Genomic DNA, 70,779 nt, shown 5'->3' on the forward strand with positions numbered 1-70,779 from the left:
GACAAAGAGAGGGGTTAATGTGACAATAACAACCCTGCTGTAATGCAATTTGAAGCATTGCAAACGTTATTGGCACTGTAGTCAATAACAACTGATATTCTGTAACCAAGTAGAGGCCCTGACCTGAATTTATGGATTCGATGTCCTTCTTGTCCCCCACGCCCACCTTGCTACAGTACATGTAGTACTACTGACTAGGACTGCTTCCTCATTTTATAAAGGCAAATTGTAATCCAATTAAAAATGTGCCTTGAGGCTACAGGTATGTGCTAAAGTAAGGGCATTTGTCTCCAACACTCATCCTCTTCATCCATACCTTCAAATACCTTAGTTGCCCTCCATTTCATACCTGATTTCCATCCAATATCTTTAATAACAACCCCAAAGCTGCTGTTTATCTTTCTGTTTGTATTTTTCTCCCAAAGCCACAGAGTGAGGAAGCAGCAGCAGCAGCAACACCGCTGGCCTGGGTAAAACAGACAGGCATTGTGCAGAAGGCAGACCGATGTTTCCTAAGGTTTTTCTGCAGTGGTGCGCAGCCCTGTCAAGTTGTGCCGCTAAAATAGGTAAAGGGTTGCACAGTTCCACCACGTCTGTCCGCTTCGACAACAAGCTGTTTACGCTGTCACGCTACGGCACTTTAGCCAACCCATTGCGCTATCTATCATGGCACTGAGCTATGCCATTGAGCTATGACAAAGTTAGCTGTTAGCTGTCCCACTGTGCTTATGACAATGAGCTGTGCTATGAAGCCATTGCACAGGCCTGTGTCACAGTGGAGTGATGTTGAGCTATTCAGTGGCTACACAGCAGCTCCACTGCAACACAGCATTGTGATGCTATGCCACTGCCACACTGTGTTGCAGCTGTACCCTTGTCAAAGGCATCTCTGTCTCTCGCTCTCTGCTTCTGCAGAGCACATGGCCACTCCTTGTGATTCTCTCATCCCATCTGCAGCTCTGCTCTCACGTCTGTCTACCACAGCACACACGCATACACATACACACACACTGTTTCACTGCTACGCAGACACATGCTCAACATACATTCATGTGGTCAGCTCAGCTAAAGCTATTCTACTCACACACCCAAAATATGCTCAGGCACATACAGTGCCTTCAGAAAGTATTCACACCCCTTGACTTTTTCCACATTTTGTTGTGTTACAGCCTGAATTTAAGATTGATTAAATTGAGCTTTTTTTGTCACTGGCCTACACACAATACCCCATAATGTCAAAGTGGAATTATGTTTTTTGAAATTAGTACAAATTAATAAAAAATGAAAAGCTGAAAAGTATTGAGTCAATAAGTATTCAACCCCTTCAGGAGTAAAACAAATCTTAACAAGTCACATAAGTTGCATGGACTCACTCTGTGTGCAATAATAGTGTTTAACATGATTTTTGAATGACTAGCTCATCTCTGTACCCCACACATACAATTGTCTATAAGGCCCCTCAGTCGAGCAATGAATTTCAAACACAGATTCAGCCACAAAGACCAGGGAGATTTTCCAATGCCTCGCAAAGAAGGGCACCTATTGGTAGATGGGAAGAAAAAAAAAGCAGACATTGAATATCCCTTTGAGCATTGTGAAGTTATTCATTACACTTTGGATGGTGTATCAATACACCCAGTCACTAAGATACAGGCGTCCTTCCTAACTTAGTTGCTGGAGAGTAAGGAAACCGTTCAGGGATTTCACCATGAGGCCAATGGTGACTTTAAAACAGTAATGGAGTTTAATGGCTGTGATAGGAGAAAACTGAGGATGGAGCAACAACATTGTAGTTACTCCACAATACTAACCTAAATGGCTTAGTTAAAAGAAGGAAGCCTGTACAGAATACAAATATTCCAAAATATGCGTCCTGTTTACAATAAGGCACTAAAGTAATACTGCAAAAAATGTGGCAAAGCAATTCACTTTTTGTCCTGAATACAAAGTGTTACGTTTGGGGCAAATCCAGTACAACACATTTACTGAGTACCACCATCAATATTTCCAAGCATAGTGGTTGCTGCATCATGTTATGGGTATGATTGTAATCATTTAAGGATAAAAAAGAAACGGAGTGGAGCTAAGCACAGGCAAAATCCTAGAGGAAAACCTGGTTCAGTCTGCTTTCCACCAGACACTGGGAGATGAATTCACCTTTCAGCAGGACAATAACCTAAAACACAAGGCCAAATCTACACTGGAGTTCCTTACCAAGAACACAGTGAATGTTCCTGAGTGACCGAGTTACAGTTTTGACTTAAATCTACTTGAAAATCTATGGCAAAACTTGAAAATGGCTGTCTAGCAATGATCAACAACCAACTTGACAGAGCTTGAAGAATTTTGAAAAGAATAATGGGTAAATGTTTCATAATTCAGGTGTGGAAAGCTCTTAGAGACTTACCCAGAAAGACACAGCTGTAATTGCTGCCAAAGGTGCTTCTACAAAGTATTGATTTAGGGGTGTGAATACTTATGTAAATGAGATATTTCTGTATTTCATTTTCAATAAATTTGCCAAAATGTCTAAAAACATGTTTTCCCATTGTCATTATGGGGTATTGTGTGTAGATGGGTGAGAGAAAAATAGATGTAATACATTTTGAATTCAGGCTGTAACACTTCAAAATGTGGAATAAGTCAAGGGGTATGAATACATCCATACCCATGCACATACTGTACAGTCGTGGTCAAAAGTTTTGAGAATGACACAAATATTAATTTTCACAAAGTCTGCTGCCTCAGTTTTGATGATGGCGATTTGCACATACTCCAGAATGTTATGAAGAGTGATCCGATGAATTGCAATTAATTGCAAAGTCCCTCTTTGCCATGAAAATGAACTTAATACCCAAAAAAACATTTCCACTGCATTTCAGCCCTGCCACAAAAGGACGAGCTGACATCATGTCAGTGATTTTCTCATTAACACAGGTGAGAGTGTTGACGCGGACAAGGCTGGAGATCACTCTGTCATGCTGATTGAGTTAGAATAACAGACTGGAAGCTTTAAAAGGAGGGTGGTGCTTGAAATCATTGTTCTTCCTCTGTTAACCATGGTTACCTGCAAGGAAAGACGTGCCGTCATCATTGCTTTGCACAAAAAGGGCTTCACAGGCAAGGATATTGCTGCTAGGAAGATTGCACCTAAATCAACCGTTTATCGGATCATCAAGAACTTCAAGGAGGGAGGTTAAATTGTTGAGAAGAAGGCTTCAGGCGCCCAAGAAAGTCCAGCAAGCGCCAGGACCGTCTCCTAAAGTTGATTCAGCTGCGGGATCGGGGCACCACCAGTGCAGAGCTTGCTCAGGAATGGCAGCAGGCAGGTGTGAGTGCATCTGCACGCACAGTGAGGCAAAGACTTTTGGAGGATGACCTGGTGTGTCAAGAAGGGCAGCGAGGAAGCCACTTCTCTCCAGGAAAAACATCAGGGACTGACTGATATTCTGCAAAAGGTACAGGGATTGGACTGCTGAGGACTGGAGTAAAGTCATTTTCTCTGATGAATCCCCTTTCCGATTTTTTGGGGCATCCGGAAAAAAGCTTGTCCGGAGAAGACAAGGTGAGCGCTACCATCAGTCCTGTGTCATGCCAACAGTAAAGCATCCTGAGACCATTCATGTGTGGGGTTGCTTCTCAGCCAAGGGAGTGGGCTCACTCACAATTTTGCCTAAGAACACAGCCATGAATAAAGAAGGGTACCAACACATCCTCCAAGAGCAACTTCTCCCAACCATCCAAGAACAGTTTGGTGATGACCAATGCCTTTTCCAGCATGATGGAGCACCTTGGCATAAGGCAAAAGTGATAACTAAGTGGCTCGGGGAACAAAACATCGACATTTTGGGTCCATGGCCAGGAAACTCCCCAGACCTTAATCCCATTGAGAACTTGTGGTCAATCCTCAAGAGGCGGATGGACAAACAAAAACCCACAAATTCGGACAAACTCCAAGCATTGATTATGCAAGAATGGGCCGCCATCAGTCAGGATGTGACCCAGAAGTTAATTGGCAGCATGCCAGGGCAGATTGCAGAGGTCTTGAAAAAGAAGGGTCAACACTGCAAATATTGACTCTTTGCATAAACTTAATGTAATTGTCAATAAAAGCTTGTAATTATACTTCAGTATACCATAGTAACATCTGACAAAAATATCAAAAAACACTGAAGCAGCAAACTTTGTGAAGACCAATACTTGTGTCATTCTCAAAACTTTTGACCACGACTGTACACACCTACTGTACACGTATGCAAACACTCATACACACTTCCACACCAATTACATGAATACCGATTATACACTAACACAGTCACTCCCTTACAACCAATAGCACACTCATTCTCGCACACATCAATACACACAGTATACTCCAACACATTCCTTCTTATACATCTCCACACATGATTTCTGGCTTCTTGTTCTGCCCTAACTATAGTCAGTCAGGACAAAGAGCCATTCTCGGTGAGACATTTCTGAGAGGCTCTGTTAGACCCTGTCACCCTCAGGAAGGAGAAGCATGGATCTCCCTCTGGGGATGGATCACTCTCTCTGTCTATCCCTCCCCCCCTCTCTCTATCTTGTTCTCTCTTTCTCTATCCCTTATGCTTCCTCTCTCTCTACCCCCCCCACCATGCCAGGCTTTCGGCCCAAGTGCTTAGAATTTTACACACCATGTGTTTCCACTGTACATCTGAAAATCTGTGGCTCAACAACGTGCTGGTGTCTAGAGACTGACAAGTGTTGGATGAGAGGTGTTGCAGCCAGAGAGCTGTGTGTGGGATGGAGGTGTTTTGAAGATTCTCTGGTGGTTTGTGTTTTACCAAACATACAAGATAAAACCAGCATCTTTCATGTCGATACATTATGTTTCTTAAATTGTGTCTTTTAGAAGTGGTGGGGGTCTTGGTGGGTGTACCATGTGGATATGATCTGAGGGAGCACAGCAGTCATGTGTGACGAGTATTATCCACGTTGTGCTTACGTGGAGGATCTCTAATCAAATGCAGGTCTGGAGCAACAAAGTGCTTCCCTTCTGAGTTAACACATTATCCACAGCTGCAGTAAGGGAAGGAGAGGAGGAGGAGAGAGCCAGAGGGAGAGAATACTGTGACTGTGAGTATCCTGGGATTTTGTTCAGTTATGATTATATTGATTTGAAAGGTGCGTTAGGTGTCATTTGAAAGGTGTGTTAGTCTAATTTAATTGCAAAACTCTTTCCAGCTATCTTAAGTGTTTGTTTGGCTTTATAATAGCAGTGATGTTTGTACACAAAATGTGTGTAGCACAGTGGTCTCTGAGGGGTTCCCGATGCCATTGACAAGCTAGTCACCAAGGGACCCTCCGAAAGAGGGGCGAGAGGAGCATAGCCAGATAGAGGATGAGAGGGAGAGGAGAGCAAGGAACAAGTGTTCTATTCAAACTGCGCCCTTTGCGTGAACTCTCATGTTTCTCCCTTCACTCAGTGAGTGCTGCTCTGTCCACAGCATCTTCTCTTTTTCCTTCCTGACAAGGGACTCTCACACTAAAGACAACTACAACCCCCATGTTCACTCCCTTTTTCTCTCACCACAGACAAGGTGTGCCGATACCATGGCTACGGACGCCAGAGAAACTCATTTAGAGGTAACCGTATCCGAAAGCCCAGGTAAATAGGAAAACAAGAGTGATTTTAGACACAGCCTTAAAGAGACAGGACTTAGACTAGAATGAATTATAACATCAGGAGGATACAATGAGGCCTTTGTTGGCTTATATTTAGAGCTCTCTTTAAGTGTCTCTTTAAGAAATGCATGGTGTTGTGATGGGTAGTACAGTAACTGATATCAAAAGCTTACATAGACCTATCTTAGATGTGTGTGATGTGCTAAGGCCTCTGCGTGACCCTGTGTGTTTTCTGCACTATGCTCCTGCTTGAAGAGCTGCTCTTTTATCCCCTATTGATATTTACTTTCTTATGGTGAACTGATACATTCTGAATTGATTGAATTGACAGGACAAAAACGAAAGGGAAGAAAACAACATGAATCAGGACAGCGAGCAGTAAATGGCAGTAGATTATTGAATATACAAGCTACAGTAAATCATTAAAATGGATCAATAGAATAGTTTTAGTTGACTATGGCCCAGGCCTTGGTAAATCAATACACGGCCCACATCTCTCCACTTTATGCTTGGGCTTGAAGCATTTCCTTTCTCCATTCACAAACAGTCTAATGAAATGTTGCGCTGTAGTTCAAAATGTAGGTCTGCGTTGGGAGTAGAATATTAGTAGTAATAGCTTTACTATGTACAAGATGTTTTATGCGGACCATTCATAGACTGGAGTCGGCTAGCTAGAGTAGACGTGTGGAGTGCTGCTGAGTGTTCTACTCTGCAGAAAACGTGTCCTTTACAGTTTCACTCATGAGTATGTGAGCACGCCAGAGGCAGTGAGTGCAGTATGGGCCGGCTAGCGAAACAGAGCAGAAGCAATGCAGGACAGGGCCTGATGCTGGGAGAGCAGAGCAGACCATGCTGTTGGGAAATAGGATATCAGTGCCACAGTACAATAACACTCAGCACTTCACAGAGGGAGTGAGAAACAGTCTGACAGTCAGAGATAAATAGGCTGGAGCAGCTCATCCGTTTACTCAATAACACACGCTGAAACACAGTGGCTGAGCCCAGTAGTCTCTCAGGGTTGGCTCAGTCAGCAGTCTGGTTCAACAGACTGGCACACTGTTGACATCCTGTTGGTAAACGGTTGGTGCACTGTTCTGTTAAGGCCTTTGTTTCTCTAAATTGCACCATTGTTAATAAATGATTAGGTACCACTAATTATGTTATTGAATTATATCACCGATGTGGTGGATTGGATATGAGGACAGATTATGATTTGTCTGAGGTCTATGTAAAGGTGGACATTTGATAAGATTTACATGGTCAGGAGTTAAGAGTCGACATACAGTATAGTATTTGAATCACTAAGGATAGATGGATGCTGATGCTTTTAACACAGCACAGTACTCAAAAACACACAGCCGCCAGGGATGACAATTGGGAGTTTATTGTATCATTTCCCACAATGACCCTGTGCAGCAACACACGCAGAGTGAAATCCCACACTGGTTGCTACTTATAGCCCTGAAAGGGATACTTTTGTCTTCACAGTGGTGTAGAGTAGCCTGGTAACCCTAAACCGAATTCTAACCCTAACACTAATTCTAACCTTAACCCTAAACCCCCTAGACATAGCATTTCATCTTGTGGGGGCTAACAAAATGTCCCTAGTATGTCAAATTTGTGTTTGTTTACTATTCTAGTGTAGTTAAACACACACACATACATGCACACTGACATAGATACACACATACATACACACTGACATAGATACACACATAGCTGCTCGTACAGACACATGGCTGCTCATGAAGACCTAAGGGTCGAACCATTGTAACAATTGTCTCACCTGGGAGCATGAACAGCAGTGTGCAGCGTTGTCCTTGTTATTTTTCATGAATTCACCCATAACTCCAGCACCTGCAAAAAAAGTACTTGGATGAGCGTATGTTCTTTAGCTTTTGCTCATGCAGACAAACATAGGAACATATGCACTAATCCAGGAAAACACACCCCCTAACCACCCCTGATGTGGGAATGTTTATATTATATGGCTTGAAGTTTATATCTGACTGGTAAGGAAAGCTAACAAGGCAACAAAGATTGGAATCAAAGGTCCTCCTCTTATCTTCAGTTCAACGCTGTGGCATGAAAACTGCTCTGTTGTCATGACTCAATCATGACCAACTGAAATCATGCCCTATCAGTGTGAGCCAGTGGAGGGGTATGCATCGTCTGTGGTTGTGCAGTAGGTAGGTACACTATGATTTATGTTTTTGACAAAAGTAATTTACTGAATTAATATTTCAAGCCTGGATATCGGTCTATAATTCACATGGCCAATACCAACAAAATTATATTTTGCTCTTGTAATGTAATCATTATGTTGTTATGGTAGCAATAAGCAACCGCCTTGTAGATAAATGAGCAACAAGCTTCCTAATCCATGAGACTTTCTTGTCCATAAGTGCATTATGAGGTTAGGACTCAGGGTGTGAATCTCTAATGAATTTATAGAGAGAAGAAATTAGATGGACACTGTGATGTGTCCTTGTACACACTGCCATTAACATTTCCAGAGATGAGCTTCTGCACTCAGGGGACCGCATTTTATACTCTGATAAACAGGAAATTCTCTTGAGCATGGCTGTCGATATAGTGTCCTGTCTTCGCTGTAGTAGAGCTTCATCACTCAATATTATAGCAGGGGATTCTGTAGATATCATATTGTTTTGTTTTGTTGTGGCCTAGCTGGTCTGGTGTGCTAGCATTCTACCACTTGGCAGATCTAAAATGCTCTGTGGACATGCTGAGCACTAATGTTCACATTAGGAGCTCCCTACACTTTAATAATGGTCCATTTCCACTGAGGGTTTACCCTAGTGTTTTACCAAAAAGCCTCACACTTTTGTGTTTCCACCTCCACGGCCCAGCTCCTGGGACAGGGACGGCTTGTTCAATAGGGCGATATGGGCGACGCACTGCCAAACGGGAAAAGGAAGGGATTTTTTTTCTAATCAATTATATCACGGCAACAGCAGTTATCAGTGTTCACGTCTGATCTGCCAGCCACTAAATGTCAAATCAGGCTAAAGTCGTGCTTCAAATGGCCCCGCCCGTTTTTTGGGCGATTTCAGTCAGGTTGAAAATCGCCCAGAAGTCTCTCATAGCCTGTCATGTAAAATCTATTTTTTTCACATTTCAAAGCTTTCAATACATTCTCTATGGGTGTCTGTGGGCTTGCACTTACGCGCTTTCGTCATACGTGACGTAACGTTGAACGTAACTAAGACAATGGCGGCTAGCAGCGTCTCTGTTGCGACCTGCAGTGTGGCGTTATTTTATGTTTTTAATTTGTAGACTTAGTTTACAAACATTCTGCAAACATTCTGCTTTGGACTGATCTTCGGTTTTGGACTGATCTTGTTGATCGTGTACATACCCGCTACGAACGGACTAAATAATGAAAACGCTGCTGGCAGCGGAATCCCAATACAGCTGGGAGACTTGGCTGGATGACAGAGTCCCGGACAGAGAGGTGGAGCCGGCCGGCTTCACCCTGGTCAGAGCGGACCGCGATCCTGGTAAGAGAGCGACTCTGTACCCCGACATTGAACTGCTTTCTGTGTCATTGAACCTTACTATTGTTGATAAAACAAGTTTACTGGAGAACGGAGACCAAGTAGAGACTTTTGGACAAGGTGGATAATTGTATAATATAAGGCAGTTTATTCAGAGGTAAAGATATCTGGAATCGCGTGCACGGACCCGTTCGTCAAACTCGTAGGGAGTTTATCAGAAGAGCCCCTAAACATTGTGTGCTGACATTTTATACAATAAAATGAAGTAGGTTGAATCTAGTAGTTCTGATCTTCTGATTGGTCCTGATGAGTTGGGCGAGGTCACCTCCAGGCTAGTGTCACTGTTGCATTGGCTCTGAGTCGGGTTCTCTGTCTTCAGATGTTCAGCCTAAGAGAAGAGGATTTGTGTGTGTGTGTGTGTGTTTGTTATCAGTGTGTGTGTGTGTGTGTGTGTGTGTGTGTTTGTTATCAGTGATGATGTGTGTGTGTGTGTGTGTGTGTTTATCAGTGATGATGTGTGTGTGTGTGTGTGTGTGTGTGTGTGTGTGTGGGTGTGTGTGTGTGTGTCCTCAGGGCAAGAACTCGTGAGTTGGAAGAACTGAGAGACCTATGGCGTGGGTGTTATCCTTAGCCACCTGCTGACAAGGCTGACAAGATAGGACTCTTGTTCATTGTATTGAATACAAAGGCCCAACACAAAATGGGTCATGCACAAGATTTTAGTCAGACCAAGCTATAACATTATATATTTACTACGACAGTACATTCAACCAAAAGCTAATATAACAAAGGCATCAGAGATTATTTATAATCTGTCACAGAAACTGGAATCCATCTCCCCAGATCAGTCAATAAATGCTTCTGGTATTGACTTATATGCTGCCCCTGTCTTCATGTTGTTGCTGGACATATCTTTTTTAAAATGTGTGTAGGTCACCTAAATCATCAGAAAAATTGCCCCTCCTGAGAATTTTTTCAGGAGCCGCCACTGTCCTGGGACTCACTGGGCCATGGCCTAAGTGGACCTGCACTAACTTGGCTTAATGGATCATCAAATAATTGGCATATACATTACTCTTACAGAATTTCCACGTGGGAGAGGATATTGGACATTTTATCAAAGCCTATTGTATGATAACTTGTTTTCAACTAGGACAGAATAATTTATAACTGACCTTTTCCGACATAACATAGGTATAGCAGGTCCCATTATTGTATGGGACACTTTTAAATGTGCCTTTAAAGGCCATGCAATTCAACACTCATCTTTAAAACAAAAGCAATTTAGGTCAAAAGAGTTCATATTAACAAAGTAAAAAGAAGGACTAACAGTACAGATACAGTACCTTGCAAAAGTATTCATCCCCTTTGGCGTTTTTCCTATTTTGTTGCATTACAACCTGTAATTTAAATGGATTTTTATTTGGATTTCATGTAATGGACATACACAAAATAGTCCAAATTGGTGAAGTCAAATTAAAAAAAATAACTTGTTTCAAGAAATTCTACAAAATAAATAACGGAAAAGTGGTGCGTGCATATGTATTCACCCCCTTTGCTATGAAGCCCCTAAATAAGATCTGGTGCAACCAATTACCTTCAGAAGTCACATAATTAGTTAAATAAAGTCCACCTGTGTGCAAACTAAGTGCCACATGATCTCAGTATATATACACCTGTTCTGAAAGGCCCCAGAGTCTGCAACACCACTAAGCAAGGGGCACCACCAAGCAAGCGGCACCATGAAGACCAAGGAGCTCTCCAAACAGGTCAGGGACAACGTTGTGGAGAAGTACAGATCAGGGTTGGGTTATAAAACGAAACTTTGAACATCCCACGGAGCACCATTAAATCCATTATTAAAAATGTTAAAGAATATGGCACCACAACAAACCTGCCAAGAGAGGGCCGCCCACCAAAACTCATGGACCAGGCAAGGAGAGCATTAATCAGAGAGGCAACAAAGAGACCAGATAACCCTGAAGGAGCTGCAAAGCTCCATAGCAGAGATTGGAGTATCTGTCCATAGGACCACTTTAAGCCGTACACTCCACAGAGCTGGGCTTTACGGAAGAGTGGCCAGAAAAAAGCCATTGCTTAAAGAAAAAAATAAGCAAACACGTTTGGTGTTCGCCAAAGGCATATGGGAGACTCCTCAAACATATGGAAGAAGGTACTCTGGTCAGATGAGACTAAAATTGAGCTTTTTGGCCATCGAGGAAAACGCCATGTCTGGCGCAAACTCAACACCTCTCATCACCCTGAGACCACCATCCCCACAGTGAAGCATGGTGGTGGCACCATCATGCTGTGGGGATGTTTTTCATCGGCAGGGACTGGGAAACTGGTCAGAATTGAAGGAATGATGGATGGTGCTAAATACAGGGAAATTCTTGAGGGAAACCTGTTTCAGTCTTCCAGAGATTTGAGACTGGGACGGAGGTTCACCTTCCAGCAGGACAGTGACCCTAAGCATACTGCTAAAGCAACACTCGAGTGGTTTAAGGGGAAACATTTAAATGTCTTGGAATGGCCTAGTCAAAGACCAGACCTCAATCCAATTGAGAATCTGTAGTATTACTTAAAGATTGCTGTACACCAGCGGAACCTATCCAACTTGAAGGAGCTGGAGCAGTTTTGCCTTGAAGAATGGGCAACAATCCCAGTGGCTAGATGTGCCAAGCTTATAGAGATATACCCCAAGAGACTTGCAGCTGTAATTGCTGCAAAAGGTGGCTCTACAAAGTATTGACTTTGGGGGGGTGAATAGTTATGCACGCTTAAGTTCTGTTTTTTTTGTCTTATTTCTTGTTTGTTTCACAAGAAAAAATATTTTGCATCTTCAAAGTGGTAGGCATGTTGTGTAAATCAAATTATACAAACCCCCATAAAATCAATTTTAATTCCAGGTTGTAAGGCAACAAAATAGGAAAAATGCCAAGGGGGGTGAATACTTTCGCAAGCCACTGTAGATAGCAATAAAAACTGTACCATAGAGGCACAGAATAAGTTGTAGGAAAAACAAAAAGAAATGGAGGGACTTATTCAAGAAAGGTTGAGTGTAATATATTATAAAAAATAAAGCGAACTGGATGGAATACGGTAAAAAATGCACCAATTTTTTTTTAAAATCTTCAACATAGAAATGCTACCAAAAATAATTTACTGAAACTTGTTACAAATTACGGAGTCACCCATGATTCACCAAACAATATTTTGAAAGAGGAAGCAAAGTACTTTAAGCATATGTTTTCGTTTCAGTCTCCTCCATGTTCACTAACCGAAGTTAATTGTATGGATTTTTTTTATATTAATAATGTAAAATTAACAGCTGTACAGAAAGACCCATGTGAAGGCCAAACTACAGAGGAGGAACTTATTGATGCAATTAAAGCCTTTAAGTCTGGGTAAACTCCAGGGCTAGATGGCATGCCAGTTGAGGTATACCAAACCTTTTTTGATGTATTCAGAGGACCGTTATTAGCATGTTTTAACCATTCTTATAAAAATTGTAGATTATCAGATACTCAACAAGAAGGTCTGATTTCATTACTACTGAAACAGGACCCAAGTGGTAAATATAAAGATCCAGTCCATTAAAAAAATTTGAGGCCCCTTTACACTTAAGTGTTGTGATGCAAAAATTCGGACAAATTCCATAGCGCATAGAATTAAAAAAGTATTGTCGGATATTATTCATCCTAATCAGACATATTTTTTTACATGGACAATACATTGGAGATAATATAAGACAAGTACTGGAAACAATAGAACACTATGAAAAATCTGGGAAACTAGGCTTGGTATTCTTAGCTGACTTTGAGAAGGCTTTTGATCAAGTACGACTGGAATTTATATATAAATGCCTGGAATACAGTGCATTCGGAAAGTATTCAGATCCCTTCACTTTTTCCACATTTTGATACGTTACAACCATATTCTACAATTTATTAAATAGTTTTTTCCCCTCATCAATCTACACACAATACCCCATAATGACAAAGCAAAAACAGGTTATTAGAAATGTTTGCAAATTTATATGAAACAAAACAACTGAAATATCACATTTATGATATTATGTATGATGCTACAAGCTTGGCACACCTGTATTTCGGGAGTTTCTCCCATTCTTCTCTGCAGATCCTCTCTGTCAGGTTGGATGGGGAGCGTCGCTGCACAGCTATTTTCAGGTCTCTCCAGAGATGTTCGATCGGGTTCAAGTCCGGGCTCTGGCTGGGCCACTCAAGGACATTCAGAGACTTGTCCCAAAGCCACTCCTGCGTTGTCTTGGCTGTGTGCTTAGGGTCGTTGTCCTGTTGGAAGGTGAACCTTTGCCCCAGTCTGAGGTCCTGAGTGCTCTGGAGCAGGTTTTCATCAAGGATCTCTCTGTACTCTGCTCCGTTCATCTTTCCCTCGATCCTGACTAGTCTCCCAGGCCCTGCCGCTGAAAAACATCCCCACAGCATGATACTGCCACCACCATACTTCACCGTAGGGATGGTATTGGCCAGGTAATGAGCGGTGCCTGGTTTCCTCCAGACGTGACGCTTGGCATTCAGGCCAAAGAGTTCAATCTTGGTTTCATCAGACCAGAGAATCTTGTTTCTCATGGTCTGAGTGTCCTTTAGCTGCCTAATTGGGCAAACTCCAAGCGGGCTGTCATGTGCCTTTTACTGAGGAGTGGCTTCCGTCTGGCCACTCTACCATAAAGGCCTGATTGGTGGAGTGCTGCAGAGATGGTTGTCTTTCTGGAAGGTTCTCCCATCTCCACAGAGGATCTCTAGAGCTCTGTCACCATCGGGTTCTTGGTCACCTCCCTGACCAAGGCCCTTCTCCCCCGATTGCTCAGTTTGACTGGGCGGTCAGCTCTAGGAAGAGTCTTGGTAGTTCCAAACTTCTTCCATTTAAGAATAATGGAGGCCACTGTGTTCTTGGGGATCTTCAATGCTGCAGAAATTTTTTGGTACCTTTCCCCAGATCTGTGCCTCGACACAATCCTGTCTCGGACCTCTACGGACAATTCCTTTGACCTCATGGCTTGATTTCTTCTCTGATATGCACTGTCAACTGTGGGACCTTATATAGACAGGTGTGTACCTTTCCACATCATGTCCAATCAATTGAATTTACCACAGGTGGACTCCAATCAAGTTGTAGAAACAGCTCAAGGATAATCAATGGAAACAGGATGCACCTGAGATCAATTGCAAAGGGTCTGGATACTTAGTGGGGGGAAAAAGTATTTAGTCAGCCACCAATTGTGCAAGTTCTCCCACTTAAAAAGATGAGAGAGGCCTGTAATTTTCATCATAGGTACACGTCAACTATGACAGACAAATTGAGGAAAAAAAATCCAGAAAATCACATTGTATGATTTTTAATGAATTTATTTGCAAATTATGGTGGAAAATAAGTATTTGGTCACCTACAAACAAGCAAGATTTCTGGCTCTCAAAGACCTGTAACTTCTTCTTTAAGAGGCTCCTCTGTCCTCCACTTGTTACCTGTATTAATGGCACCTGTTTGAACTTATCAATATAAAAGACACCTGTCCACAACCTCAAACAGTCACACTCCAAACTCCACTATGGCCAAGACCAAAGAGCTGTCAAAGGACACCAGAAACAAAATTGCAGACCTGCACCAGGCTGGGAAGACTGAATCTGCAATAGGTAAGCAGCTTGGTTTGAAGAAATCAACTGTGGGAGCAATTATTAGGAAATGGAAGACATACAAGACCACTGATAATCTCCCTCGATCTGGGGCTCCACGCAAGATCTCACCACGTGGGGTCAAAATGATCACAAGAACGGTGAGCAAAAATCCCAGAACCACACGGGGGGACCTAGTGAATGACCTGCAGAGAGCTGGGACCAAAGTAACAAAGCCTACCATCAGTAACACACTACGCCGCCAGGGACTCAAATCCTGCAGTGCCAGACGTGTCCCCCTGCTTAAGCCAGTACATGTCCAGGCCCGTCTGAAGTTTGCTAGAGTGCATTTGGATGATCCAGAAGAGGATTGGGAGAATGTGATATGGTCAGATGAAACCAAAATATAACTTTTTGGTAAAAACTCAACTCGTCGTGTTTGGAGGACAAAGAATGCTGAGTTGAATCCAAAGAACACCATACCTACTGTGAAGCATGGGGGTGGAAACATCATGCTTTGGGGCTGTTTTTCTGCAAAGGGACCAGGACGACTGATCCGTGTAAAGGAAAGAATGAATGGGGCCATGTATCGTGAGATTTTGAGTGAAAACCTCCTTCCATCAGCAAGGGCATTGAAGATGAAACGTGGCTGGGTCTTTCAGCATGACAATGATCCCAAACAAACCACCCGGGCAACGAAGGAGTGGCTTCGTAAGAAGCATTTCAAGGTCCTGGAGTGGCCTAGCCAGTCTCCAGATCTCAACCCCATAGAAAATCTTTGGAGGAAGTTGAAAGTCTGTGTTGCCCAGCGACAGCCCCAAAACATCACTGCTCTAGAGGAGATCTGCATGGAGGAATGGGCCAAAATACCAGCAACAGTGTGTGAAAACCTTGTGAAGACTTACAGAAAACGTTTGACCTGTGTCATTGCCAACAAAGGGTATATAACAAAGTATTGAGAAACTTTTGTTATTGACCAAATACTTATTTTCCACCATAATTTGCAAATAAATTCATAAAAAATCCTACAATGTGATTTTCTGGATATTTTTTCTCATTTTGTCTGTCATAGTTGACGTGTACCTATGATGAAAATTACAGGCCTCTCTCATCTTTTTAAGTGGGAGAACTTGCACAATTGGTGGCTGACTAAATACTTTTTTCCCCCACTGTATATACACTACCGTTCAAAAGTTTGGGGTCACTTAGAAATGTCCTTGTTTTCCATGAAAACATACATGAAATGAGTTTGAATAGGAAATATAGCAAAATGCATAGGAAATGTAGTCATTGACAAGGTTAGAAATAATGATTTTTAATATAAATAATAATTGTGTCCTTCAAACTTTGCTTTTGTCAAAGAATCCTCCGCAGCAATTACAGCCTTGCAGACCTTCGGCATTCTAGTTGTCCATTTGTTGAGGTAATCTGAAGAGATTTCACCCCATGCTTCCTGAAGTACCTCCCACAAGTTGGATTGGCTTGATGGGCACTTCTTACATACCATACGGTCAAGCTGCTCCCACAACAGCTCAATAGGGTTGAGATCCGGTGACTGTGCTGGCCACTCCATTATAGACAGAATACCAGCTGACTTCTTCTTCCCTAAATAGTTATTGCATAGTTTGGAGCTGTGCTTTGGGTCATTGTCCGGTTGTAGGAGGAAATTGGCTCCAATCAAACGCTGTCCACAGGGTATGGCATGGCGTTGCAAAATGGAGTGATAGCCTTCCTTCTTCAAGATCCCTTCTCCCTGTACAAATCTCCCACTTTACCATCACCAAAGCACCCCCAGACCATCACATTGCCTCCACCATGCTTGACAGATGGCATCAAGCACTCCTCCAGCATCTTTTCATTTGGTCTGCGTCTCACAAATGTTCTTCTTTGTGATCCGAATACACAGGACTGATGGTTGCTGATAATGGGCCTCTGTACGCCTATGTAGATATTCCATTAGAAATCAGCCGTTTCCAGCTACAATAGCCATTTACAATGTTAACAATGTCTACACTGTATTTCTGATCAATTTGATGTTATTTTAATGGACAAAAAAAATGTTTTTCTTTCGAAAACAAGGACATTTCTAAGTGACCCCAAATGTTTGAACGGTAGTGTACATACATACATACATACATACAAAGAAACAGACCGTATTATGTATTTTCATGTCAACTAATCTATGCCTTAAGCTGATTGGAGAATCATTTTTTGTTAGATATAAGAAGAATAAATCATTTTTTTGTTGCACCATATCCCTGGATCTCATTGAATGTTTTTGCCGTTTGGCTTTTGGAAACTTCGAATGTGGACTGTATGCATCTGAAACAACCCCACTTCAGGCTTGGGTAGTGACTATGTTCAATTGGTAAGGAAGTCACTACGCAGAGGTTGTTGATTCTGCTCTTCACAAGTCCTCACTGTCAGCCCTAGCTATGTAAACACAATTTCCCTAGTATAACATAAGGGTGTATACACACTAGTGTAATACTGATGTTCCTGTGTGACTCAGTTGGTAGAGCACGGTGCAAAACACCATCTGACAAGGACAGGACAAGTAGGCAGCCATGATGAGCAGAGCATCACCGCCATTATTTCTGCATTTGTAGTAAACTGCTGGTTATGCGATTTTATAAACTGGGTGGTTCGAGCCCTGAATGCTGATTGGCTGAAAGCTGTGGTATATCAGACCATATATCACGGGTATGACAAAACATTTATTTTTACTCTTGTAATTACATTGGTAACCAGTATATAATAGCAATAAGGCACCTCTGGGGTTTGTGGTATATGGCCAATATACCACAGCTAATGACTGTATCTAGGCACTCTGCGTTGCGTCATGCATAAGAACAGCCCTTAGCCGTGGTATATTGGCCATATCAAATCAAATGTTATTTGCCACATGTGCCGAATATAACAGGTGTAGACATTACCGTGAAATGCTTACTTACAGCCCTTAACCAACAATGCATTAATTTTTTTATAAAAAAAGTCAAATAAGACAACAACAACAAAAAAGTGTTGAGAAAAAAAGAGCAGAAGTAAAATAAAATAATAGTAGGGAGGCTATATACGGGGGGGGGGGGGGGGTACCGGTGCAGAGTCAATGTGCGGGGGCACCGGCTAGTTGAGGTAGTTGAGGTAATATGTACATGTGGGTAGAGTTAAAGTGACTATGCATAAATAATTAACAGAGTAGCAGCAGCATAAAAAGATGGGGTGGGGGGGCAGTGCAAGTAGTCCGGGTAGCCATGATTAGCTGTTCAGGAGTCTTATGGCTTGGGGGTAGAAGCTGTTGAGAAGCCTTTTGGACCTAGACTTGGTGCTCCGGTACCGCTTGCCGTGCGGTAGCACAGAGAACAGTCTATGACTAGGATGGCTGGAGTCTTTGACACCGCCTGGTATAGAGGTCCTGGATGGCAGGAAGCTTGGCCCCAGTGATGTACTGGGCCGTACGCACTACCCTCTGTAGTGCCTTGCGGTCGGAGGCCGAGCAGTTGCCATACCAGGCGGTGATGCAACCAGTCAGGATGCTCTCGATGGTGCAGCTGTAGAACCTTTTGAGGATCTGAGGACCCATGCCAAATCTTTTCAGTCTCCTGAAGGGGAATAGGCTTTGTCGTGCCCTCTTCACGACTGTCTTGGTGTGTTTGGAGCATGATAAGGACACCAAGGAACTTGAAGCTCTCAACCTGTTCCACTACAGCCCCATCGATGAGAATGGGGGCGTGCTCAGTCCTCTTTTTTTTGCTGTAGTCCACAATCATCTCCTTTGTCTTTGTCACGTTGAGGGAGAGGTTGTTATCCTGGGTCACACGGCCAGGTCTCTGACCTACTCCCTATAGGCTGTCTCATCGTTGTCGGTGATCAGGCCTACCACTGTTGTGTCGTCGGCAAACTTAATGATGGTGTTGGAGTCGTGCCTGGCCATGCAGTCATGGGTGAACAGGGAGTACAGGAGGGGACTGAGCACGCACCCCTGAGGGGCCCCTGTGTTGAGGATCAGCGTGGCAGATGTGTTGTTACCTACCCTTACCACCTGGGGGCGGCCCGTCAGGAAGTCCAGGATCCAGTTGCAGAGGGAGGTGTTTAGTCCCAGGATCCTTAGCTTAGTGATGAGCTTTGAGGGCACTATGGTGTTGAACGCTGAGCTGTAGTCAATGAATAGCATTCTCACGTAGGTGTTCCTCTTGTCCAGGTGGGAAAGGGCAGTGTGGAGTGCAATAGAGATTGCATCATCTGTGGATATATTGGGGCGGTATGCAAATTGGAGTGGGTCTAGGGTTTATGGGATAATGGTGTTGATGTGAGCCATGACCAGCCTTTCAAAGCACTTCATGGCTACAGATATCAGTGCTACGGGTCGGTAGTCATTTAGGCAGGTTATCTTAGTGTCCTTGGGCACGGGGACTATGGTGGTCTGCTTGAAACATGTTGGTATTACAGACTCAGTCAGGGACATGTTGAAAATGTCAGTGAAGACACTTGCCAGTTGGTCAGCACATGCTCGGAGTACACGTCCTGGTAATCCGTCTGGCCCTGCGGCATTGTGAATGTTGACCTGCTTAAAAGTCTTACTCACATCGGCTACGGAGAGCGTGATCACATAGTCATCCGGAACAGCTGGTGCTCTCATGCATGCTTCAGTGTTGCTTGCCTCGAAGCGAGCATAGAAGTGGTTTAGCTCGTCTGGTAGGCTTGTGTCACTGGGCAGCTCGCGGCTGTGCTTCCCTTTGTAGTCTGTAATAGTTTTCAAGCCCTGCCACATCCGATATACCATACCCCCTCTGGCCTTATTGCTTAAATATACTGTAGGTGGGATTTTTTATTTCTTCTTGGGGCAAGGTTGATTTGGACTGAGTCATTGTTGTGGTGAACGTTCTATTTCTTACAGTCCAGCTGTTTGAGGGAAGTTGGTATAATAACTCTCCTTGGGATGATTTATGAATCAATTGGGTACACGTCACGATAGAGGAGTATTTATGTGCAAACTCCAATGATAAGTCAAAACCACCTGGAACCTCAAAAGTCCACAGCACACCTTCCTGTGTCGATAACATGAACAGTATTATAGTATTTTGAACTGTCGTCTGTCACGAGACTATGAACTTTCTAAAGTCGCTTTGTAAAGGAGTGTCTGTTTAACTGTCCATAGAACAAGAATAAGTTGAGGCTGGATAGTAAACAATGCAGAAAAAAGCCTTTGTGCAACCAAACTTCCAGAAGGAATCAATGTACCCTCATGCAGTGGCAAAATTCAAAACCCTTTATTGTTTATGGCTTATGCATAGCAAGAATAAAAAAACGCACTGTCGCGTTGAGGCTCCATGATCAAAGAGCAACTCATGGATGAACTATAACCAAAGTGCTCCTCTCCTGTGTCTCTACATTATCCAAAGAGTGTATGTTTATTCAAGTGAAACGAATGTTGTGATATTATATGTAGACCTATGGATTACATATGTTTGGATATGAGAAGGACAGACTCAGTCAGTCAGAGGGAGTGATTTACTGAGTGACTCCCAAAAGTCCAGTCAGGACAGAATGATTCAGCCTGTTATATGATCAGAATGTTGGTTCTCGACCATGTCCTTCTGAGTAGTCCCACTACTAGGCTTTTACATAGGAGTTCACATAAACTTACTGTTAATGAAGGTAAGTATTATCAACTGAGCCAAGGTTTTCTCTTCACCTCATCTCCTGTGGAGTTCTTTTGTATCCATTCACACACCTTGTGTAAATTACACACATTCACACACACTCCGGCCCACTCATTTAGATGCAATCAAACATATCCATGGGTGTGATATAAAGAGAGATAAGCTTATAGTGTGTGGCTAGTGGCTTTGGTTATAATTTCTCTTTCCGCCTGCAGATAGGCGAGGGCAGGGCAAATTCCAGCCATTCCGACGCCTGTTTGGGAAGAGGAAGAAGAGGGAGGCAGCGGAGAGGGGCTTTGATGCAGTAGAGCTGAAGGCTAGCTTCTCCACAGGGGAAGTGTGCAACGGAGTAGTCTCAGATGATGAGGAGACCAATCAACATCTGAGGTAAACAGGACATTTATGCATTGTGTTTGATACTGAGAAATCAAGGTTGCATTTATACACTGCTCATAATCAAAGTTGCATTTATACACTGCTCATAATGTTGTCATAAGGAGTTGAGTTGTACCTCCATTGCAGTTTTACCCCTATTGCTTGTACAGGCCTCAACCTCAAAATGAAACAAACTCTGAACACAGGTCTTATCAATAATTTAGTCTGCATGGCCTTGAGCACATTATGTCTTTAATCCCTTTCAGTAAGACACACTTACCCAGACCACAGAGAAAGTCTATGATACTATTCCCACTAAGACCCAACGTGTATCCCACATATACAGTGCCTTCAGAAAGTATTTACACCCCTTGGCTTTTTCCACATTTTGTTGTGTTACAGCTTGAATGTAACATTTATTACATTGAGATTTTGGGTCACTGGCCTACACACAATACCCCATCATGTCAAAGTGGAATTATGTTTTCAGAGATATGTACAAATTAATTCAAAAAGAAAAACTGAAATGTCTTGAGTCGATAAGTATTCAACCCCTTTGTTATGGCAAGCCTAAATAAGTTCAGGAGTAAATATCTGCTACAAGTCACATAATAGGTTGCATGGACTCACTCTGTTTTTTGAATGACTACCTCATCTCTGTACCCCACACATACAATTATATGTAAGATTCCTCAGTCAAGCAGTGAATTTCAAACACAGATTCAACCACAAAGACCAGGGAGGGTTTCCAATGCCTCGCAAAGAAGGGCACCTATCGGTAGATGGGTGATAAAAATAAAAAAAGCAGACATTGAATATCCCTTTGAGCATGGTGAAGTTATTAATTACACTTTGGAAGGTGTATCAATACACACAGTCACTACAATGATACAGGCGTCCTTCCTAACTCAGTTGCCGGAGATTAAGGAAACCGGGTTTAATGGCTGTGATAGGAGAAAACTGAGGATGGCTCAACAACATTAACATTACTCCACAATACTAACCTAAATGACAGCGTGAAAAGAAGGAAGCCTATACAGTATAAAAATATTCCTAAACATGCATCCTGTGATTCCTGTTTGTAAAGCTGCAAGAAATGTGGCAAAGAAACTTTATGTCCTGAATACAAAGCATTATGTTTAAGGAAAATCCAACACAACATATCACTGAGTACCACTCTTCATATTTTCCAGCATGGTGGTGGCTGCATCATGTTATGGGTACAGTGCCTTGCAAAAGTATTCATCCCCCTTGGTGTTTTTCCTATTTTGTTGCATTACAACCTGTAATTTAAATGGATTTTTATTTGGATTTCATGTAATGGACATAAACAAAATAGTTCAAATTGCTGAAGTGAAATGAAAAATATAACTTGTTTCAAAAAATTCAAAATAAATTAATAACAGAAAAGTGGTGCGTGCATACAGTGGGGAAAAAAAGTATTTAGTCAGCCACCAATTGTGCAAGTTCTCCCACTTAAAAAGATGAGAGAGGCCTGTAATTTTCATCATAGGTACACGTCAACTATGACAGACAAAATGAGATTTTTTTTTCTCCAGAAAATCACATTGTAGGATTTTTTATGAATTTATTTGCAAATTATGGTGGAAAATAAGTATTTGGTCACCTACAAACAAGCAAGATTTCTGGCTCTCACAGACCTGTAACTTCTTCTTTAAGAGGCTCATCTGTCCTCCACTCGTTACCTGTATTAATGGCACCTGTTTTAACTTGTTATCAGTATAAAAGACACCTGTCCACAACCTCAAACAGTCACACTCCAAACTCCACTATGGCCAAGACCAAAGAGCTGTCAAAGGACACCAGAAACAAAATTGTAGACCTGCACCAGGCTGGGAAGACTGAATCTGCAATAGGTAAGCAGCTTGGTTTGAAGAAATCAACTGTGGGAGCAATTATTAGGAAATGGAAGACATACAAGACCACTGATAATCTCCCTCGATCTGGGGCTACACGCAAGATCTCACCCCGTGGGGTCAAAATGATCACAAGAACGGTGAGCAAAAATCCCAGAACCACACGGGGGGACCTAGTGAATGACCTGCAGAGAGCTGGGACCAAAGTAACAAAGCCTACCATCAGTAACACACTACGCCGCCAGGGACTCAAATCCTGCAGTGCCAGACGTGTCCCCCTGCTTAAGCCAGTACATGTCCAGGCCCGTCTGAAGTTTGCTAGAGTGCATTTGGATGATCCAGAAGAGGAATGGGAGAATGTCATATGGTCAGATGAAACCAAAATATAACTTTTTGGTAAAAACTCAACTCGTCGTGTTTGGAGGACAAAGAATGCTGAGTTGCATCCAATGAACACCATACCTACTGTGAAGCATGGGGGTGGAAACATCATGCTTTGGGGCTGTTTTTCTGCGAAGGGACCAGGACGACTGATCCGTGTAAAGGAAAGAATGAATGGGGCCATGTATTGTGAGATTTTGAGTGAAAACCTCCTTCCATCAGCAAGGGCATTGAAGATGAAACGTGGCTGGGTCTTTCAGCATGACAATGATCCCAAACACACCGCCCGGGCAACGAAGGAGTGGCTTCGTAAGAAGCATTTCAAGATCCTGGAGTGGCCTAGGCAGTCTCCAGATCTCAACCCCATAGAAAATCTTTGGAGGGAGTTGAAAGTCCGTTGCCCAGCGACAGCCCCAAAACATCACTGCTCTAGAGGAGATCTGCATGGAGGAATGGGCCAAAATACCAGCAGAAAACGTTACAGAAAACGTTTGACCTGTGTCATTGCCAACAAAGGGTATATAACAAAGTATTGAGAAACTTTTGTTATTGACCAAATATTTATTTTCCACCATAATTTGCAAATAAATTCATAAAAAATCCTACAATGTGATTTTCTGGATTTTTTTTTCTCATTTTGTCTGTCATAGTTGACGTGTACCTATGATGAAAATTACAGGCCTCTCTCATCTTTTTAAGTGGGAGAACATGCACAATTGGTGGCTGACTAAATACTTTTCCCCCCCACTTTATGTATTCACCCCCTTTGCTATGAAGCCCATAAATAAGATTTGGTGCAACCAATTACCTGCAGAAGTCACATAATTAGTTAAATAAAGTCCACCTGTGTGCAATCTAAGTGTCACATGATCTCAGTATATATACACCTGTTCTGAAAGGCCACAGAGTCTGCAACACCACTAAGCAAGGGGCACCACCAAGCAAGCGGCACCATGAAGACCAAGGAGCTCTCCAAACAGGTCAGGGACAAAGTTGTGGTGAAGTACAGATCAGGGTTGGGTTATAAAAAAATATCCAAAACTTTGAACATCCCACGGAGCACCATTTAAATCCATTATTAAAAAATTTAAAGAATATGGCACCACAACAAACCTGCCAAGAGAGGGCCGCCCACCAAAACTCACGGACCAGGCAAGGAGGGCATTAATCAGAGAGGCAACATGAGACCAAAGATAACCCTGAAGGAGCTGCAAAGCTCCACAGCGGAGATTGGAGTATCTGTCCATAGGACCACTTTTAGCCGTACACTCCACAGAGCTGGGCTTTACGGAAGAGTGGCCAGAAAAAAGCCATTGCTTAAAGAAAGAAATAAGCAAACACATTTGGTGTTCGCCAAAAGGCATGTGGGAGACTGCCCAAACATTTGGAAGAAGGTACTCTGGTCAGATGAGACTAAAATTTAGCTTTTTGGCCATCAAGGAAAACGCTATGTCTGGCGCAAACTCAACACCTCTCAACAGACACTGGGAGAAAAATTCACCTTTCAGCAGGACAATAACCTGAAACACAAGGTAAAATATACACTGGAGTTGCTTACTAAGATGACATTGAATGTTCCTGACTGAATGGCCTAGTTACAGTTTTCACTTAAATCAGCTTGAAAATATATGGCACGACTTGAAAATGGCTGTTTAGCAAAGATCAACAACTAACTCGACAGAGCTTGAAGAATTTTTAAAATAATAATGTGCAAATATTGTACAATCCAGGTGTGCAAAGCTCTTAGAGACTTACCCAGAAAGACTCATCTGTAATCGCTAATTTCTGAAAATATGTTTTACAATTGTCATTATGGGGTATTGTGTGTAGAATTTTGAATTCAGTCTGTAACACAACAAAATGTGGAATAGATCAAGGGGTATGTATACTTTCTGAAGGCACTGTATTACCATGTGGCTTCTCGATTGGCACGCAATGGGTCTGGTTATCTATTTTCAAGTCAGCGGAGTCGACTAAATCTCACGGTCTGGTGAGAAAGGGGTGTGGTTCAGTTGAAATGTGGTCTATAAACTGCTTGACTGACCTTTAGCTTTTAATTTATGAAGTTTACAGTGTGTGAGGGATACTACACCCTGTCAGAAATGAATGACTGACTGTAATAACATGCTATAACTGTAGCGTCCATTTTGTCTTTGCAGAGAGCTGAACCCCATTGGGTCCCGAGCCCTCTCCCACGACAGTGTGTTTATCCCAGAGGAAGCAGTACAGGAGCCCAGCCCAGAACATACCATGTCCCAGGAAAACGTCTCCGATAAAGTCAGGAATCTGCAGGTGGGACTTAAACACACACATGCACGCACACACACACACACACACACACACACACACACACACACACATAGTCAGATGTATGTTCACAGTCAGATGTATGTCAACCATTGCCCCAGATAAAAATCAATTACACTCTAACAGACACTTTAGCGTTACTGCTCTCGTCAATGTCTAACACCAAACCCAAAATGTGTGTGTACGTGTTGAATGAGCAGAGGCAGATAGCACAGAATATCAAGTTTGGCCAGAGGCCCCCCTCTCTGAGGAAGAGTGAGGGAGACGAGGGCAGCTCAGATGAAGAGGAGGTACCCAGGAGCCCCCTGAAGGTCTTAGCCCAGGTGGAGGCTGAGCCAGTGGACACAGAGCCAAAGGTAATGGCAGGATTATTAATGGCAGACTGGGCACTATTGTTATACATACTAATTGCATACTCTTTGGTTCACTGTTAGCTTATAATTCTACAGTAGTAACCCAAAGAATTAGTGTTGGAAATATAGGAAGAGATTGACAATGTATTGTTTCCATGACAACCAGGGGGCCAGCCAGAGCCAAGGGCCCAGCCAGAGCCAAGGAGCTCCCCAGGCCGGGACTCCCAGTACTCCAGTGAAATCTCCTAGGTCCAAACGAGTTCTTCCAGCCACCGGCACCATCGAGTCCATCGACCTGGACGGAGTCCCACAGTCTGTCCCTAGACTGGACAACACCGCTGCCAAGCATAAGCTGTCTGTCAAACCCAAAAACCAGAGGATCTCCCGCAAGCACCGCCGATTCACACAGGTGAGAGGGGGTCAAGTTCCTTACAGTTGGTGGTCTTTCTTTGGTATGAATGTGCATGCATAGAACTGTCATATAGATGGAATAGAGTGAGATGGCGCTCAACAATAGAAATCAAAATACATACTTTTTCCAGGATTTGCAAGAGGTGGATATCCCTGGCATACTGCAGGAGGAGACAGACGCAGCCGACGTCCAATACAGGACCGCTGAGGAAGAGACACCCCCAGAGAAAACCAAGAAGCAGAAACTGCAGGAGGACGAGAGACAGGAGTCCAGGAGGAATAGAGAGCTGGCAGAACAAAGGCACAGAGAGGAAGAAGAGGATAGGAAGAAGAAAGCAGAGGAGTGGAGGATGCGTGAGTTAGAAGAGGAGAGATGTCGCCAACAAGAGGAGGAACTTATACGTAAAGATGAGGAGGAAAGGAGGCAGAGAGAGGAGATGGAGAGGAGGATGAAAGAAGAAGAGGAAAGGAGGATTAGGGAGGAGGAGGAAACTAGGCAGAGAGAGCTGGAGGAGATGAGAATTAGAGAGGAAGAAGAGAGGATGCAGAGAGAAGAAGAGAGAAGGATGAGGGAGGAATTGGAGCTTATGCAGCAAGAGGAGGAGGAGAGGACACTGGAGGAAGAGAAAAGGAAGAAAGAGGAAGAGGAAAGAAGGACGAAAGAGGAAGAGGAGAGGAAGCAGCGCGAACTGGAGGCAGAGTGTCTCCGTGTAGAGGAGGAAAAGAGACTGAAAGAGGCAGAAGAAGAGGAGGAAAGGAAGAAAAAGCAGGTGGAAGAAAAAAGAAAACTGCTTGCAGAGGAGGAGGAGGAGAAAAGACTGTGTGCAGAAGTGGCTGCGAGCAGCTCTGACCCTGAGAGGAAGAGGAGGGCGGAGGAGGTGCGCTGGAGAGAGATGGAGGAGAGACAGAGGCCGTTCACCTTCAAAGTGTCCTCTGGGGAGAAGCAGATCCTGTTCCAGAAGGTCAATCTGACGCCTGTTACGCCGGCCTCCAGCCAGCAGAGAGGCACTGTGGCTGAACACAGAGAGGGAGCCAAGGCCTCGTCCCCTGGAGGAGCTGACTCCCCCACCCTCCCGTCCTCTCAGTATGTCCCCCACACAGCCATCCTGGTGACGGGTGCCCAGCTCTGTGGGACTGCTGTCAACCTGGACCATATCAAAGAAACCGCTTGTAAGTCTCTCCTGGGTCTGGCTGATGAAAAGAAAGCTGCCATGGGCACCCCACCATCAACCAAGAGCAAGACATCACCAGACCGCAAGTCTGGGAAAACCAAATCCCTCAGCGAGTCCACAGACCAGTCCAGTGCAGCCGTCCTTGCAGAGTGGGCCAGTATCCGCTCCAAGATATTCAAGGGGGCGGAGGAGGGGAAGTATGAGGAATACCCACACCCCCAGAGCCAGAGCCGACCCAGCAGTGAGGACCAGAGTCCGTTCCCCCATAGCAACCTCAGGAAGACCATGTCCGCCAGCGCCAAGTTCTCCATCACCCCGGCCAGGAAGAAGTTTGCCGACTCCAACAGGAACTCTGAGGTGTTGAGTCCGGAAGAGAAGGAAGGAGGAAGGCCAGCGTTTGCTCTCTCCGACACCTTCTTCAGCACCTCTGTTCCCCCTGCAGCTTCACCGGCCCCAGGCAGCAAGGCCCAGAGCCGGGGCGGTAAGACTGTCCGGATTGCAGACGGAACAGGGGAGTGCATGTTTGCCAAAGACCTCCCATCTTTCATAGTCCCCAGCTCTTCCCAGGGCTCCCCCAGACCCGAGGGCTCTGAGACAGATTCTGGGAGCCTGGGAGGAGAATCAGAGGACTTTGATGGCCGGGAGGAGGGGGAGGAGAAGGGCCAGCCATCTCCGTTTGGGATCAAGCTGAGGAGGACCAACTACTCCCTCCGCTTCCACAGTGATCAGTCGACAGACAAGAGGAAGAAGAGGTACAGTGCCGGCGACAGCTTCGACGGGGTCCCCTCACCTCTGACCCCCATTGACCCTGACTCTGACGCCTCAGTGTTCTCTAATAGGTCCAGCCCTGCGTCTCCACTCAGAGAGAGCATTACTGGGGTCAAGCCTGGACATGTGATTGTATCTCTTCCAGAGCCACGGGCCAAAGCAGGCAAGTCTCCCACCCCTTCCATGCACAGCGAGGGGGAGAAGCTGCTGTCCAAACCCTCACTCTACCAGAGACCCAGCACATCCCCTAAACCTGCAACCCCTCCCCCCTCTCCGCTCCCCAAAGTGGGCAGAGGGAGTCCCAGTGACGTAGTGGTCCAGAGGAGCTGGGTGGGGGCTGATTCAGTTGGCCATGAGGAGCGAGGTGAGAGGAGGAGGGAGGAGACATCAGCTGTGGCCCAGCTCCACAGGAACGGCCAGGGACAGAGCCAGGGCCAGGGGGAGGAGGAGCCCAAGGAGAAGAGGTCCTTCTTCCCCTCCATCAGTATCCCCTGGAGGGAGAAGGCTGACAGGAAGACGGAGCTCATCAGGAGAGGTCAGTGTCACCTTGGGACACGCCTGTGCTGCTAGTGCATCAATCTCCGAGACAGAGATTTGATGGATAGATTTTTTTAAGCGAGTAGGAATGTCACTCCTGCATTTTAATTACTTGAGTGATTTTGTGTGTATGTCCCAGTATATGATAGTTATCTCGCCCCTTACAGAGGGGAAGCCATCACTACAGAGCAGGCACTCGTTGGACAGTGCGCGCGTCCAGGACAAGGAGTTGGGTCCTCTGTGGATCACGCTGGCGTTGCAGAAACAGAAAGGCTTCAGGGAGCAGCAGCAGAGCCGAGACCAACGCCGCAGCCACAGAGAGGCCAAACTGCCTGACAAACAAGCCAAGGACAAAGACAGCGTATGTTACTGCACTTTAACATACATTAATGCCATTACCTTACATACATAGACACACATATGCTTATGTAGGGAAAGACATGCATGTTCTCACTAGCCACCTGTACTCAGAACAGTAGGCGAGCACAGCTGAAAGGTAACTGTGTTTCATAGGGTGTGTTGCTTAGTCCTATGGAGGGTAAGGGGAGTGGAAACACCAGCCCTCCCAAACCACAAACACCGGAGGAGGCCAAGAGACCAGACACCCTCCTGGGCCGCTTAGAGCGCCGGGACCTCCTGAAGAAAGCCAACACCCTGCCCAGCTCTGTCACAGGTAAGAGCTTGCATATTCACAACTGTTTGACATCACACTTTCCCAAGATCAGATCAAACAGTTAGGATATCTCACATATGAAACATGATTCTATTACATCTGGATCATCATAATCAAACCAATCTGTTTTATAAATTGCATGGATTACTACACTTTTATGGTGTCCTCAGCGTGCATTATAAATCCCTTTCTCTCTGGGTCTTGTGTTCCAGTTGAGATTGCAGACTCCACTCCATCACCCCCTGCAGTGAAGGAGTTGACCAAGCGCTTCCTGTCCAATGACTCTCCCCAGGTGTCCACTGAGCCGGCCTGGCTGGCTCTGGCCAAGCGCAAGGCTAAAGCCTGGAGTGACTGCCCTCAGATCATCAAATAACCTCCTCTCTAACCTCTACACTGCATCAGTACTGTACACACACACTGCCCATGAACTATGACCCCTGTCCCAAACCAACCCCTGACCTCTCTGCTCTGCACCTGATCTGTCCCTGCATTCTAACCTCAGCCCCCAGACCAAGTCATTCTCCTCCCATGCCACAATAACCATGCACTTGTATGATTGTCAAAAGTGTTTCACATTCATAATATAAATATAATCACACATTTACAAACATGAACACTCAGTTCAAGCATGCACTTATACGAACACATGAACACAAACTCAATTTTTTTTCAAGATTACCTGGCTGTATACTATCAACTATATAATATCTTCCAACAAGTCAAAAGATCCTACAGCAGCCAATCATGGCCATTGCAATTGCCAATCCCAACCCTTCCTTCCCTTCAGTAGCCAATCAAAGCACCACAGCTGTAAATAGATCATGCACTAAACATAATACAAGATAAAAATGCTATGTAGTGGAAAGCTGAGTCCCACAGGTCTGAAAAATGATATAGATTCTTCATTCAAGGGTACTTTGGGAAGAGTGTTTTAAGGGCTACCAGTAGCCAATAACCCAACATGACAGATGATCAAAAATATTTCATTATCTCGTGGGGGTTATTTCAAGCACTGGTTTTAACAATGTTGGAACAATATATTTGTCATCTCTGAGCCTTGTCTGCGATGTACAGAAGAAGCTTCTTTTTTACTTGTATTCAAAAGCAGTAGTGTATAACTATTCTCACTGTGTCCGTGATGACTGTGACAGCTGTCAAAGATGCTATATTGTAAAAAATACATTGCCATGACAAAGTTGTTTGAATCTCACCGCAGTTTGTAAAATAACACTAGATCTGTCATAATCAAATGTCGACTGCACTGAAACACATCATTAAAGACCAGTGTCAGGCGGTTGTGAATTGCACAGTATTCTTACCACTCTAATTGTGTCCTGTATTTTGCTTTGCTATGGAAAGAGAAACTACCTGCTGTAACATACATTCTCCCTTGTGCTCGAGTCACCACTAATGTGATGATCTATAATAAGGCCTTTACATTCTCCTCCAGCATTTGGAAAGTCACATTCTGTGAATCCCATCTTGGGATAAGCTAAAGCTATATCACATCCTCTTCATTTTCCTCAATGTCATGTGAACCAACCAGCCTTGCTCTGAGAACATCTGCTGGGCTGTCTGTTGATGACGGACATCCTATGGATATTTCTCCCATCACTACCTTGCTCTCTACTCAATGTAAAGAGCTGTATGTATGTTGTTCGAGGCGGTTTTACCAGGACGTTGGTCAAAAAGAGGCCCCTAAGGCTCAGTCACTTTGGCATTTTTGTTTAACTTTGGTTGTGTGCAATAGTGTAGTGTACACAGTGTTGTATGTAACAAAATTGTTTGGTAATAATTGCACTTTTTTGTCCCACTTAAAGGGTATTCATGAGAACATCTTAAAGAGACGCAAATGTTATGAATTAAATACTGTCTGAACTCAAAGCCTTGAGTCATATTCCTCCTTCAAATGAGTGTCAACACTTACACACATGTTTCCCATGTTATTCTTTAATATTATAAGACTGTACAAAAACACGATATCATATCTCATCTCAGGAATCTATTTCAGCTCCCCTGTCAGCGCCACACAATACACAAAGTCATTGCGACATCCCACCACCACGGAGCGCTCCCACACCACAGGAGAGGAGAACAGCTCCCCAAGCAGAGAGAGAGAGGCTTTCAGGGTCCCATCCTCTCCGTCCAGAACGCACAGGGTCCCGTCTGTGGAGGCCAGGACCACCAGTGTACCCTCCATACCCCAGGCTAACACCTCAAACACACAGGGGCTGGAGTACACCCTGCTGGGGGTCTGATAGCGCCACACCAATGAGCCGTCAGTACAGTTCAGACAGTACACACACCCGTCATGTGACCCACACACAACCCTCTGCTTGTCTGGTGTGATGCAGGGGGATGAGAAGACCGGTCCATCGGTCACATACTGCCAGAGCTGCAGAAAGCACACAGTATTAACACAGATGAAACACTTTAGTGAGAAATATTATCAATGGTTACTTGGTGAAGATGATAAAGAGAAGGCTAAACTGACATTATCTTAGTGCCAGTTCTTCCTCTCACCATTTCCCCTGTGTGGCTGAAGCAGCAGATGTTTCCATCCACAGAGCCGATGATGATGTGACCTGAGGAGCAGTTTGGGGAGGAGAAAAATGGAGTCTTCCTGGAATATGTCCACAGGACAGTACCAGTGTCCTAACAGAAGAACATTGAGTCAGTCGGTTGTCCTCACTCAAACAGTGCTAGTGCTTCTGAGCCATGTCAGTTAACAAGTGCATGTATTACTACTAAGTGTGATTTGTGCAGGCAAGGAGGCATGGACACTCACAGGATTGAGACAGAGGAGGTGTCCTCCGAGGGTGGCCACATACAGCTGCCTGAGAGAGGGGTGGAGACAGGGTGAGGAGAACACCGCCCCACACCCACAGTGATGCTTCCACACACACTGCTGAACCTAGAATACACACAAAAACACATAATTATACAGTATTGAGCATGTGATGCAAGATTTACACTAGAAAGAAAGGTATGCACATACACAGACACACACCTGTGGGTCAAGGGCATAGATGTGGCCATCATGCGACCCCACCATCACTAGGCCTGTGAGGGGGTCCACAGTAGGACAGCTCTTCACTATGTCTCCTGTCTCAAACACCCACTGCGTCTCCCCAGACTCCACACACAGGAAATACACACCACCATCATAGCACCCTGAGAATAAACACACAACATAGACCCTCAAAATACACTGTAGAATAGACTAAACAATTTAACATAACCAAAAAACGGATACTTTATGTGGATACTGACCAACCACGACGAGTCTTCCACATCGGGACACAGCAGAGGAGGACTCGATCCTGTCCCCCAAGACCCTCTCCCACAGCAGCCCCCCGGTGGTCAGGTCCAGGGCCTGCATCCTGTGGGAGTGGGAGCCAATGAACACTGTGGCCCTGGGGCCTCCTGAGGCCCCGTCCGCTCCTCTCTGGACCAGCAGGACTGGAGAGGCGTCTACACACCTCCCTGTGTCTGACTCCCAGCTCACCCTCAGCCCCAGACCTGGGGGAGGGGTAACACTGCTAGCACTGGGCTCATTGGTTTCCACTGCCTTGGAATGGTTGTGTTCTGTCCTCTTATTGGATCCAAATGTCTGGGAGTGGTTGGATTCTGTACTCTCATTGGCTCCTTTTTCCTGTGTATTTCTTGGTCTTTTGATTGGTCCCTCTGAGTCTGAGTGGGAGTTTTCATTGGTCCTCAAAGAGTCTGGCTGACCCATCTCTACAACCTCCCCTGCTCTCCTTAACACTGTACATCTTACAGCCTTCCTCATAGAAGAAACTACAACTCCCAGAGGCCATTCTGCAGTTGTTGTAGAGTAGGGGTCTGTATGCTGTCTCTTGGGCTGTGCTGAGGAGAGAGGGTCTGCTGGGCGTTTCATGGCCACAGGATGGGATGTCCAGCTGTGCTCAGATGGGAGAGTCAGTGTTGCTGTGGCAACATGGCACAGTACTTGTGAGAAGGATCCGTCCAGGATAACCTCCAGAAGCCCTGATGAGGTCACTTCTACGGCGGTGGTGATGTCATCACAGAGACGCAGGGCCTGCAGGGAATCGCCTCCACTAAACAGGAAGTTGGAGTCCTCCTGGATGGCTTCATCCTCCGTCAGACCTAAAGTCTCCTGACATACACAAATATACATGTACAAATATGTAAACTCGATGTAAAAGGGATACTGACTTGTATGTGACAATAATAAAACAATATAATGGCTTGTCTGTACCCTCCACAGAGACTGGAGTGTCTCTCTCAGTGTCTCCATGTCCCCCAGTGCACTATGGGACTCTGAACCTGCTCTCTGTCTCTGGTAGATCTTCATAAGTTCACCCATAGACACTTTCCCTGAAGAAACAACGTTTAATTTACACCAGACTCCAGATACTGCCATGGTCAAAAATGAACGGTAAATCCTGATAGAAAATGTTTAGAATGCAGCATTTACAGTAGAGTCTAGCGATGTTCAGCTACAGAGGACAGTGTCACTCACCATGTGAGGATAGTGGTAGGGCCGGGACCAGGACTAGTGTGTCTGGAACACTGTGACTGGGTAGGAGCTGAGACAACCTGTGTAGGATGGCCTTCTGTAGGCTTCTAGTTGAGGGTGCAGTCTCTTCACGATGCTCTACCTGGTGCTCTACGGGGGAGGGGGTATGGGTTGCATTTTGTTCTCCAGACGTAGAGCAGACTACGACAAAGGCCACCAGCCGAGACCCCTCATACAGACCCACAGCACAGGCCTCCACCTGGGGTAGACTCATTACAACCTGAAGGGGGATATGGAGGACTGAAAGATCAATTAATGGAAGTGGGGATACCACAGGAAAATTGGTGATATGAGCTTGACATGACATGCTGTCTGAAATGGTACTGACTTGCTGTAAGGTGTCCAGATGCAGCCGCTGTCCATGGCGTTTGACCAGTCGGTCCCGCCTCCCGAGGTAGTAAAGATGTGTGTCTCTAATCTGCACCCAGTCTCCTGTAGACCGCATTGTACCAGGAGCAACAGTCACCTCATCGTCTAGAAGGCACACCCTGTCCATCCCACCTATAAACACCTGTCCTTCCCCCTGAGTGATGACGCAGCCATCCTCATCTCTTAGCTCCACGGTGGTCTCCATCAGAGGAGGACCCAGCGGCAAAGAGGATTCAGTCCTGTGAGATATACATACCGGTAAACAATATCAGAGTAAAATCAATTATATGTCCAGTGTGCAGAGATAAAAGGTTCATAAATTGAGGTGCTGGTTTAGGCAGCAGTTGGATGCCATACTCAGGGTTTTAGGGTTCAGCGGTCACTCACACATCAGTAGACTGCAGGAGGCTCTCTGGTAAGTGGTAGCAGCAGGCCCAGCAGGATACCTCAGTGATGCCATAGATGTTGTAGATGTGAGTGCAGTTTCCCTGCTGCCTCCAGCTACGGAGCAGGGCTAGGGAGGGACAGGCTTCACCCCCTAGGGCTAACACACGCAGAGAAGAGCCAGCAGAGAGGACTTCTTCCTGTAGGACACGCCTGCCAAAACGCCCAAGCAGAGTGGGAGTCACCTGAGGGAGACACAAAATCAGCACATGCAACAACAGCAACAAAAGGCTTGATAAGTTACTCTCATCCCACTGTCATATTTACCTGTAAGACGGTCGTCTTGTGTTTCTTAAACAGCACATGAGCCAGTCTGTTGGGCATTCTCTTAATCACAGTGGGGACGATGAGGAGACGTGCCCCTGATGACAACGCCAAAAATATCTCCACCACTGAAGGGTCAAAAGTCAGGGGAGAGGCCAGGAACACCACATCATCTGGTGTCATCTGAAACAGAGATCTGAAGAGATAAAGACAGAATGCTGTTTAACAAACAACATTAAATTACATTCTTGACTTTCAATATAACCAGTGATATGGACATTGCGATACAAGAATACATGCATGACACCAATGCAACCAAAGGGACATACCGGAGGTGCAGTATATTGGGCACTATACACTTGTGTGGTACCCTCACAGTCTTGGGAAGCCCTGTTGTTCCAGATGTGTGTAATATATACGCCAGTGCCCCCTGGCCGGCACTCTCTGGCACTGCAGCAGGAGTAAAAATATCAGCATTCGGCTCCTCTTTGGGGGCTGCAGTTGGTCTATGCTGTACTAGTACGAGGGTTAGGTTGTGAGCAGACCACACTGCACACACCTCTATAGACATGAGGTTGGAAAATGCCATCTGGAATTGCTAGGGAAAGAGAGAGAAAGATAGAGTAAAATAGCCAGAAGGTGAAACCTAATTAGTACTAATTATTAAGTAATCATAATTTTAAGCCACAGTTATAATATAATATAATATGCCATTTAGCAGACGCTTTTATCCAAAGCGACTTACAGTCATGTGTGCATACAATTTTACGTATGGGTGGTCCCGGGGATCGAACCCACTACCCTGGCGTTACAAGCGCCATGCTCTACCAATTGAGCTACAGAGGATCATAATTATAATATAAACCACTCTCATAATATAAACCACTCTCATAATGTTCCGTGAAGTCCACTCTTTTACCTGCAACAGGTCACTCTGTAGAACACAGTACCTCAGCCCACACCGCTTCATGACACGGGCAGACAAGAGTGCTGGGGCGTCTGGGTCCAGTGGTACATATGCAGCAGGTAACTGGAGGATGCTGACAGACAGAGGATCACCTTGAGAGCTGTGTTTACAGTAGTCCAAGCCTAGAATTTACAGCAGACTTGGGTAATACTAATCTATGGTATGCAACAGCTGATCAAATGGATGGACCCCCAGTTGAGAGTCATTAGTTATCTGCACCCCATTAAAAGAGATGGGGCTAATTTGGTCTAATTGGATGGTGCTGTTCCAGATCATCTATTGTATAAACAGACAATTGCTCTCTGAATACTGAGTGAATATCCCAAATAAGATAGCTTTGATTTCTAATAATAAACTTACCCCAGAATCCACACTGGAAGATTGACATCTGGCTGACAATATAATGCAATTGCGCTTGTATTTTGCACACACTGTATCTGTAGAATAAGTGTTAATTCCTTTCCAAGAGCAACAAGTTCGTTGTAATAAAGCAACACAGGACCTCCTTCTGTTATCCCCCTGTCAAATGTGACAGCTATTTTGCCACTATGCAAAGAGGCGGCTGCGAGCACCATGTCTTGTAGCGTTTTCGTTGCCATCTCACGGGGAACACGGAAAATGTAAAATATTCACTATCAAATTCATATTACATAGATACTTTAAAGAAGTACTGATTTTGTTGCTGACTGGTAGATGTTTTGTCGCATGAAGATGACATACCAGCATGTAGGAAAAAAAATGCGTCTCATAGCGAATTATCCAATCATATTTCATTATTTTGTCGCGCTCGTGACAAGATGGAGTACAGCTACCGGAAGTGACTTTTTGTAGCAGGTTAGGAGAGCAATTTAGCTAACTCTAAAACCTAAACATTTTCCTAACATTAACCTGTCTCCTAACCTGCTGTGTAAATTATTGTAACGTGCTACGAAAACGCTACTTTCGGTCGTAGCTGTACTCAGGTCAGAACCCTTGACCCGGAGAGAAGCAAACACATGAGGGGAATAAAAAGGCTTTCATTTTAGTGTTTTAATTGATAAAGACTTTTGTCTGACAACATGGACGACTTCGTCAAAAATAAGCTTCAGAGCAATGCCAAGATTTACACTGATAATCTGGAGCGAATCGTTCAGAAGGTAGGTGGAAAATGGACTGGTAGCTAGCTAACGTTAGCTAGTTTAGCTAACGTTGGCTAGCTTGCTAACGTTAGTTGGCTAACTTGCAACTCTGCCGTGACGGTAACTAGAAACTTGCTAACTTTGTAGACAGTATTCTTCTGACGATTTTGTAAGATAATCAATGTTAGCAAAGACACCCTCTTTGGTGTTAGCCAACGAGCTAGTAGTAGCAGCACAGAGCAGAGGCGCAGTTTTCAAACCGTATTTAGCGACTCTCTTTGGTAGTAGCTAGTCTTTCTCACCAACGTTCCCCTTGTGGCCACGGGACGAAATGCACCAACAATGCACACACCTCCTCAATGTCACTCAGTACTACTTTTTTATTTATTTAATTTTTTTATTTAACCAGGTAAACCAGTTTTTTCTGCGACCTGGCCAAGATAAAGCAAAGCAGTGCGATAAAAACAACAACACAGAGTTACATATGGGGTAAAACAAAACAAAGTCAAAAATACAACAGAAATAAATATATATACAGTGTGTGCAAATGTAGAAAGTTATGGAGGTAAGGCAATAAATAGGCTATAGTGCAAAATAATTACAATTAGTATTAACACTGGAATGATAGATGTGCAAGAGATGAACTAGGCATGTACCAGAGATTAAACATCCGAATGTGCCTGTATTTACTCTTTCTTACTCAACAGTATTCAAAGCTGCATGACGATGGGACTGAGGTGAATCTGGAGGACATAACACCCAAAGGTAAACAAAAGTCTATTTATGGTTGCACTGTGGACCTTCACACGCATGATCTGCTTTTCAGTGCTTGAAGAATAATTGTTTAGTCTTGTCAACAACAAGTAGCCAGTTTTATGTTTATGGGTAAACCTTCAGGACTCAAAAGAATTGGCTCCATGTCCTGATGTTTCTTGTTTTTTCATGTATCCTGTCATTGGATGGAGAAGAGGTGAGCCGATGCATGTTCAAGTCAGAGTTGGAGCTGTCAAAACTGAGATTGTCAAAGGTTTGTATGTTATCTGTAGCTAATTATTTTAGACCCACTTTGTACATTTTCTGTTTGTTGACTTTTTACATTTTTCGGAGGAATCTCTTATTTTTCTCGATTACACTCGCACCTCTTAATCCACCTTCTCTTTAGAGTGATGCTGGCCTGGAAGAGCTGTCACTAGGAGGTAGGGAACTACAACACATTGTTTCTCTGTAAGATGTGCACTTGCACTTAATTGTTAAATTGATCTAAATGTATATTGTTATATATTTTGTTATTTCAGATATTTCAGAAATACACAGGCCACATGACACCACTAGAGACTTCAAGGTAAATTACTTTTACTTAATCTAATTGGAGTTCTCCCAATCTACTGAGTAATGACATACACATGAAGACAACTGAATGTGGGCAGAACAGATCTGTCTGTTTGGAGACTAGAGTCCAACCAGATGTTAACGGTCCACATTACTATAGCATCAAATCAGTCTGTTGGTTGCGGACCGTTTAGCAGATGTTATAGCGGGTGCCACAAAATGCTTATGTTACTAGCTCCTAACAATGCAGTAAAATGTCAACAAGTAAGCAAATAATCAATACATCAAAAATCTTGAAACGTCAGAATGAATCCAATTAACCCAAATAGCACTATAACAGTAATCCAGATATGTCAAGAATCCAGTATATAAATACATATGTGGTGTGTATAAGAAGTGTAACTAAAATGCAATGTTATAGTAGTAGAAATAATAGAATGAGCTATGTCGAGAATAGTACACTGCTCAAAAAAATTAAGGGAACACTAAAATAACACATCCTAGATCTGAATGAATGAAATAATCTTATTAAATACTTTTTTCTTTACATAGTTGAATGTGCTGACAACAAAATCACACAAATTATCAATGGAAATCAAATGTATCAACCCATGGAGGTCTGGATTTGGAGTCACCCTCAAAATTAAAGTGGAAAACCACACTACAGGCTGATCCAACTTTGATGTAATGTCCTTAAAACAAGTCAGAATGAGGCTCAGTAGTGTGTGTGGCCTCCACGTGCCTGTATGACCTCCCTACAACGCCTGGGCATGCTCCTGATGAGGTGGCGGATGGTCTCCTGAGGGATCTCCTCCCAGACCTGGACTAAAGCATCCGCCAACTCCTGGACAGTCTGTGGTGCAACGTGGCATTGGTGGATGGAGCGAGACATGATGTCCCAGATGTGCTCAATTGGATTCAGGTCTGGGGAACGGGCGGGCCAGTCCATAGCATCAATGCCTTCCTCTTGCAGGAACTGCTGACACACTCCAGCCACATGAGGTCTAGCATTGTCTTGCATTAGGAGGAACCCAGGGCCAACCGCACCAGCATATGGTCTCACAAGGGGTCTGAGGATCTCATCTCGGTACCTAATGGCAGTCAGGCTACCTCTGGCGAGCACATGGAGGGCTGTGCGGCCCCCCCAAAGAAATGCCATCCCACACCATGACTGACCCACCGCCAAACCGGTCATGCTGGAGGATGTTGCAGGCAGCAGAACGTTCTCCACGGCGTCTCCAGACTCTGTCACGTGCTCAGTGTGAACCTGCTTTCATCTGTGAAGAGCACAGGGCGCCAGTGGCGAATTTGCCAATCTTGGTGTTCTCTGGCAAATGCCAAACGTCCTGCACGGTGTTGGGCTGTAAGCACAACCCCCACCTGTGGACGTCGGGCCCTCATACCACCCTCATGGAGTCTGTTTCTGACCGTTTGAGCAGACACATGCACATTTGTGGCCTGCTGGAGTTCATTTTGCAGGGCTCTGGCAGTGCTCCTCCTGCTCCTCCTTGCACAAAGGCGGAGGTAGCAGTCCTGCTGCTGGGTTGTTGCCCTCCTACGGCCTCCTCCACGTCTCCTGATGTACTGGCCTGTCTCCTGGTAGCGCCTCCATGCTCTGGACACTACGCTGACAGACACCGCAAACCTTCTTGCCACAGCTCGCATTGATGTGCCATCCTGGATGAGCTGCACTACCTGAGCCACTTGTGTGGGTTGTAGACTCCGTCTCATGCTACCACTAGAGTGAAAGCACCGCCAGCATTCAAAAGTGACCAAAACATCAGCCAGGAAGCATAGGAACTGAGAAGTGGTCTGTGGTCACCACCTGCAAAACCAGTCCTTTATTGGGTGTGTCTTGCTAATTGCCTATAATTTCCACCTGTTGTCTATTCCATTTGCACAACAGCATGTGAAATGTATTGTAAATCAGTGTTGCTTCCTAAGTGGACAGTTTGATTTCACAGAAGTGTGATTGACTTGGAGTTACATTGTGTTGTTTAAATGTTCCCTTTATTTTTTTGAGCAGTGTATTTAAATACACAGTACAAAACCCCATGGCAAAAAAAATAATCTTACTGTACTTCTCATGTTTTTCAACAGATGGACATCTCATACCACCAGGATGATGCCAACAATGATTGTGTAGATGAGGGTGCTGTAGATGCGAGTGCTGTCACTGTCCCCAGTAATGATTCTGTTATGCAGCAGGCTGCAGAGAACAGCCACTGTAAGTTAATTATTTCGACATAAACCCTAGTGACTTATGAATGTATACTATATTGAGCATTTTAACATGAAATACAACTGCAGCACTATTTTTCATTATCATTTAGACATTTCTGATGAATAAATTTGATTTATATTGCCTCCATCAGGGGTGGATAATTCAAAGCTGAATGGGACTAGAAGTAGCCTGTGGGGGGCGCCAGAGGAGCAGGATGAGGAGCTGGAGCGCTCTCTGAGCAGTCAACGTAGCACTCTACAGGAGCTGTATCCCAGCATGCTCAGTCAGATAGGAGAGGCCTGGCGGCGCCAGCATATGTCCGACGCGGCTGTAGGGGTGCTGAGGAGGTACCACAGACTCAGGTGGTCGTCTAACAGAAACCTCAATAACCGCACCTTCAACAGCACCCTGAGACCAGCTCACAGAAAGACTGCCCTCAACAATGGCCAATCCATACTCCAAACTTCTCAGAACACCTCTACGAATGTGAGTAACCCCAAGAGTCCAAAGTTTAACCTCAAAAGGACAACCAGCACCCATCCTCCTCCACAGACCAAGGTCAACCTCCAGGAGTGGCCAGCAGAGAGCCAGTCACCGAGTAAGGGGACAGATTCAGGGGACAGACAACCATCCCGCCCTTTTCTACTGATGGACTTCTCCTCTTGTCCTTCCTCTGCAGGCTCCAGTCCTGCCTCCTCCCCTGTCTCTGCTCCCTCCTCCGCTCCCTCCTCTTCAGTCTCCTCCCCTCCCTCCTCTGCAGTCTCCTCCGCTCCCTCCTCTGCAGCCTCCTCCCTACAGGAGAGCCCTGAGCCAAATGAGGCCCCCCTAAACCAAACCTTCACAGTGTCCATGTCCTCTTCCCCACCCACCAGGGTTAGGTATACTACCCTTGTCTTCAGTCCTGCCAGATCTGAAGGCCCCTCCACAGCAGGAGGGTTGAGCAGCCCACCTCTGAGGTGTGCCCGCCCCACAGTCCCCAGTCAGAGGTTTTTCACAGCAGTACGCCCTGTGGTCAGTATGGACATGTCTTCAGACACAGAGAGGTCAGTCTACTGCTCCTCAGCAGCACAGAGTCCCTACAGAGACAGACTGATGAGCTGGGAAGGCCAGCATGCATCTCCTAACGCCCACCATAGAAGCCTCAAGTCAGGCGTTGCTGGATATCATCAGAGAAACAAGGTGATGGTGGAACCCAGATCTTCCCCTACATTTTTACCCTCCTCTTTTCAGAGGCCTCTGATGTCACCCAGGAAGCTCCACCACCTGGACGCCTGTAGTCCCTCCCAGCTGAAACTCCACTCATCTCGATCCCCCCATCAGGAGTCTACCACTGGGGCAGGTCGGCCAAAGCTCCAGCGACACTATTCCCTGGATTCATTCTCCCCATCCATCAGTCTCTTAAGGAACTCCACTAAGCAGATCGATAAGGACTTCCAGAAGCTCTACCACAAGCTTGTCTGTCAGGGCAAATCCGTCCCCTCCTGTCGCATGTGTGAGAGGAGAGCAGAGACCACCAGAGGCCCCTCCTCCTCTGCTCTGGCTGCCCTGGCCCTGTCTCCTCACCACTCTGTCATGAGGAAGCGTCGCAGGGAGCTGGTCCAGGAACAGTCCCCAGAGTCCAAACGCTTCAGAGACAACTCCTGCGTGTACTCACCAGGATCCCTTCGCCAGAGGATAGAAATGATCAGGCGCCAAAATCGCTCAGACAGCAATTTGTCCTCCATCCAGAGGGACATCTCCTGTGACTCCCACACCTGGAGCCCACTCAAGGCCAGCCTGTCTCAGACCCACCACAGCCCCCATCACCAACACCACTCATCTGACGCAGCAGTCAAAAAAGCTGCAGGATCCTGGTCCGGCCTGCATGTTGATCAGCCCTCTCCTGCTTGTGTAAGGGTCTTCCACAGAAACAATGTACATACAGGACAACAAAAACACTTTTAGAACACTGCAGTATTTTGTTTCCTTGTATTTTGTAACATTGCGGTCCTGTCTCCTGTCTAGAGAGGGAAATACAACCGATTTGTTGGGATTCATCAAGGTTTGTTTCTGCTTTGTTTCTCAGGGAAAATTAAATTGTCTGAACTTTGACCACTTAGCAGTGAATTTGTATTTAGTTCTGATGAGACTATTTCTCCCGTCAGGAAAGTCACCTGTCAAGGCAGAGTGCCAATGTGGTTGTTCGCCAAGGTAACCATGACCTTATCCAGTCTGTTCTGCATTGTTGTTGAAATCTTTCATAGAAGATGCATTTTGTTTTTCTCATGTTAACCAGCCTCCCTTCTTTCCCCAGTTTCTCAAGGAGACGGCTTCTGTATAAATGATGTCAACCCACAGAAAGGCTGTTCTGTCCTGCTCCTCTACCTTCTGTCCTGCTCCTCTACCTGTGGTTCATATGCCTGAATGTTGAAAAAAATCTGTTGCTGTTTTATATCTCTGCTTTTAAACAGTTCTGATGTTCCAATTACTAATTACATTTACGTCATTTAGCAGACGCTCTTATCCAGAGCGACTTACAGGAGCAATTAGGGTTAAGTGCCTTGCTCAAGGGCACATCGACAGATTTTTCACCTAGTTGGCTCGGGGATTAGAACCAGCGACCTTTCGGTTACTGGCACAACGCTCTTAACCACTAAGCTACCTGCCGCCCCACTAACTAACTCATGTTACAATGTTCCCACAAGGTCTTTTTTAAAATATTGGGTGAATTTCATATATATACATACTTTTTTTTGTGCCCCCTTGGGATAATAGCTGTTTTTGAATGGATGAATGCATAATATACATACTGAATGACTTAATTGTAATAAAATACATTGTTTCAAAACCTTTTGGCTGTACGTGTTTATTTTATCACTTAATTGCTTTCATTTTCTTACATATTTATGGAATGTTTATCACAGTAGGGAAAATCTTATGATCAACAGAAAATAAATGTTCTGGGAAAGGAACAATCTGATCACTATTCGTCCTGTAAAGTACATAGTCTAAATAAGAGCGACCAAAAGGATTCAACTACTTTAAACATAGCATTTACGGAAAATACAAATGCATACCTATTTAAAAGGTTTTCGGCTATTTGAATTGAAGGCAAGTTGTTTCCACTTCACGTCTTGTGCGTCTTACAGCTGATAAGGCAACTTGTAACTTCTCTCCCAATGAGATAAAGGGCTTGGAACACAGCTGCTTTCACCTCACAAAATGTTGGTTTTCAGTAACAATAGAATGTAACCTTATGTGGAAAGAAAAGGCTGGGTTCAAATGTAATACATTGACATGCATAAGGTTATTGTGTTGCCAGAGTGGCAGCATTAATGCCCCCAAATGATTAAGTACAATAAACAGTAGTAGTGTGATCAAGAGAAAGGTTTGGTTGTGGTCATCTATGGCACTGCTGTAGCACAGCCAGCTTCAATTGTTTCTGATGACCTGTAGGGAAGGGTCAGGTAGTGGTGAGGTTGCGGTCACCACTCCAGTTCCACAGGGTATTTGCCTGTGAGGCAGGCGGTGCAGTGGCCCACTCTCCTGCTGGCATTGGTGTTGATCCTCTCATCCTTCTCCTGGAGGGAGGGGATTCCCCCCTGCACCGCTGACAACAGGCCCTCAACCGACAGATACCTCACACTGGTTGCACCTACAGAACACATTTTACAGTATGGACCACCACACACATCAACAGAAATCAAATTGATGTTAGCCAACCATGTCTCTAAGTCACAGTTCAAAATGTGCATCTAGAGGACACTACCCTCAAAAACAAAAAACATGACCTTTGTAGCCTTCTAACAATAAGCGTTCCAAATCTCACCAATGTAGCCAGCAATGTCCTCAAACTCTGGCCTGTTAGCGATGAGCTCCTCTTTTGTGGGGATATTGATGCCCATGTAGCATGGGAACCTGATGGGTGGCGAGGCAACACGGATGTGGACCTATAGGAGGGAGGTCAGCAACCAAAATGAGTGGTCATTACAGACAACGCAAGACCAGACTTAGTATAGTAATCAACCATTATAAAGAGGCAAGAGCGATTACCTGCAGTATAATTGATATAAAGAGGACTGATAATGATCAACTCTGGGCCACTCACCTCTGTGGCTCCTGCTTCCTTTAAGAGCTTTATTATGGGGGAGATGGTGTTGCCCCTGACGATGGAGTCATCAACAAGCACCACTCGCTTGCCTGTAAAGTTGTCTGTCAGTGCCCCAAATTTCTTGGCCACCCCCAACTGCCTGAGGCGTGTGTTTGGTTGAATAAACGTTCTCCCAACATATCGATTCTTACACAGAACCTCCACGTACGGCAGTCCCGACTGCAGAGACGGAACAGAAGAGAACAGACTGAAGCCCAAGAGGAGCACATGCCCAGCATAAAATAATATGAAAGAATAGTCTAGACATGCAACTTATCAAACGTCATATAGGCGACAACATTAGAAATCCTCATGGAAAACACTGACAGAAGAAGTAGAAGACCTGATCAGTGTGTTTTACCATGCTGCCTCACCTGTTGTGCATATCCCAGTGCAGCCGGTGTAGCAGACTCGGGCACAGTGCTGACCACGTCTGCCTCTGTAGGGGCCTCAATGGCCAGCTGGCGTCCACAGCGCTGCCTCACTGTGTACACCATCTGACCTGCAACACCAGGAGGAAACACTGAAGAAACTATAGCTGCTCTGGCATCAGGTCAAAAGCAAGTAATGTGCCGTAATCTCCCAGCCAAACTTTTCACTACTCGAACCGATTTAGTACTACTTAGTTTTAGTGTTATTAGCTAGGACAACTTCTAAATATGCCTACCTTCAAATATGGAGTCTGGTCTGGCAAAGTAAACATATTCAAAGATGCAGAATGCAGGGAGGTCTCCCTCAGGGCGAGGGACGATGCTTAGGGACTTCACACCGTGTTTGGAGATCTGGACTATCTCTCCAGGCATCACCTCTCTGTAGTACCTGAGGACCAGACCGAGCAGAAAGAGGCTTGTGAGCCACAGAACCACACATTGCCATGGCAATAAGAGAATGTTAACCGTGGTGATGAGAGAGCTCACTTGGCACCGATGGACTGGAAGCTGCAGGACTCTGATGACACCACCCAGCCCTCTGTATCTCTCTCGCCAGCACCTGACAGAGGACAGAATATGGCCTGTCAATCATCCATCCTCTTCCACCTCTTTCTACAGTTCTGGTCAATATATTGGCAGTGGCACCTTTTCACGATTCACTATTTCTTCTAAAATAAGTAGAAATTTAAAAAATAGTGTTCACACGTGTATTTGTTTGATTTACTACTGCACAGGACCAAGACAATAAAAAATATATACTGAAATAGAGATTTTTCACTTCAAAGTCAAAATGGCCTGGGCTGAATTATTCAAAATTCTAATTAATTTGGTTGGAGACAAGTGATTCTCATTTATGTGTAATTTATCTTACCTGTGGTAAGTTGCAGGTGCAAACAGGGTAAAAATAGCTATTCAACCAGTTTTGAAAAGAGAAAACATAACACTCTGCTCCATTGCAAAGTGCAAGGGTGACAATATATTTGATTATAGATTAGTAACTCTGCTCATAGATTAGTTCATCGAAATACACAAGTCAAAGATACAAAAATACCATGCAGTGCTAAGGAAGGCCCAAAAACACCTGTAGTGTGGAGTTTCGAAATGGGGACGAGGCGCCCAATGCTGAGGGGTCTGTTTCCATACGGGTCACGGATAGCATAGATCACATCTGTGTACATCACCAGCAGTGAGTAGGATGTCGGGGTCTCATGCATCAGGTTCTTTATCCTGCAATGGCGAGAAAAAACAATCAATCAAGATGATGAAGAGCGTTACAGGGGGTAAAAGGAGATGGGGTATTATTGGAATAGAAGGTCATAGAACTGACCTGGCCACCCAGTCAGGGGTATCCAGCTCCTCCATGGGTGGAGTCAGAGCCAGCAGCTGGGTGATGATCTCACTGTCTGAGCTGGTGGACAGGCCCACGCCGTGACGCATCACCTGCCATACACATAACACACAGACAGTAATATACGCTTATACAAAAACACACAGTAATCACACACACACAGTCAGTGGATATGACAGCATGGCCCACCTTCTTACGCAGTGCGGATGCATTGACCAGCTCCCCGTTGTGTGCCACAGCGATCTTGCCGTGCAGTGTGTCCACCACAAAGGGCTGGCAGTTCTGGAGCTCAGAGATGCCCGTGGTGGAGTAGCGCGTGTGCCCAATGCCCAGGTTACCGTAGCGCAGCTTCAGAAGGTTCTCAGGAGGGAAGGCATTGTTCACTAACCCCATTCCCTGAGAAGGGAAGAGACGTAGCTAATCATAACACTAACATATAGCCAGACAGGGAACATCTAGGGCACACACACACACTGAACTTTGCACTCCTAAAATCCTGTGCATTCAGAAGAAAAGTAATGTAGCCAAACTGTGATTAGTAAAGCTTTAAGTGATGATATCACATGCCTGTTTTTATGCTACAAGTGTCTTATTTCTATACAGTGTGTTCTCTCCTTGTACTTCTGAGATTTTAGTTAACTAATAGGACTTAAACTCCCACAGATTGAATGGTTTTAACAAGGTGTTTTGTTGTTTGTGTGTTTTTTTTCTGGGGGGGGGGGGGGGGGGGGGGGGGGGGGAATAGCATTGTCCATAGTTTGAAGCCACTGACGGGATGTTGGTGTAAATCAGAGGACAAGTTGAGTATCTTCATAATCTGGAATGAGTAGGATTGTAGACGTTTCTCTTTCATGTTTCCATACTGAATGGTTCTGTAAATCACACATTTGTACCTTGAGGGTGTTGTACGTTGGTGGGTTGACTCCATTGCTTGTGACGATTCCAGCACTTTCCTGACCCCTAAGTAAACAAAAACAAATACAAACAGATTGCTTGAATTAAAGTTTTAGTGACAACACTTGCAACAATGACACAGAGGTCCTTTAAGCTCTTGCAGGCAAACCTACTTGACGCAACATGTTTGATGCCAGCATTTCTGCATGCATAATGCCTTGGGGCAGACTAAACCGTTTTGGTAAAAGAGAAGTGTTGTAGACCAGAGAAAAAAAATGGGGGTTGTGTGCATCTGCAGTGGAGTTGCCTTATATGGAGTGGCCTTGCGCTGCAGCCGATTTGCCAAGCTGCTTCTCGGATTACAGTCCGTCCCTCCCCCACATCACAAAGCTTAAGCCAGTAGTGAGGCTGCATGGGCGTTCCTCTCAGGCTTAAACGCCTGGTTGCCTAGGGAACCGGGCAGCAGAGGAAGGGGGGCTGGGAGAGAAAGAAGCGTTTCCAGGTCAGCTCAAACATGGAGAGAGGAGCAGGGAGACAAAGAGGAGGTGAAGAGGAGACGGTAGAGGTGGAGGAGACAGGAGCAGCAGGGCAGTGGGGGGAAGCGGAGGTGCTGGCTCTTCTGTCAGTGTGGGGGGAGCTGGGAGCAGCTCAGCATTCAGGCGTGAGCAGCAGAGACGCATTTGAATGCATCTCAGAGCAGCTGAGAGGGCTCAGCGTGCTGCGGGACTGGAGGGAGTGTCAGGCCCAGTGCAGGAGGCTGGGACTGCAAGCCAGGAAGGCTGAATCGCCAGGCACATTCACCAACTACAACCAGGGGGCAGCAGCCATGATGGACACCCAAATGACCCCAAGTGACTTGGAGGAAGAGGATTTGACCAGTGAGAAAGAGGCCCACTCTTCCTTAGTCACAATGCAGGAAGGTAATTTTGGAGTTAGAGGAACAGTGTGATAATGGGAGAGAAATATACTAGTGCTTACAAAATATTTGTATATGGAAACTTTGAAACAATTACAGTAAATAGCAATTGGAGAAGTTTATAGGAAGGAATGAAATAAAGCTATCTGCGACATCCCAACACACTAACTGTGAGTGAAGGATTGTTAAGATAACGACTGATTACGTCAGAAAAACAGTGGACCTTCATAGACTAGGCCTAATAAATGTATCACATCTAAAGTTGTTTAGTATATGCAGCAGTAGGCTAAATAGCATAGTCTTTAAATGATCCCTCATTTAAATAAGAAGCCTCAGAGACTACTTTGTGACGAAGATGTTGACTCAGACATAACTGGAGTCACATACCAGTAGCCAAGAAAAAGGATGACCCTGAACCTAAATAAACCTTAGTATCTGTAACTGACAATATCAAAAATGTATCCCTTGATTCACATTACTTAAAAAATGTACGTGTTTTTGTGTTCGTTTAGGAGGCCCGTGTCAGATTCTTCATGGGGCTCTCCCCTATGCACAATGCATGGGCCCTGAGGGGGGCCGCCACTGGACAGATGAGGAGGTGCGGGCTCTGCTGTGCGTCTGGTCTGACCGCCATGTCCGGCAGCGTCTGAAAGGGACACTACGCAACAAGGCCATCTTCCAGGAGATGGCCCGCCGCATGCAAAGAGGTTTCGGAGTGGTGCGCAACTGGAAACAATGCCGCACAAAATACAAGAACCTCAAGTATGAGTACAAGATGGCCAAGAGCGCCCAGGCCGCTGCAGGCAGCAGTGGCAGTGGCCCAGGAAGGTACATGAAGTTCTTCGACGAGATGGAGGCCATATTGCTGGACAGTGGATTTGATGGTAAGGATGGGCACCAGGATATGCAGAGGAGAGGACCTGAAGTTGACCAGGGAGCTGGGAGGCTGGAAACTCTGGGAGGCCAGACACAGTCTAGAGCACCTAAAGGAGACCTGGTCATTGAGATTGATGGTGAGGTTTTAATTAATGATGAGATACTGGAGGAATACATTGCCTAGTCTTAGTTCTACTTTTTACAGTTCTAGAACAATGTCTCTTTCAGATGACAATAGTGACGATTACGAGCTGGACACAGACCAAAATCAAAGGGAATCAGGTATGCGTAATCAAATAACCTACAATAGAAATGCCTTCTGAAATGTCATAGCTATGCCCATTACCCACTCCACTCACTATTCTGTCTCCCACCCTACTAGAAGCCCATATATCACCACTGGACCAGTCTAGCTCTGAGCAGTTCCATGTGGTAACGGTGTCTGATACAGGACGGAACTGGAGTGACCAGGAGGTGCGTGCACTGATCCAGGTGTGGTCTGAAGAGGGCGTGTGCAGGCAGCTGCAGAGCTCCACCAGGAAGAGGGACATATTTGTGCAGATCTCCTGCCGGCTACTGCAGCAGGGGGTGGAGCGCGACTGGAAGCAGTGTCACACCAAATACAAGAATCTCAAGTACCTGTACCGCTCCCTGCAGAGGGGCAGGGCTGACGGCACGGACCCACGCCACCTTATGAGGTTCTATGATGAGGTGGATGCCATTTTGACCAGGTCAGATAGTGGACCTGCCATGGGATATGAGGAACAAGCAGAGGCTGGCGCCATTTTGGCTGGGGCGGCCATGATGGGGAATGATGATGGCAAAGATGCCATTTTCATGATGTCAGATAGAGCAACTGCAAGAATGGGACATGAAGAGAGGACTCATCCAGTTAACTCTTACACAGCTCAAAGCTATGAGGTTATCCCCAGGAATGAGGACAAACGAACATACACAGGTAATAAAGTGACTCAGATAGCCATTGTAGATAAACCTAAGGTCACTCAAAATCATTTAGTGGTGACCCTATAAAAGATAGCAAACACCTGACTCAAGCCATTACATCTTCAGATATATCCCACATCTCTATTTCGTTGACAATAATAAGCTAATTTCTCAGATTCAAAATGAACCCCCCATCAGCCCCAAAGCTGGTAGTTGGAGACAGTAGAACCTGGTGGAGGAAAAGCGGTTCTGATATTGTGCATTAACAGTGATTTGTCATATGCCTATTGGTTCCTTACAGGCAATGCTGAGATGGATAAAAAAGAGGACCTGACAGCAAAAAGAGAGCTGAAGAGGAAAGCTTTGGATCAAGGTTTAAATTGTACCTCCTCCCTTAACAATTATGTTTCTCACATCACGAGAATGTCCTATCTAATTTTAAAATCCACACGTGACCAAAGGCTCAGTAACAGACTAACGATGGACGGTGTGACTGAGTGAGTCAGTCCAGTGAATTGCCAATGAGTCTCCTAATCAAATCATGAGAGAGTGGGTTGGTAAGGAGTAAGCAAACTGCTGAGAAAAGGCAAAAACATTGGCCTTTACAAAACTGCAATTTGGATTCTGTGTATTCATGTGTTCAAAAAGTAGAATAGTGTTTTCAGTAAGATAAAGATTACAATCTGTCGTCAATCTAAATAGATCACATTATTTTGTAGACATTTTGAAATATTCTCTCAGAGCACATCAGCACAATCAATTTGAGAGGACCAAGGTCAAGAATCTGTGGCAGATTCCTCTTTTGTACATCATGGCAGCATTCACACAGGCAGCTCAATTCAGATTTTTCCCCCCACTAAATTCGTCTTTTGACCAATCACATCTGATCTTTTCACATCAGATATTTTTCAGATCCAATAATTTGTGGGAAAAATATCAGAATTGGGCTGCCTGTGTGAACGCAGCCCATGTGTCACAGACTTCTACACTCAGTAAAAAGCGTGTAAAGGCATTTAACCCCTCAACTCCTGAGTGGCGCAGTGGTCTAAGGCACTGCATCGCAGTGCTAACTGTGCCACTAGAGATCCTGGTTCGAATCCAGGCTCTGTCGCAGCCGGCCGCGACCGGGAGACTCATGGGCGGCATCGTCCAGGGTAGGGGAGGGAATGGCCGGCATGGACTGTAGCTCAGTTGATAGAGCATGGCGTTTGCAACGCCAGGGTTGTGGGTTTGATTCCCACGGGGGGCCAGTATAAAAAAAAATATATGTATTCACTAACTGTAAATCACTCTGGATAAGAGCGTCTGCTAAATGACTAAAATGTAACTCAATCTCTGATGTATTGACCCATTGTTGTTGTTTTCTTTAGATACCCGTAGACCTGTGAAAAGACATGATACTGGGGGCAGCTGTGCTGAGAGTATTGATTTACAGTACAAAGAGGAGGAGGATCAATACATTCCTATTATAGAGATCAACTCAGTCTGCTCCATGGCAGCCTCTGACTCAATCCGAGAAAAACAGGTAGGCCTAATCACGTCCAAATGTGAAAAATTGTTTTGGCGTCATTGTAACCAGTTGACTGTTGTATACAATAGGAGTCTGAAAGTTGTGGCACACAATGCCTTTACTAAAGATATTGAGTTGAGTCTCCATTGGAGAAATGTATCAGAGCTAGTCTGGAATCCAAGGACGAGATGTCCATACTTTCACCGTAAACAAAGTAACACTTCAATGTACAATATAGCAAGCCGTGATCATGGAACGTTTGACGTCACACCATGTGTTGTTTTGAGAAATTGACCACTCCCTACCATGCATTTTCTCAGTGAAAGTTGCACCATAGGGTTGAGTGTTTGATAAAACAGTGTATAATCAATTATGGGAAAGATAGTCGGAATATGTGATTAGCGGATGGCTATGTAAACGTGCTAGCTACAAAACATCAACTCACCTGTGCTGTAGCGCTATAAGTCCCAAAGTTAACACTTGGGCAACTTCTAGTTGTGTTGGCCATTCTCCTGCTGCAACACAGCCAAACACTCCGCACTCTTCTCCGATGCCAGATTCTTCGAACTCGCTCATACTTCAGTTCCCTGAGCGTCTCGAGTTTGTGTACTTCACACTCGCAGCACGCACTTCCACGCTTAAACACTGGCCACGTGTTGACAATAGAGCTAGCGGGAGAGTGTGCTTCCTCTTGCTAGTTAGCGTCTACACAGACGGGCTCAACCTAGTACAGGGCTACAAAAAAATAGGGATGCTTGCTTTGAATTGACTCGCTAAAATGTACTTCGAGTTGACAGCCCCCGGACAAGACGGAATCCTCTGTGGCAAATTGCGAAAGTACTAGGCCTACAATTTACAAATGCAAAAAAATATCGATTTTATGGCTGACTGATAATGTCAGCTAGTCCAAGATATGCAATCATTCGCCATGTTTTTGTGTCATAAAGGTGCATTGAGATTTATTTGAAAGTATTCAAGAGATACTACGTTTTTTTTTTAAGACACGACTTTTCTGACAAATAAGCCCTTGTCTCGCTGATATATGTAGTGATGAGTAGCAGAACGTTTATTCCCCCACCCCCACGTGGTGAGGCTTTCATTACTCTGATCTGGTCTAAAATAGACTAACTCCGCCCAACCGGGGAACCAGGCCATGCAAAACGAACTCTCTCAGTGCACAGTCCTCTTTCTGTACTGACTTTTCTACGGGTTGCAGGTGAAGTTGCGAAAATTCTAAATACGATATTTTGGGTGTTGATTTAATCTATTTTTGCTTGCTTTATTTTTCAGGGTTGCAAATTATCTTCCAACATGGCGTCTCCATCAGGTATGTTTTCCACTAAAGTAGAACTTGTAGGCCTATTACTTTTTTTGTTCAGTTACAAAACGGCGCATCAAGTAATTTGAAGTCAGATGGATAGTTGAAGTGACGATGCAATCGGATTTCTACTGTAAAAACCGATTAACCAATGTTGGGGGTTACTCACTGTTTGTCTTCGTTTTCTGTTTTTGAAGAGCTGAAACTGGGACGTAAACTAAATGAGGGAAAGACCAAGCAGATCTTCGAGCTCGCGGATGAGCCAGGACATGTTTTGGTCCAGTCCAAGGACCAAATCACAGCAGGGAATGCGGCGAGGAAGGACCAGATGGAGGGCAAGGCCGCGATAGCAAACAGAACCACGAGTTGTGTTTTCAAGCTACTGCGGGAGGCGGGTGAGTCTTCAGGCTACAATGTTTTCAATTATTCATGATTTAACTTAGTAAATGCGAATGACTAAAATGTAAATGTGATGATTCGTTTGGGTATACATGTGTGGGTGCGTGTGATAACTCGTTTAGACGTGCCCTCCACCATACCTCCTCTCATCCTTTCAAGTGTCGAGAACATCCGATTGTTTTGTAATCAATTTGAAAGCTTTTTGGATCTGTGAGAAATATACATTGTCCTTCTCTGGGACAGTAAAGTGTGCCAACATTCATGAATGGATTCGTCCGCAGGCTAGAATGCAAACAAACAGCTATTATCAGTGACTGTTCTGTCCATAACTGACCACAGTGGCCAGCTGTCCTGAGTATCCAGGTCATGTTGCATTCCTGTTTGACCTTGAAATCACAATAGTCTAGTATGTTAATAAACATTTTACATTTTAGTCATTTAGCAGATGCTCTTATCCAGAGCGACTTACAGTTAGTGAATACATTATTATTATTTGTATTTATTTTTTCATACCCCCCGTGGGAATCGAACCCACAACCCTGGCGTTGCAACCAACTGAACTACATCTCTGCCGGCCATTCCCTCCCCTACCCTGGACCAATTGTGCGCCGCCCCATGGGTCTCCCGGTCGCGGCCAGCTACGACAGAGCCTGGATTCGAACCAGGATCTCTAGTGGCACAGCTAGCACTGCAATGCAGTGCCTTAGAACACTGCGCCACTCGGGAGTAAACACTACCTGTTCAGAAATAACTCCATGTTGCAGCAATTTTAAAATAAATGGAGTAAGCCTAACCGTGGAAATGAATTCCTTGCAACTCAGACACCCTTCTTTTAATCAAACAGAATGTGGCCCAGCCCTGTTTCCTCCCCTTCATCTAAGACAATGGCATATATGACTGGCTGTTAATTGGCTTCCTTCGTGTAGTAGTGCATCTGTTTAATCATCAATGGCTGAGTAAGACCTTGTGGTGTCCCTATCCCTCAGGCATTAAGACAGCCTTTGTGAGGCAGCAGTCGGAGACTGCGTTCGTGGCGGCCCACTGTGAGATGATCCCAATCGAGTGGGTCTGTCGGAGGGTGGCCACCGGATCCTTCCTCAAGAGGAACCCAGGGGTCAAGGAGGGCTACAGGTTCTCCCCTCTGAAAATGGAAATGTTCTTCAAGGTGTGTGTATATTTCTATGTCCAATCATGCCCAGTAGAAAAATATCCTCTCCCGTAATCCAATCTACCAGTTTGATTTGCACACATTCATTGTCCACTCAGGTGACAACATTGAAAGTTAGGTGCATCAACTCATCACCTTCATTCAAATATTGCTGTGTTTTACAGTTTACATCAATGTCTGAAATCTTGGTCACCATTTGTGTTTGTCTCAGGATGACGCCAACAATGACCCTCAATGGTCGGAGGAGCAGCTGCTGGAGACTAAGTTATCTCTGGCTGGGCTCACCATTGGCCGCTGTGAGGTGGACATCATGAACCGCAGCACTGTTGCCATCTTTGAGGTCCTGGAGAGGGCCTGGGCCACCCAGAACTGCACCCTTGTAGACATGAAGGTATGCGGCTCTGCGCCACCCTCTGCTGGTCAGGGGAGGTACCACAGTGCTACTAGTTAGATGTGGAAGTCATGTTGGGGCATTTTGAATTTGTCTTCCCTTAAAACTGCATTGCTTTTGAATGTTTTTTTATATTTTTTTAACAGATTGAGTTTGGCGTGAATGTGAGCACTAAAGAGATTGTGCTTGCTGACGTGATTGACAATGACTCCTGGAGGCTGTGGCCAGCGGGAGATCGGAGTCAGCAGAAAGACAAGCAGGTGAGGTGATCTCCTGCATAGCTCTGTCCAATTCTCCTATCCTGCCATCCCTTTATGGAAAAATGCTAATGTTGCCATTATTTAACCACCTCAGATTTTGAGTTCCACCACGTTAGCTGTAGTGTAAACCTGTTTGCTCTCCTCTCCTCTGCAGGTGTACCGGGACCTAAAGGAGGTGACTCCTGAAGCTATGCAGATGGTGAAGAGGAACTTTGAGTGGGTTTCTGAAAGAGTGAAGGTAGGCTAGCCTTGTGTATCCCACTACTCCTGTGCCCTTTTGCCCTCTAGCCTAAAAGAGCCTGAGCTGACCAGCTGTATCTGTTATCATGAGGACAAGCACTAGTGTTTGTGTTGAATCAACATACCGTAATGATTGAGGATCGGGTAGTTTAACATTAACTGGTTGTGTCTGTTGATTGTGTTCCATTCCAGTGTTATCACCTAGACATTATCAGACTCTCAGGTGAATCCCAGCACTCAACCTTTTGTGACCTCTGTCTTTGATCAACCCTAGCAACCTCAGATATGCATACTCACAACCTCTGTCAACTTAACCCAGTTTGTTCTAATCTGTCATGCAATGACATACAGACACGGTACAAGTACAGCCCATTGTGGAATAGTTTAGCCCAGGCATTCAGTAGAGGCTAACAGGCAGTGTGTTTTTGTCTAGCGGCTGCTGGAGCCCCAGGCCAGTGGCAGAGTGGTGGTTCTGATGGGCTCCATCTCTGACCTGGCCCACTGTGAGAAGATCAGGAAGGCCTGTGGCTCCTACGGAATCCCCTGTGACCTCAGAGTCACCTCAGCACACAAAGGACCAGATGAAACTCTTCGCATCAAAGCTGAATACGAAGGTGGGCTGAGCTAAGCCTTTTAGCCCTAAGCTTACTGGCAGCCCCTAAGAATATAGCTACCTCTCTACATAGATTGTTCAAGCATTTTACAAGCCATTGCTTGCTTATGTTTATTGAAAGTGGAAGATTCTGGTATATACAGTATCTCACAAAAGTGAGTACACCCCTCACATTTTTGTAAATATTTGAGTATATCTTTTCATGTGACAACACTGAATAAATGACACTTTGCTACAATGTAAAGTAGTGAGTGTACAGCTTGTATAACAGTGTACATTTGCTGTCCCCTCAAAATAACACAACACACAGCCATTAATGTCTAAACCGCTGGCAACAAAAGTGAGTACACTCCTAAGTGAAAATGTCCAAATTGGGCCCAAAGTGTCAATATTTTGTGTGGCCACCATCATTTTCCAGCACTGCCTTAACCCTCTTGGGCATGGAGTTCACCAGAGCTTCACAGGTTGCCACTGGAGTCCTCTTCCATGACGACATCACGGAGCTGGTGGATGTTAGAGACCTTGCACTCCTCCACCTTCCATTTGAGGATGCCCCACAGATGCTCAATAGGGTTTAGGTCTGGAGACATGCTTGGCCAGTCCAGCTTCTTTAGCAAGGCAGTGGTCGTCTTGGAGATGTGTTTGGGGTCGTTATCATGTTGGAATACTGCCCTGCGGCCCAGTCTCCGAAAGGAGGGGATCATGCTCTGCTTCAGTTTGTCACAGTACATGTTGGCATTCATAGTTCCCTCAATGAACTTTTTTTCAGATCCTCAGAGAGTTATTTGCCATGAGGTGCCATGTTGAACTTCCAGTGACCAGTATGAGGGAGGTTGAGAGCGATGACACCAAATTTAACACACCTGCTCCCCATTCACACCTGAGACCTTGTAACACTAACGAGTCACATGACACCGGGGAGGGAAAATGGCTAATTGGGCCCAATTTGGACATTTTCACTAAGGGGTGTACTCACTTTTGTTGCCAGCGGTTTAGACATGAATGGCTGTGTGTTGAGTTATTTTGAGGGGACAGCAAAATTACACTGTTATACAAGCTGTACACTCACTACTTTACATTGTAGCAAAGTGTCATTTCTTCAGTGTTGTCACATGAAAATATATACTATAATATTTACAAAAATGTGAGGGGTGTACTCACTTTTGTGAGATACTGTACATTTTTTCTGAAAGTTTTTAAAATAATGGCTTGGTATGTGGAGGAACTGTGCAGTATGCTGGCTAACATTACAACAAAGTCTATCTAATATGAAACAACATGAAAGTTATGATTTTACCCTTCTGTATGGATGAGCTAATGTGCAGTATTTTCCCAGGTGACGGAGTACCAACTGTGTTTGTGGCTGTGGCGGGCAGAAGCAACGGCCTTGGTCCAGTGATGTCAGGAAACACCGCCTACCCAGTCATCAACTGCCCTCCTATCACCCCCAACTGGGGGGCACAGGACATCTGGTCATCCCTTCGCATGCCAAGCGGTGAGTTCATCCCTGCATGTGGTCTTTCTTGCTGTGTGTATTCAGTAATTCTCCCGTTTTAATGTATCTGTGTGTTTACCTTAACCCTGTGAGTGCCTCTCTCCCGCAGGTCTTGGCTGCTCCACTGTCCTCTCCCCAGAAGCTGCAGCCCAGTTTGCTGCTCAGATCTTTGGGCTCAGTGACCACATGGTGTGGTCCAAACTGCGGGCCTCCATGCTCAACACCTGGCTGTCTCTGAAGCAGGCTGACAAGAAGCTGCAGGCCTGCAGCCTGTGAGGAGCCCTGTACTGTACCATTCCAGACCCTGCCAGGCCTCTCCAAGGCCGTTTGTCATGTCTAATGAAATGTTTACCATGATAGTTTACTAACTGTAAAATCAGCACTACAACACATTCCTCTAATCATTCCCTTAATAAAGAGATTAATATAAACTGTGGTGTATGTTTTAAGACTGTTTTTCTACATGTAAAATATATGAATGTATTTTGAAAAATGTGGTAATATGTATCAACATTACATCCTGTTGGACATAATACAATATGTTGTTAAAGGATTAAAACCATAGATAGGATTTTCTTTTTTATACTGAGTATCAATTGGATGAGCAACATTCACACAATCTAAGCCTTTATTAATGAAACCGTAATGTTTCCTCATATGTTTTTTTTATTAGCCAGAATTTCAAGTGGTGATTATCGCAGACACTCATATCTACTAAGGAATATCCATTCTGGAACCCTAGCCAAAGAGTTGCCCAAGGCATCATTCTCCCCCAATCAATGTACCATTTGGGCCTGTGTAATTTGGGCTAAGATTATCTAGCATTTTTTATCTGTACTCCCTTTTCTTGCATGAAGTGTTTAGCAGATGGCTTTGTTGGCGGTGATGATGAAGGAAATGGGCTTGCCAACAACGGCACTACTTGTGTAGTTTTCAAAGATGCAATTCTGTTTTTCGGAGGGATTTAATCCAGTGGAGGCTGGTGGGCGGAGCTATAGGAGGACATGCTCATTGTAATGGCTGGAATGGAATAAATGGAACATTATCAAACGTGGTTTCCACGTTTGACTCTGTTCCATTAATTCCATTCCAGCTATTACAATGAGCCGTCCTCCTATAGCTCCTCCCACCAGCCGCCTCTTGTGTAATCTCTCATAGGGATGAGTTGGGTGCCAATGTCTTCCTTGTGAGTGAATCTCCACCATGATTCTCCTGTAGCCTTAGCTTGGGGACCTATGGTCCCTAACCCAACTTCTCCACTAATGGTAACAGGACAGTGACATCCTTGATTACCATCTTTGAGTTTATGTACAAAATACAAATAGCCGGCTGCATTGGCAATGTGGGTATTTCCCATATCTGCAGCTGTGAAAAAAATTATTTTATGAACAGTACACTAAAGAAATGTGAGTTATTTGATTCTTGTGATCTGTGAACTGACACTTAAACCATTGTAATCAAGTATTCAAGTGTAAAAAGCAGATATATAGAGGGAGAGTGGGACGAGAAGATGAATAGAGAGAACACATCTGGATGATAGGACAATGGGAAGAAGACTTACCTGGTGGGATTCAGAATCTGATGAATCTGAAGAGGGAAGAGGTGGCTCAGGAGCTCTACCTGGACATTTCACTGGGCTTATATGAATCACTTTCTTCCTCTTCTCTGTTCCTGAGAAACAAGGCTGTTAGGCCGAACTCTGACATAAGGCCGGCTGCAAAACCAACCACTGCCTGCTGGGCTGTCATCTTGAACAAGGGCCAAGGCACTAGGGTTTGGTCTGTCTGGTAAAGCTGCAGCTGATATTTTAATAATATATTTAATATGCCATTTAGCAGACGCTTTTATCCAAAGCGACTTACAGTCATGTGTGCATACATTTTTACGTATGGGTGGTCCCTGGGATCGAATCCACTACCCTGGCGTTGCAAGCGCCATGCTCTACCAATTGAGCTACAGATGGTGACCATGATTTCTCAGTTGATGTCTGCTCAGTGGGAGGTTGCACCAGCAGTCCTGCCATGTCCTGATAAGGGTTAAATCATCTGTTGTTCTTCATCATATGACTCTGTGATGAAAAACAAGTTGTTGCCAAAGTTTCTGAAATGTACACTGACTCCTGTACATTAGGATGACATATTCTTATGCCATGGCATTGTTGAATACTTGTTTCTGATTGGCTTGAAGGGCATTCTAGAACGTGCATTATTTCCCTTTATAAACTGGGTGTTTCAAACCCTGAATGCTGATTGGCTGAAAGCTGTGGTATATGAGACCATATATCATGGGTATGACAAAACATGTATTTTTACTGTTCTAATTACATTGGTAACCAGTTTATTATAGCAATAAGGCATCTCGGGGGTTTGTGGTATATGGCCTATATACTATGGGCTCCCAGTTGCATCGTGCTTAAGAACAGCCCTTAGCCATGGTATATTGGCCATTTATACAACGGGTGGATCTAATACTGAATGCTGATTGGTTAAAACCGCATTCCAGCCTGGTGTCTATTCCACAAGTTACCACCGGCTAAATCTATTACTTTAAATGACTATTTACTCTGTTCCATCTGACTGCACAATCCACTGTCTCGTCAGCCCAACCAGGCACTTTATAAACTTGATCTCCACTATAAAAAGCATCTAGACATTATCTCTCATTTCTTTTAGACTAACATTTAGTTTTCAACAGCGGAGATGTGGTGTCCGAGACAACGATGCTGATTTATGCTGTGATGATAAGAAGTCCGCTTACACTGTTCTTTGATTATAAAGATTTTATTGTATCAAAGTTCACAGTATCAATTTACAGATATCTGCAAGCATCTGGAGAACAACGGCCCAATCTGTTGTCTCCCCCTCCTTTGTCTCAACCAAGTATTTATATCCTATGTAACATAATATGGCGTGATTTTAATAAACCAATCCCCTGCCTCTACATAGCAGACTTTCCTCTATTCCAAGAAACCTATGTAGTAATGTTTTCCAGATGTTTCCGCAAGCTGAGTAGAGTTCATCCATTACACCATTTGCAAATGTCAGCAAAATCATAAACTGTTTAGATACTACAGAGATTTGTATAGTTTACAACAGCGGAGATTTATATAAACCTTGTTGTATGTTTCTCCGACATTTGCAACATTGTTTCAATATTCAATCTCCTGCTGTCCCATAGTAATGAACGTGTCGGGAGTCGGGACAAGACAGACAGGCAGGCAGCGTTTCTCAGCCAGTCGAAATCATGAATCAGCTGGCATCATTTTTATGGATATATACAAAGAAATGTAAATTGGAAAAAGGTAAAACAAAACAACGTGCAGCTCGTTTGCAGTCTTTCCAGCATCAGGGAGCACATTTTCTATGCCAGGCGAAATCGCGCCTCATTAGCTCATTGTTATGGATGTATCCAAATAAATGTCACTAGAAAACAGCTTAAACAAATGCAAATATGGCTTCTTTGCTGTTATTCTGGCTGCACTTTTTGACGTGACTATAAGTTAGCCGTAGCTGGCTAGCTAGCAAGCAAGGGATAAGAACGTTGCCAGCCAGTATGGCAATGGAACATTTAGAACGAATGACTGGGTCGCGTCCATAGATACAGAACAAAAACACTGAATGACTGGGTCGCCTCTCTAGCAACCGAACCGATAGAACGAACGACCAGCCGGTTTGGGTAGCAACCCTAGATATGTGTCGGGACTATATCTTGTGGAAGGATGAAATAGTATGAATACATGTCCCCCAGTCCCCAGTGAAAGTTGCGTCCCTGGTTGACTGTAATGTTGATGACAACTGGGCAGTTATTTTCAGATGTGTGGGCAGTGACTTTGACAAGTGACTGAATTTCTTGATTGGTGACTCAGCGGTGACTTGCAACGTGTAAAATGGTTAGATGGCAAACTGTCTTTTTCGGTCTTGTTTCTCATATATTAAATTAAGAAAATACTTGTACAAGCCACCTTCCTATGATAGACTATGGCAATGTAATGTATTGGTTATGCATGCTGCTACCTCCACATTACATATTAAATCTTGACACAGTTAATCATATGTGCTCTTTTATTACTAGTGGGTCTCACCCACCATTGTGTCTTACACCAGAGTGTAGGCTGGACCTCACTAACTACAAGAAGGTTACAGCACTGGTATCTGGCCATTCTTCAGAAGCCTCCCTTCTTATGAAATTTAGCAGCTATCAGACACGTTCACAGGATAGGCTATTTCTCAAAATTTCACATCGATGCACAGACATTGGAAAACCAGTGTTTTGCTTTTAAAGCCTATGGTCCTGGAATAACCTACAGGGTAAATTGAGACTGATAGTATGAATTCAGGGCCTTGATTCAGAGTTTGGTTGTGGAGTAATGTACAGTGGTGGAAAAAGTACTCAATTGTCATAAAAGTAAATATATCTTAATAGAAAATGACTCAAGTAAAAGTGAAAGTCACCCAGTAAAATACTACTTGAGTAAAAGTCTAAAAGTATTTGGTTTTAAATATACTTAAGTATCAAAAGTAAATGGATTTGCTCAAATGTACTTAAGTATCAAAAGTAAAAGTATAAACCATTTAAAATTCCTTATATTAAGCAAACCAGAAGTCACCATTTATTTTTTATTTTTATTGACAGATAGCGAGGGCCATACTCCAACACTCAGACATAATTTACAAACAAAGCATTTGTGTTTAGTGAGTCCGCCAGATCAGAGGCAGTTGGGATGACCAGGGACTTTCTCTTGATAAGTGTGTGAATTGGACCATTTCCGTGTCAAAATGTAATGAGTACTTTTGGGTGTCAGGGAAAATGTATTGTGTAAAAAGTAAATTATTTTCTTTAGGAATGTAGTGAAGTAGAAGTAAAATTTGGCAAAAATATTAATAGTGAAGTAAAGTACAAATACTCCAAAAAACTACTTAAGTAGTACTTTTATAGTTTTTACTTAAGTACTTTACACCACTGGTAATGTAATTGCTTTGATCTCCATTTTGGATTGATCTGTTCCATACTTTGATTAAAAATATTTTTATGTATCGGCCAGCTTCATCACACAACATATCTGCTGTGGTTGTTTTTTAATTGACATTAGTCTTGAGTAGAAAAGGTACCATTGTAAAACAAAACAGTATGCTGGTTCAGTGTGTTATCTGACCACAAGGGGAGTCTGTTGCCTATGTTCCAGGTATCCAGTATCCATTCCCCACCCTCACTGCTCCCAGCCAGGGGTTTGGATCCAGGGGAATGAGTCACAGTGAAAAGATTATTTCATGCCACCATTTCAAGGGGGTGATTTTTTCCAACTCTGTTTCTCCATGATTACATCAGTGTTCTCCCCTTCTCTTTGATGAGGTCCATGACAATGATATGATGACCCATGATGATATACTCTGTTTCAATGCTTGCTCTTCAATAGCGTGGGTGTGAGTGGGAGTGAAAGGAGAGTGGAGTTAAGGGTGGTACAGTGATGCTGTGTGATACTGATATCTGACAAAGTCCTCCTCTCAACAATAAACTTAAACACATTCTGAAATCCAAGTGTGCCCCCAATAAATGACTATCGCCCCGTAGCACTCACCTCTGTCATCATGAAGTGCTTTGAGAGACTAGTCAATAATCATATCACCTCTACCTTACCAGTCACCCTGGACCCACTTCAATTTGCTTACCGCCCCAATAGATCCACAGACGATGCAAATCCCCATCACACTGCACACTGCCCTATCCCACTTGGACAAGAGGAATACCTATATAAGAATGCTGTTCATTAACTATAGCTCAGCATTCAACACCATAGTACCCTCCATGCACATCATTAAGCTCGAGGCCCTGGGTCTGAACTTCCCCCAGGTGGTGAAGGTAGGAAACAACACCTCCACTTTGCTGATCCTCAACACTGGGGCCCCACAAGGGTGCGTGCTCAGCCCACTCCTGTAGTCCCTGTTCACCCATGACTGCGTAGCCAAGCACAGCTCCAACTCAATCATCAAGTTTGCAGATGACACAACAGTAGTAGGCTTGATTACCAACAATGACAAGACAGCCATTGTGAGGAGGTGAGGGCTCTCGGAGTGTGGTGCCAGGAAAATAACCTCTCACTCAACGTCAACAAAACAAAAGAGATGATCGTGGACTTCAGGAAACAGCAGAGGGTGCACCCCCTATCCACATCGACGGGACCGCAGTGGAGAAGGTGGAAAGCTTCAAGTTCCTTGGCGTACACATCACTGACAAACTGAAATGGTCCATCCACACACACAGTGTGGTGAAGAAGGCGCAACAGAGCCTCAGGAAGCTGAAGAAATGTGTCTTGGAACCTAAAACCCTCACAAACATTTGCAGATGCACAATTGAGAGCATCCTGTCGGGCTGTATCACTGCCTGGTACGGCAACTGCACCACCTGCAAACGCAGGGTTCTCCAGAGTGTGGTGCGGTCTGCCCAACGCATTACCGGGGGCAAACTACCCGCCCTCCAGGACACCTACAGCACCCGATGTCACAGGAAGGCCAAAAAAATCATCAAGGACATCAACCACCCGAGCCACTGCCTGTTCACCACGCTATCATCGAGAAAGTGAGGTCAGTACAGGTGCATCAAAGCTGGGACCGAGAGACTGAAAAACAGCTTCTATCTCAAGGCCATCAGACTGTTAAATAGCCATCACTAGCACATTAGAGGCTGCTGCCTATAGACATAGACTAGAAATCACTGGACACTTTAAGAAATGGAACACTAGTCACTTTAATAATGTTTACATATATTGCATAACTCATCTCATATGTACAGTACCAGTCAAAAGTTTGGACAAACCTATTCATTCAAGGGTTTTTCTTCATTTTAACTATTTTCTACATTGTAGAATAATAGTGAAGACATCAAAACTATGAAATAACACGTATGGAATCATGTAGTAAACAAAAAAGTGTTAAACAAATCAAAATATATTTAATATTTGAGATTCATCAAATAGCCACCCTTTGCCTTGATGACAGCTTTGCACACTCTTGGCATTCTCTCAACCACCTTCACCTGGAATGCTTTTCCAACAGTCTTGAAGGAGTTCCCACATATGCTGAGCACTTGTTGGCTGCTTTTCCTTCACTCTGCGGTCCAACTCATCCCAAACCATCCCAATTGGGTTGAGGTTGGGGGATTGTGGAGGCCAGGTCATCTGATGCAGCACTCCATCACTCTCCTTCTTGGTAAAATAGCCCTTATACATCCTGGAGGTGTCCTGTTAAAAAACAAATGATAGTCCCACTAAGCCCAAACCAGATGGGATGGCGTATCACTGCAGAATGCTGTGGTAGCCATGCTGGTTAAGTGTGCCTTGAATTCTAAATAAATCACAGACAGTGTCACCAGCAAAGCACCCCCACACCATAACACCTCCTCCTCCATGCTTTACGGTGGGAGCTACACATGTGGAGATCATCCGTTCACCCACACAGTGTCTCACAAAGACACGGCGGTTGGAACCAGAAATTTCAAATTTGGACTACAGACCAAAGGACACATTTCCACCGGTCTAATGTCCATTGCTCGTGTTTCTTGGCCCAAGCAGGTCTCTTCTTAGTATTGGTGTCCTTTAGTAGAGGTTTCTTTGCGGCAATTCGACCATGAAGGCCTGATTCACACGGTCCCCTCTGAACAGTTGATGTTGAGATGTGTCTGTTACTTGAACTCTGTGAAGCATTTATTTGGGCTGCAATTTCTGAGGCTGGTAACTCTAATGAACTTATCCTCTGCAGCAAAGGTAACTCTGGGTCTTCCATTCCTGTGGCGGTCCTAATGAGAGCAGAGTTTCATCATAGCGTTTGATGGTTTTTGCGACTGCACTTGAAGAAACGTTCAAAGTTCTTGTAATTTCCTGTATTGACTGACCTTCATGTCTTAAAGTAATGATGGACTGTCGTTACTCTTTGCTTATTTGAGCTGTTCTTGCCATAATATGGACTTGGTCTTTTACCAAATAGGGCTATCTTCTGTATACCCCCCTACCTTGTCACAACACAACTGATTGGCTCAAACGCAATAAGAAGGAAAGAAATTCCACAAATTTACTTTTAACAAGGCACACCTGTTAATTGAAATGCATTCCAGGTGACTACCTCATGAAGCTGGTTGAGAGAATGCCAAGAGTGTGCAAAGCTGTCATCAAGGCAAAGGGTGGCTATTTAAAGAATCTCAAATATAAAATGTATTATGATTTGTTTAACACTTTTTTGGTTACTGCATGATTCCATATGTGTTATTTAATAGTTTTGATGTCTTCACTATTATTCTACAATGTAAAAAATAGTAAAAATAAAGAAAAACCCTTGAATGAGTAGGTGTGTCCAACCTTTTGACTGGTAGTGTATATATTGTATTTTATAATATTCTACTGTATCTTAGTCCATGCCGCTCTGTCATTGCTCGTCCGTATATGTATTCTTAATTCCATTCCTTACTTAGATTTGTGTGTATCGGGTATATGTTGTGAAATTGTTAAATATTACTTGTTAGATATTACTGCACTGTCAGAGCTAGAAGCATAAGCATTTCGCTACACCCGCAATAACATCTGCTAAACACGTGTATGTGACAAATACAATTTGATTTGATTTTATTTGAATTTTGTATGGGAAAATGTTGAACACAAATGCATATGGCACAAAGATTCTAGGTCTCCTTGACAACAGTAACCTGGCAACGATCACTCTAAATACAATAAATCCTGGCTCCATCCCTTCCCCCCTTCTCTCTTATGCCCTCTCTAAGTTCAGTCTCTCTCTGTCTCTCTCTCTGGCCCTTTCTCTACCCCCTCTCTGTATCCCCATGGATACAAGATCGTCTGTATACTCAAAAAAGCAAGTGAAGAGCTCATGAAAATCATCAAAACCTGAACTACTATGAAAACGATGTAATACCAGGGCTGGTACTTTGACTGCTCTATTGCACTTGTCCTGGAAACCTACAGGTAACTGCCAAAATAAAGGAAACACCAACATAAAGTGTCTTAATAGGGTATTAATAGGGCACTAGAACAGCTTCAATGCAGCTGCAATGCAACTTGGCATATATTCTACAAGTGTCTGGAACTCTACTGGAGGGATGCGACACCATTCTACCACGAGAAATTCCATAATTTGGAGTTTTGTTAATGGTGGTGGAAAACGTTGTCTCAGGCGCCGCTCCAGAATCTCCTATAAGTGTTCAATTGGGTTGAGAGCTGGTGACTGAGACACACACAAACACACACCATTTAAAGCCCCATGCTCATTTGAGACCCCTCTTTCAAAGTCACTGAAATCTCTTCTTCTAGCCATGGTAGCCAAAAATAATGGGCAACTGGATATTTCTATACATAACCCTAAGCATGATGGGATGTTAATCGCTTAATTAACTCAGGAACCACACGTGTGGAAGCAAATGCTTTCAATATACTTTGTATCCCTCATTTACTCAAGTCTTTCCTTTTTTCTGGCATTTACAGTAAAAAAAATAAATGGATTTCATGTAATGGACATACACAAAATAGTCCAAATTGGTGAAGTAAAATGAAAAAAATAACTTGTTTCAAAACATTCTACTAGTGGTGCGTGCATATGTATTCACCCCCTTTGCTATGAAGCCCTAAATAAGATCTGGTGCAACCAATTACCTTCAGAAGTCACATAATTACCGGTAGTTAAATAAAGTCCACCTGTGTGCAATCTAAGTGTCACATGATCTGTCACATGATCTCAGTATATATACACCTGTTCTGAACGGCCCCAGAGTCTGCAACACCACTAAGCAAGGGGCACCACCAAGCAAGCGGCACCACGAAGAGCAAGGAGCTCTCCAAACAGGTCAGGGACAAAGTTGTGGAGAAGTACAGATCAGGGTTCGGTTATAAAAGAATATCTGAAACTTTGAACATCCCACGGAGCACCATTAAATCCATTATTTAAAAAATTGAAAGAATATGGCACCACAACAAACCTGCCAAGAGAGGGCCGCCCACCAAAACTCACGGACTAGGCAAGGAGGGCATTTTATCAAAGAGGCAACAAAGAGTCCAAAGATAACCCTGAAGGAGCTGCAAAGCTCCACAGCGGAGATTGGAGTATCTGTCCATAGGACCACTTTAAGCCGTACACTCCACAGAGCTGGGCTTTACGGAAGAGTGGCCAGAAAAAAGCCATTGCTTAAAGAAAAAAATAAGCAAACACATCTGGTCAGATGAGACTAAAATTGAGTTTTTTGGCCATCAAGGAAAACGCTATGTCTGGCGCAAACCCAACACCTCTCATCACCCCGAGAACACCATCCCCACAGTGAAGCATGGTGGTGGCAGCATCATGCTGTGAGGATGTTTTTCATCGGCAGGGACTGGGAAACTGGTCAGAATTGAAGGAATGATGGATGGCGCTAAATACAGGGAAAGTCTTGAGGGCAACCTGTTTCAGTCTTCCAGAGATTTGAGACTGGGACGGAGGTTCACCTTCCAGCAGGACAATGACCCTAAGCACACTGGTAAAGCAACACTCGTGTGGTTTAAGGGGAAACATTTAAATGTATTGGAATGGCCTAGTCAAAGCCCAGACCTCAATCCAACTGAGAATCTGTGGTATGACTTAAAGATTGCTGTACACCAGCGGAACCCATCCAACTTGAAGGCGCTGGAGCAGTTTTGCCTTGAAGAATGGGCAAAAATCCCAGTGGCTAGATGTGCCAAGCTTATAGACATACCCCAAGAGACTTGCAGCTGTAATTGCTACAAAAGGTGGCTCTACAAAGTATTGACTTTGGGGGGGTGAATAGTTATGCACGCTCAAGTTTTCTGTTTTTTTGTCTTATTTCTTGTTTGTTTCACCCCCCCAAAGTGGTAGGCATGTTGTGTAAATCAAATGATACAAACCCCCCAAAAAATCCATTTTAATTCCAGGTTGTAAGGCAACAAAATAGGAAAAATGCCAAGGGGGGTGAATACTTTTGCAAGCCACTGTTCCTGTATTTCTACAATGCGAAGAGCATTCAGGGAAGTTTCTGCACTATCAAGTCTCTCAACTGTAACAGAACACACAGAGACAAATACACAGATAAAAAGAGTCACCTTCCTTTCTCATGACTTCTAAAAGTATTTTATTTGGTCCACACTGAAATCACATCGGAATGGAGGTGGAGAATCAGTCCCACCACTACAATATGATGCTTTGTGTTGTATTTACATGTGTTCAGCTAATGAATGGTTTTCTATCTATCATCTATGGTTCTCTAGTACAACATTTCTACATGAATAAACCCAGATACATCCATCACTTCTTTAATGCCATTCTCTCTTCCTGCTCTTCTCTGCTTTATGCATGTGTCATCCCCCACTACTGTATCCTCCTCCCATCACTCACTTTTACACTCACACATTTACACTCACTTTTCTCATAACCATAATTTACCTCTTCAGATCCCTCTCTATTTTGCGATTTCTTACATCTTATTTCCCTCTTGCTCTCTTTCTAGACACCCCTCTTCTATCCCGCCATCATCCCTGATCACAGGGCACCCAGGTCATGGCAGGACCGGGACTTCTGTCTAAAGAACTTGCCCCCGTCTCGTTCCCTCTCACGGGGGTAGCGTGGGACCAGGCTAGTGAGGAAACGCTTAGCACGGTGGGTGATGCTCTCCCGGCCGCCAGCCATGTCGTGCCCACAGGCCCCTGGGGGCACCGGGTTGAGGCCCCTGGCTAACCTCACAGCATACTCCAAGAGCTCCGCCGTGCGGTGATCCAGAGAGGCTGACATCTCCACATACAGACAGTCAAACAGAGAAGCGCTGGTAAGGGCCTCTGAGAGAGACAGGGAGAAAAAGGGAGATGATGATGACGATGATGAGGGAAAAAGAAAAACACCCATAAGCACAGTTGTCAGTGGTAAACACATTTTGGATGAGAGCATTTCGGGTGGGTACACAGTGATGTGCTAGTGTCACAGGTTCATCCATATTAGTTACATGATGAAGCACCACTTATTCTCTCATTGTCCTGTGACTCAGCCCAGCTCCTCTCTGGTTGACCTCAGATACACTACAATATCAATATCCCTGCCTCTGTGGATTTATTGTGTCATTACAGACTAGTGTTCCCAGGACAAACACACACACATTGAAAGCATTTATTAAAAAGATGGAAAAAGCGCATATAAAAGATAGAGTGCAAGACAGCGATCACAGGGAATGAGATGCCAGACAATGAAAAATGGTGAGAAGCAATTGCCCTAATTGGTCCTAATTAAAACTGTGTTTTTTATTAGAGATGAAATTATCCCTGACAGCAGAGGAAGAGAGGTATGTTAAATTATTTTATTTTCTTCTGTGAAAAGTAATTAAGCAGAATGCCTTGCTCTTTGCCTCAAGCCTACTAAGACAAAGGCTCTTGGCTCTGAGACAGCTAGGTCTGAAGAGCTGCAGTCTGGAGAAACACATCACACAGAGACGGGTGGGGGTGAAATGGAGAAGGTTTGAAAGAGCAAGAGTTTTGTTTACATGTGTGTTATAGGTTGGGGGGACCAAACAGCCGAGCTCAGGCTGGTCTTCTGAACACACCACACAGCCATATCCTCAGTTGATATGTACATCTAGATGAATAGGGTGTGTGTTCTCAGTATCTCATGCACAGTTCTCAGCATGCACATTCCCTCCCCCCATACTCCCACACTGCACTGCAGCTGAAGCACTGTGCCACTTTCCGTCTGTATTCCTGTAATTCTCCCCCCACAGCAATACCCTGCAGATATACAGTACAGAACTCAACCTGTCAACACACAGGGTGGAGATGGCAGGCAGGAACAAGGCAATGAGAGGAGAGAGCATCTATAGGGAGAGATAATCTATAGGGAAAGGTATGCGCTAGGACACTGCAGGTTATACAAAGCATCGTAAGGTTGCAGAGACAATGGGGTACATCATTCCATCGCTGTCCTGTAACAAAGAGAGGGCCAAGCTGCCTCACCTTGAGTGCTGACCTCACGTGAACGGACTAGGTCGCTCTTGTTGCCCACGAGGATGATGGGAGTTTGCGGCTGCGTCTCCCTGAGGAGGAGGCGGAGTTGGGCGGTGCGGTGGAAACTGCGCCTGTCCGTCACAGAGAACACCAGGACACACACCTCACACTGGAGAGCAGACAGGTCCTGATAGAGGGAGGGAGAGAGATCACCACAACCATACCACTTTACCTTCCATTTAGTCATATG

The 70,779-nt window shown here is 44.4% G+C and overlaps 6 protein-coding genes across 8 annotated transcripts in view; 3 read left to right on the forward strand and 3 right to left on the reverse strand.

Annotated features, from left to right (window-relative positions):
• Positions 1–505: 505 nt before the first annotated feature.
• Positions 506–29,726, forward strand: cracd (capping protein inhibiting regulator of actin dynamics; the record flags this gene model as incomplete). The annotated part of the gene is made up of 9 exons (XM_084185460.1): positions 506–566; positions 20,715–20,886; positions 25,292–25,424; positions 25,640–25,795; positions 25,959–26,201; positions 26,335–28,678; positions 28,848–29,041; positions 29,194–29,353; positions 29,566–29,726. The coding sequence occupies 9 exons, from the start codon at positions 506–508 to the stop codon at positions 29,724–29,726; spliced, it is 3,624 nt and encodes a 1,207-aa protein (XP_084041586.1).
• A 1,564-nt stretch (positions 29,727–31,290) lies between these two features.
• aasdh (aminoadipate-semialdehyde dehydrogenase) lies at positions 31,291–36,674 on the reverse strand. The gene is made up of 13 exons (XM_084185461.1): positions 36,322–36,674; positions 35,914–36,034; positions 35,324–35,592; positions 34,998–35,190; positions 34,674–34,915; positions 34,246–34,525; positions 33,861–34,137; positions 33,597–33,715; positions 32,627–33,494; positions 32,364–32,527; positions 32,142–32,267; positions 31,877–32,008; positions 31,291–31,748 (listed from the first exon to the last, which is right to left on the reverse strand). The coding sequence occupies exons 1-13, from the start codon at positions 36,558–36,560 to the stop codon at positions 31,356–31,358; spliced, it is 3,423 nt and encodes a 1,140-aa protein (XP_084041587.1). The 5' UTR covers positions 36,561–36,674; the 3' UTR covers positions 31,291–31,355.
• An 87-nt stretch (positions 36,675–36,761) lies between these two features.
• LOC311148491 (uncharacterized protein) lies at positions 36,762–43,461 on the forward strand. Its single transcript, XM_084185471.1, has 10 exons — positions 36,762–37,097; positions 37,787–37,844; positions 38,048–38,106; positions 38,242–38,275; positions 38,375–38,421; positions 40,509–40,635; positions 40,784–42,522; positions 42,637–42,673; positions 42,777–42,822; positions 42,926–43,461. Exons 1-10 carry the CDS (start codon positions 37,020–37,022, stop codon positions 42,954–42,956), a joined length of 2,256 nt encoding a protein of 751 aa, XP_084041597.1. The 5' UTR covers positions 36,762–37,019; the 3' UTR covers positions 42,957–43,461.
• LOC311148495 (amidophosphoribosyltransferase-like) lies at positions 43,455–52,263 on the reverse strand. Its single transcript, XM_084185476.1, has 11 exons — positions 52,127–52,263; positions 47,434–47,500; positions 46,730–46,936; positions 46,520–46,632; positions 46,274–46,419; positions 45,679–45,751; positions 45,429–45,580; positions 45,136–45,263; positions 44,720–44,941; positions 44,441–44,561; positions 43,455–44,266 (listed from the first exon to the last, which is right to left on the reverse strand). The coding sequence occupies exons 1-11, from the start codon at positions 52,255–52,257 to the stop codon at positions 44,097–44,099; spliced, it is 1,530 nt and encodes a 509-aa protein (XP_084041602.1). The 5' UTR covers positions 52,258–52,263; the 3' UTR covers positions 43,455–44,096.
• LOC311148487 (multifunctional protein ADE2-like) lies at positions 47,949–58,001 on the forward strand (the record flags this gene model as incomplete). Of its 3 annotated transcripts, XM_084185463.1 has the most annotated exons (15): positions 47,949–48,354; positions 48,863–49,363; positions 49,455–49,508; positions 49,609–50,184; positions 50,473–50,544; positions 51,542–51,696; positions 52,972–53,008; positions 53,197–53,394; positions 54,385–54,563; positions 54,778–54,957; positions 55,104–55,217; positions 55,372–55,455; positions 55,891–56,071; positions 57,407–57,565; positions 57,675–58,001. In XM_084185463.1, 15 exons carry the CDS (start codon positions 47,949–47,951, stop codon positions 57,839–57,841), a joined length of 3,063 nt encoding a protein of 1,020 aa, XP_084041589.1. In that variant the 3' UTR covers positions 57,842–58,001. The 3 variants fall into 3 exon arrangements, with proteins under 3 accessions (XP_084041589.1, XP_084041591.1, XP_084041590.1); XM_084185465.1 differs by lacking the exons at positions 47,949–48,354; positions 48,863–49,363; positions 49,455–49,508; ... (1 more) ...; positions 50,473–50,544; positions 51,542–51,696 and adding an exon at positions 52,433–52,518; XM_084185464.1 differs by lacking the exons at positions 47,949–48,354; positions 48,863–49,363; positions 49,455–49,508; ... (1 more) ...; positions 50,473–50,544; positions 51,542–51,696 and adding an exon at positions 52,840–52,897.
• Positions 58,002–69,084: 11,083 nt separating this feature from the next.
• LOC311148498 (GTP-binding protein REM 2-like) overlaps positions 69,085–70,779 on the reverse strand; it is a gene marked incomplete at both ends in the record, with an annotated part of 14,658 nt that continues 12,963 nt past the window's right edge. Inside the window, 2 exons of the mRNA XM_084185479.1 lie at positions 69,085–69,377; positions 70,539–70,716. Coding sequence (XP_084041605.1) covers positions 69,085–69,377; positions 70,539–70,716 — 471 coding nt within the window. The remainder of the gene's footprint in view (positions 69,378–70,538; positions 70,717–70,779) is intronic.

The sequence above is a fragment of the Coregonus lavaretus genome (assembly GCF_964263955.1).
Source record: "Coregonus lavaretus genome assembly, chromosome: 21".
Lineage (NCBI taxonomy): Eukaryota > Metazoa > Chordata > Actinopteri > Salmoniformes > Salmonidae > Coregonus > Coregonus lavaretus.

Bases quoted from the DNA above. Each gene is read 5' to 3' on its own strand.
- aasdh (XM_084185461.1), bottom strand. From the start codon at position 36,560: ATGGCAACGAAAACGCTACAAGACATGGTGCTCGCAGCCGCCTCTTTG. The intron at 35,593-35,913 runs GTAAAAGAGTGG...CTCTTTCCCTAG, and splicing joins TACAGAGTGACCTGTTGCAG to CAATTCCAGATGGCATTTTC. The intron at 32,268-32,363 runs GTGTGTGTCTGT...TGTGTATTCTAG, and splicing joins TCTATGCCCTTGACCCACAG to GTTCAGCAGTGTGTGTGGAA.
- LOC311148491 (XM_084185471.1), top strand. From the start codon at position 37,020: ATGGACGACTTCGTCAAAAATAAGCTTCAGAGCAATGCCAAGATTTAC. The intron at 38,422-40,508 runs GTAAATTACTTT...GTTTTTCAACAG, and splicing joins ACACCACTAGAGACTTCAAG to ATGGACATCTCATACCACCA. The intron at 42,823-42,925 runs GTAACCATGACC...TTCTTTCCCCAG, and splicing joins CAATGTGGTTGTTCGCCAAG to TTTCTCAAGGAGACGGCTTC.
- LOC311148495 (XM_084185476.1), bottom strand. From the start codon at position 52,257: ATGAGCGAGTTCGAAGAATCTGGCATCGGAGAAGAGTGCGGAGTGTTT. The intron at 47,501-52,126 runs GTGAGTTGATGT...TTGTTTACTTAG, and splicing joins CTTATAGCGCTACAGCACAG to GGGTCAGGAAAGTGCTGGAA. The intron at 44,562-44,719 runs GTGAGTGGCCCA...TCCCTCCTATAG, and splicing joins AGGAAGCAGGAGCCACAGAG to GTCCACATCCGTGTTGCCTC.